General features: G+C 40.2%; 5 protein-coding genes and 1 long non-coding RNA gene across 6 annotated transcripts; 3 read left to right on the top strand and 3 right to left on the bottom strand.

Moving 5' to 3' along the window:
• Nucleotides 1–423: 423 nt before the first annotated feature.
• LOC109982945 (E3 ubiquitin-protein ligase pellino homolog 2) lies at nucleotides 424–12031 on the bottom strand. The gene is made up of 7 exons (XM_065963724.1): nucleotides 11648–12031; nucleotides 6956–7085; nucleotides 6544–6645; nucleotides 5832–6029; nucleotides 5535–5720; nucleotides 5223–5428; nucleotides 424–4245 (listed from the first exon to the last, which is right to left on the bottom strand). The coding sequence occupies exons 1-7, from the start codon at nucleotides 11725–11727 to the stop codon at nucleotides 3861–3863; spliced, it is 1287 nt and encodes a 428-aa protein (XP_065819796.1). The 5' UTR covers nucleotides 11728–12031; the 3' UTR covers nucleotides 424–3860.
• A 10037-nt stretch (nucleotides 12032–22068) lies between these two features.
• On the bottom strand, nucleotides 22069–24708 carry arf6a (ADP-ribosylation factor 6a). Its single transcript, XM_020632437.3, has 2 exons — nucleotides 24551–24708; nucleotides 22069–24418 (listed from the first exon to the last, which is right to left on the bottom strand). The coding sequence occupies exon 2, from the start codon at nucleotides 23752–23754 to the stop codon at nucleotides 23227–23229; it is 528 nt and encodes a 175-aa protein (XP_020488093.1). The 5' UTR covers nucleotides 23755–24418; nucleotides 24551–24708; the 3' UTR covers nucleotides 22069–23226.
• Nucleotides 24709–27063: 2355 nt separating this feature from the next.
• On the top strand, nucleotides 27064–34424 carry prpf39 (PRP39 pre-mRNA processing factor 39 homolog (yeast)). The gene is made up of 15 exons (XM_020632420.3): nucleotides 27064–27221; nucleotides 28437–28871; nucleotides 29079–29272; nucleotides 29448–29573; nucleotides 29849–29967; nucleotides 30130–30297; nucleotides 30535–30715; nucleotides 31125–31232; nucleotides 31343–31507; nucleotides 31951–32077; nucleotides 32176–32444; nucleotides 33068–33252; nucleotides 33354–33437; nucleotides 33707–33821; nucleotides 34033–34424. The coding sequence occupies exons 1-15, from the start codon at nucleotides 27209–27211 to the stop codon at nucleotides 34120–34122; spliced, it is 2379 nt and encodes a 792-aa protein (XP_020488076.2). The 5' UTR covers nucleotides 27064–27208; the 3' UTR covers nucleotides 34123–34424.
• A 723-nt stretch (nucleotides 34425–35147) lies between these two features.
• On the top strand, nucleotides 35148–36948 carry faua (FAU ubiquitin like and ribosomal protein S30 fusion a). The gene is made up of 5 exons (XM_020632432.3): nucleotides 35148–35225; nucleotides 35681–35762; nucleotides 35924–36068; nucleotides 36533–36588; nucleotides 36714–36948. The coding sequence occupies exons 1-5, from the start codon at nucleotides 35161–35163 to the stop codon at nucleotides 36837–36839; spliced, it is 474 nt and encodes a 157-aa protein (XP_020488088.2). The 5' UTR covers nucleotides 35148–35160; the 3' UTR covers nucleotides 36840–36948.
• Nucleotides 36949–38177: 1229 nt separating this feature from the next.
• Nucleotides 38178–40117, bottom strand: fkbp3 (FKBP prolyl isomerase 3). The gene is made up of 7 exons (XM_020632430.3): nucleotides 39966–40117; nucleotides 39477–39578; nucleotides 39281–39379; nucleotides 39034–39169; nucleotides 38855–38922; nucleotides 38650–38747; nucleotides 38178–38487 (listed from the first exon to the last, which is right to left on the bottom strand). The coding sequence occupies exons 1-7, from the start codon at nucleotides 40068–40070 to the stop codon at nucleotides 38433–38435; spliced, it is 663 nt and encodes a 220-aa protein (XP_020488086.1). The 5' UTR covers nucleotides 40071–40117; the 3' UTR covers nucleotides 38178–38432.
• LOC114920242 (uncharacterized) lies at nucleotides 39477–46576 on the top strand. The gene is made up of 2 exons (XR_003808555.2): nucleotides 39477–39606; nucleotides 41704–46576. It is a non-coding gene; the product is annotated as an uncharacterized lncRNA (long non-coding RNA).
• The last annotated feature ends 11856 nt before the right edge of the window (nucleotides 46577–58432 follow it).

Raw genomic sequence — 58432 nt, 5'->3', positions numbered from 1 at the left:
AAATAATTCTGAACAAACTTCTGAATAAAACACCCTCAGTGGGTCTTAAGGAGTCTTTCAGCAGAAATCTTGAATTCTTTTCAAAGGAGCAAACTTAAGGCTTTGATAGTGCTATTTTAACCGAAGCATTCTGTGCTTTTTCAGCTTCTTATCACATTTGCGTGGAGATGAAGATGACTGCCAAAAGTGCTCATTGGAATGGTTGATTATTTTAAAGGGGTGATGCAACTCAAGAGCAACCTCATCATTGTGTGTGTGTGTGTGTGTGTGTGTGTGTGTGTCAGCCTCAGAGCTGGTAGACAGCGACCTCTGCTGGCTCATGAAAGTACAACTCCTGACTTTTTTCATCACTCAAAATGTATTCTGACTATGCTGTCCTACCACATTCAAAACACACAAGTAATACAAAACAAGAGACGAGAGGACGTTTTTTTTAACAGGTTTATTGACATGTGTATAGCGATTGTCTGTGCACCGTATGATGACAGGAGAATATGATTTAAAATAATACAAAACAGCTGTACATAACACAGATGTATGTAAAGGAATGCATTAATAACTGTGAGGTTTTTTATGCTGTATAATACGTGTCCGCTACTCACTCACCTGTTATAGGATGAGTTCATAAGTTGAGGTTTCACCATCTGGGATGAAGGTCAATTAATAAAAAATATTAAAAAAGCAAAGTTAGGGAAGAGCTACTGATGTTTACTGGATGTATTTAAACAGCCTGACGCCTCTAAAATACAGTATCTGTAAAACTCTAACATCTAGAAAACAGAAAGATATTGCATATGGACACCTATATCCCAAAGAGGGTTAAAAATAATGATTAAATAAAAGGAAAAGGAATAAAAATCAGCTAAAATAAATAGAAAGGGTTTTAAAGTAGAAGCCGATGGGGGTGCTGCAACATTTCTTCCATCCACATGCCAATGTGTGTTACATTAATCATTGTATATATCATCTTATAAGCAGGATTCACTGGATTTGGCTTGCTTAGTAAAGGCCAGCTGATCAAGATGTTTTCACAGCCTGTTCCATTCACAAGACTCTATTTATACAGAGATCTATATGTGACTGATTGTGTCGTGTCTACCCAACACAATGCCTTCTATATTTTGGCCTTTACTTTCAATGATTCCTCACATTGATTTTTTTTATTTACTTTTTGTTCTGCAGAAGAGAAACCTTTCGAGTGAAATGATCAGTTTTCAGGCCTCACCAGCTGTGAATCCTAAATCCCTAATCCTGAGCTACAGAAATGATCAACACTACATCCATTATCCACCGCACTGCAAGGAGTTTTTCATCTTGTATTCAGACTTCAAATGGAAACAAGAATCTTTTTTGAAAACAGAAGGCTGACTTTAAGATGTTCCATGATCGGTCTAAATACAAACTGAAAACAAGTGTTGACGTGGACATCTTTCTGCAGTGTATTTGGTGGAAAATATTAGCATAGTAGAACAAAGTGGGATTCAATAGATCTCATTCACAAACTTCACACATCCATCAAGTATTAGGATTTTTTTTAGGCTTGTTTGCTCTATTTCATTTTTTTTTTCTTTTAGAGAGGTCGTCCCGACAAAATAAAAAATAAACCAAACAGAAATGTTGCAGTTTGAAAAGCCGGAAGACATCTTGGTCTGTGACAAACGGTCTCAGCATGAATGCCGGGTTGGTGATCAACCGTGCAAAGTTTTCGAGTAAGTGTACGTGTAGTGTACATACTGTACGTGAACATTCAGCACATGCAAGCGAGACACAATTTCCATGTGAGCGTGTTTTATCAGTTATACATCTTCCATACTTGAGGCTATTATTGAAATTATCCAACCTTTTTTTTCTGACCTATATCACCAAGCTACACCATAATATTTAGTTACAAAAATAGTATCACAATATAGACCATTCAATATGAGCACCAGGGAAGGCTAAATATAGCCCGAGTATTTGGCTACATTCATTGTCTGGGCAATGTTTTAACGGTAGCAGTGTGTTGAGTGTGTGTTTGTTGGACACAGTGTTGGCAATGTTTTCTCACTCACAAGCTCTCCTACACCTACCACACGAGAATATTCAGAAACATACAGAACTTGCTTACACTGAGGAACAGTGGTTAACTATAACCAATCATCAGTTAGAAAAATAGTTGTTGTTTTTTTTTTTAACACTGAACACCTAAAAGAATTCCTCCCCCCTTCCCCAAATAAATCCCTCCCCATTTCCTAACAAAATATTTTTCTTAAAAACAACAAAAATGGTTCTCTTTTGAGGTTATACAAGGTCAAACCTTTTTGACACTCCATCATAACAACATGGACCCTGTTTAGCATTATTCAGTAACCAGAAGCGTGTTCAATTTAACACAGCAGTGACAGACGGCTGCTGCGCTCCTCTGAAGACTATACATGCTAGTTTTTGTTAGCATGTTAAGGCTAAATATGCATCTGAAATGAGGATTCAAATAAACATCAGGTATCTAAATTACTCACTTTTAAAGTCTAGTGCTTTGGTTTAATCACACTCTCTTAGATCAAAAACCTAAATATTGAACACGCCTCTGGTTAAGCCCTTAACCTGAAAACCATTCAGCCATGTTTGATGCGACTGTAGACTTAACACTTGGCTAAACATAGCACAACATCTAGCTTATCTATGGGAGTGCTCTTATTGCTGTAGAGAGTTGTGAAGTGGATTTTATACCCAGTTTCATCCCTAGACCTGGCTTATCCTCGCTCCTTCTTGATGATGGGGATAAGATCTGGGCTCAACAGGTGATGTCTTTGTGGTGTGATCACACGGTGGTGAGTGTTCTCTCTTGAGATGAGGAGATAATCAAATAGTCGGCACGCTTTCATTCCAACCTTATACTACACAAAGGGGTCTCATGAATGAGCTCTCTGCATAGATTCTACTATGATACATGAGGATAATGAAAACAGTGTTTTTGGAGGGGGAAATGTCTTAATGACTAGGTTTAACTGTTGACATGCTGAATAACAGCCTCAGATATCACCTCACAAGCTCACACATTTAGCCTAAGTAGTTTATATGCCAGCCTACTGAGAGGTATGACTACAAATCAGCCGGTCATTCAGAAAAGTAACTAGGAAAGTCAGCATGCAAACCTACAAAGAGATAGTGAGTCAAAGGGATAGTGAGAGGTGATTAAAGTAACAATATAAAGAGTTGCAGCATTTAGCAATAATTACAGTAGCATGTTTTAAATTAAGGATATCGGGCCAAGTAGTGCAAGCAGTGGTGTTTCACTGAGTAAAGGGCAGACAGATGCTGCAGATCACCTAAGACAAAAAGGCCATTATTTTCTTATGTGCAAAAAGCTACTCATTATTTCATACATGGCTTCTGAAACAGTATTTGGATCGGTTTTTTATTTAATGACAGGATATAGTTAATGAAAAATTGGGTATTTTGATTATAATGTGAAAACAATTGAGTGAAGAGGGGCAAGCAGCATCGTTTCAGCTCATTTGTGTTGGATCAGATTGTGTTGCATTTGGTTGGAATGAAAAAAGCATCTCCATGATGGAGGACAACATGTTGAGTTAACTTTTTCACCTACTCTCCAGATCCTACGCCAATCAACAAGCATGGAAGGATAAACAAGGGGAGGGGTTCTTCATCCCAGAGCTGCATTCAGAAACAACATTGACCAGTGTTTGTTATGCACACTGAATGTGTAACCACCTGAGTGCAGGGCACACATGCTTTGAACTCCTTATCAATAAACTATCCAAACTGAACACTGATCAACGCCTGCATCATGAATGAAGCTCAGGCATTTTTATGTTTCTGTTATTGTGATAGTAAAAGTGGTTTCTGAGGAGTGGCACCTAGTCGATGGGGCCCTGGAAGATGAGCCGCGTCCAGCCAGGTGTACTGAGGGCAGTGGAGCAGAACGGGCAGATGGGTCTGAAGGCGTGCGTCCCATGGGGGAGCGGGGTCTCGGCCCAGTACCTGGCTGTCCTCTCTGAGGAGACGTGGCCGCACGGCACAAAACCATGAGTGGGAGCTCCAGCGTCCACGTACACCGCAGGCTCGCAGCCCAGCCACAGCGGCACATAGGGACCTACGGTTCTGCAAAGGGGACATTCTCTACGGGTGGTGGAGCCCTCCCCCTCTCCTGGCAGCTCCTCCCCCTCAGATCTTTGGCCCCAGTCGTGACGTCCGTGGACATGGCCGCAAGCGAGGTAGACCCAGGGCTGACGCTCCTCAAGGCTGAGGCAAAACACGTCAACAGAAAGTTAGGGATGTTTTCTCTAGCAACTTGGCTATTTTTAACAACAAGATCTTTTTATTTTTCGATAGGAAATCTGCCTTCTGGTTAAGAAGGCAGATTTCCTATCAAACTGCAACTAGGACCAATCCTCCTCAATTTGCATACTCATAGACTTCATGATGGGACTACAATAACCACTGAAATTTAAAACCAACTGCCAACAAATCACCTGTATGCGCTACATCTTTTCATCGCCACCAAAATGTGGGTCCAACAATCAGATATAACTGGATGATTGGAGCTGGCAGGGATTATACAGTTCATCACCTTGTTTTCTCAAAAACTGTAAAACAAGCTTTTCTCCTCAAATATTTTTTGGGGCTCAAACCTTTCCAAAATGCATCTTCACTTCAGAATAAAATCAATATATGACATGCGAACATTTGATTGTTTTCAATAGATTTCTGATCTCCATGAATACATTTCTTTTTTAAATGATTGATCATCATGAGCATCTTAAAGAAACACCTTTCTTTAGCAGAATTTGAGTTGTTTCAAATATTGTAAATAAATGGCATCCTTTAACATTACTTTGTCCTTCATTGAGTTATCATTCTTTCTAATTGAATATTTGACAGAGGTTTGAAATCTGCTTTACATGCTTTGACAGCTACCTTTAGAGCCCTAATGACTGCTCAAGTCTAAGTAGGAAACCACCTCACACTATACTGTAACTACAGGGAGCTCAACAGTCCATAAGGGGTGAAGGGTGAGTGCAGGTTCGGCTGATGCTGAGAAAAAAAGACCTTACATCTCTCAGGCATTGTTCTGCGTTAATTAGAGACACGTGACCTTAAGTTTTCTGGACACTTTTGGTCTGGGCAATTCCACATCTTCAGCAGCTATTATGAACACTGCTCATGTCTTATAGAGAAAAAACAAAACAAGCATCCTGACACAGACTTTAACAACACACCTGTGGCTGCGTGGCAGGCTGGGGAAGGCCAGTGTGCTGAGGCCTACAGGACACTGAGGTCGGGACGCGTTTAGCTCCTGACGAAGCGCTTCAAGATGACGCAGGGTGGGCGCACGCATCAACCCCTCACCTGTACGCCACAGCAGTGTGGCACCACACAGGTCAACCAGGGAACCATCACGTAACGCACTGCTCTCACCCTCCGCCTGCAGATGACAGACACATGCTTTCAACAACACAAAAAAAATGTTTCCTCACAACCTTCTTCAGGATAAAGCAGCGTGGATGTTCTAGAAGATTGTGGTTTCTCACCAGTTTGCCTCGGCTGGGTCCGGATCGTGTCTCTCGCAGGGCGTATACGTCTCCGCACACAGAGATCTCCCTCCACAGACCCTGCTTGGGGTCTTCTGGGAACCCCTCTGGGTGCATCACTAACACTCCGTTTGTTGTCAGGCCATCCATATGCCCATCCGGGTTTTTCCATTTGGTTGCTTTTTCCTAGGATGGCATCAATAATTATAATGTTTGGCTTTATCTTACTTCATAACACTTATATATTCTTATGCCCTGAACAGACACCTTTCTTGATCGGATTGCCAGTCCACTCACCCCTAAGAAGATATTCTTGGAGGAGTCAAAGCCGGCAGCGTAGATGCGTGCAGTGTAAGGTGGGTTGCGTTCACACACGACTCTGCATGCAAAGCGTGAGATGGTGCTTGGGGCGATGGAGGGGTCTTCCCCTTCCTTCCCCCCTCCAGAGGTATCCGTCACCACAAAGTCAATTGGACTTTCTGTAGAACGTCCAATCTGCAAGAAACAGCAGACATGCTCGCTGTAAATGACATTTCTAGAAACCATTTCAACAAAGAAAGTCCTTTTTCAGGAATGATTTACAGTTGGATATATGTATTCATAATGATGCAACTTTTTCAGAGTTTTAGATACTCACTAACTTCATGAAGCCCACAATATTTAGTTTCCCCACATGATTATGGTTATTGTTGCTGTGGGTGATGTGGGGGGAATTCACTGCAATTTGATTAAATATATGATACTGGTAATGATACTACTATAAGAGCAGAACTTTGGGTATAAAAATAGCCTTTCTTGGAGATTTTCCACAAATATCTCAATTCTTAATGTTCCAATCTAAGAATGAAAACAATCTTCCTCCTATGATGGCATTACATAAGAGCATAATTTGGGTATAACTAGCTCATGCAGTCTAAACTAGGATTGTTTTTCTTGCTAAATTTGCCGTAACTGAAGGAGGGGTTATGAAACACTTGACTGTCTAGATGTATTTGACACATTACATTACCTGGAACATGTCTGTGTTGTTGTCATGGCAGTACTCCACCACCACTGTCTGGTTACGGGACAGAGTGAAAGAGATGCTGTGCTGCCCTCTGCTGTGGACAGCCTGCAACAACAACAGCAAAAAGCAGAGGCTATTAACTCATTTTCTGGAAAACTCTCTCATCCTCTTGCCAGCACATACATCAGAATAAATCACTGTGAACTTAAACAGCCAATAAAATGTAGCTACATGATTAATTGTGATATAAAAGCACCTTGCATCAGTAGATAGGCAGACAATACCACACACATACACACAAAGATGGACATCATGCTTAGTCATCCTTCCTCTGCTTCATTTACAAAAACACAAGAGGAAGTCACAGGAAGGAAGCCAACACTACACACTGATAAAAAAAAAAACACACACATACCTTGCTGTCCTGTGGTGTGTTGAGGATGTGCACAGCGCTGGGTTTGACGCCATTGGCCTTGGCTCGTCGGTACAGAGCAAAACGGCTCTTTCTGCGCCCACGGTCTCCGGTTGGAAGAGATCCATTGTACCTGGAGACAGGCAAACACGGGTTACATTTTGAGCACAGCTTAATCTAGATTAGAGATAAATACAACTCATTCATTGCACCACAAGTACACAAGTTCACTCATGTTATTTCCAGGTCATTGCTTTTTATTGAGAAATCCCAATGGTGGGAAAAACCCCTGTTATCGCAAACCCCTGTTTGCTTACTGGGCTTTATGCTCCGTCATCACTTTTTGAAAAATGAAGCTATAAAAAAAAAAAAAAAAAAAGGTTTCACAATGCTGCCAAGATGTGTGAGGAAATAACCACAATTAGAGTTCAAATGTACGGTATTTTGTAAATCTTTACCCATTCATTATGACAGATTCTTGTGAAATTAATTCAAAGAGCAAATGCGTGCATTCACATGAAACTGCTAAACTTCACATCAACAAAAAGGACAACCACTTGACCTTCCTCTCTCAGCTTGTTGAAAAGGCTCATCTCACCTCTTTTTCAGAAGCACAGTATCATTAATGGGACACCATTGCAAAAATATTAAAACCATGTTACTTTGGGTAAGGGCTCCAACTAGGATTCAGAATTCTTGTGATGAGAGTTGTTAATGTATTCTAGACCCAGATGTTTTATAATTCAATATCAACCCTTTTTTGAAAAGATGACCTCAGTTCTTCATGTATTAATAAAAGTGACCGGAGGAGAGTGTGGCTAAAATCTTTCTGGTGCTGACTTAAACTTCAGACTCTGTCCTTGTTTGTTTTAAATCCATGTTGGTAATAGTTTACTAGTTTACTAACTGAGTTGACAGAGAAGGTAGTGTGCTCTGTGCTGGTTTCAGAATTTCTACCAAACAGCACGAAACTGTAATTTTTAACAACTTTTCAGAGTAGAGCAAGGAGGAAGAGAGACTCTCCCAGTGACAATGAGAGTCTGTGCTGGTCACCAGAAACAATCAGATCAGCAGACTTCTGGTTGAGCTCATTTTGTGTGTAATAAAGCTGAAGCTGAGGTTCATTTACCAAGCAGTCTTTTAGAAGGAAATCAATAACAATTTTGAAAACATGATTTATTCAATACTTCATAAGATAAAAGCCTCAATAATCTGCTGCTCATAAAATGTCCTCGTATTTCTTCATTTTATATCATTAGTGTTTTCTTTCAAAGGGAAACGTCTGAAACATCACATTATGCTGACTTTAAGAGGACATTTGTCGTTTCAGACATTGTTATCCAATCATCTGACAGCATATTTCAGACATACTTGAAGATAAAAACAGCAGCATTAGCTGTTGATACACATTAGCAGACTCGTTAATCTAGAGATCTGAAATAATGTATTGGTGGAAGGTTAATCTGATTAATTGCTGATAAAAGTAAATATCAATATTCATTGTTTTCATTGATAACAAACAGAAAAGGCCTACACAGGGTCTGTTCTTACCAGACCCTGATAGCTTTGTATAAACGATTGAATTAGTGTGTAATCATGATTTTATTAACATGTGCAAATCTAATCTTGACAACCTCAGAGCGGACAAAGCCTCGCCTTGACCCCTAAATGTCTTGGTCTTGTCTCTAGTCTCAGGTATGTCTTGGTTTTGATTAGTGTGGTCTTGACTACAACACTACAGAGAACCCCAGGTTGGGAACCAATGGTCTGAATGATAAAACACATATCATTATCTACTGGGTACAAATATTTTAGATCACCCAAACAAATCCCTATAGGAGGTAAGGAACCTATTTATGGTTCAAGTTTGTTGCACCTTTACAAACAGCAGTAAGTGTTAACATGATTTCATTTTTTATATCTTCCACGCTTCTTTCAACAAGATTTGGAAAAACAAGTTGTTTACAAGTCTAACCAGATAAGACACCAGCTGAACAGATGGCAGGGAATTAAGAGAGAAACCCGGCTAATCATCAACATTTCTGACCTGAGTTATAGCAAAAGAAAAGTGTTAACAGATGTATCATTTTTTTCCCTCTTATTACATAATATTATCTTCATATATGTTAAACTCAGTTCAAATGCAAATGTGTGAAAATGTGGGTGTCTAAGTAAATTCTGTTTACATTTTGCATTTTTTATGAGCTATACTTTCATGTATCCCTGGACCAAAAATGCATTTTCTGTGGGAAAAACCCTGAGGCCAGATCAGGGCAGGCAGTCAGCAGGATGTTCAAGAGTATGGTATTTGGAAAAACCCTTTAAACCGAGGAAATTTACTTGTGATATGAGTTAAGTCACAGAGGATGACTCAGTGCTACCTGCTCCCTGTGCGGCCCTCCCTGTCAGCTCAAACTGGACCCCATCTGACAGGAGGAGTACTGGGTCAGGAAAAGAAGACACACAAGGACTGGCTTCAGCCATCTCTGCTTAAAAGGCAGAGGAGCGAGGATAAGAGGGCACAGGGAGAAAAAAAAATCAGCTTATGGAAAAGGAAAGCCAATGCCTTGACAGAAACAGAAGACAGGGAATGAAAGGAAGCAAAGGGCAAGGTGCAGGAAGAGGGGATGCAGAGAGAGAAACTGAGAGAGGGACTGAGGGTCCAGAGAAGAGGCTAGAGGATGAGCTGCTCCACAAAATGTGATGTGCCCGGGTAGTTCTGGCCTGCAACACGCATGTGCATACATCATAAAGCACAATATGAAATATTCACTCCTTCTGCCCCTCGACACAGGGTTTATTTCTGTTAAAGGCAAGCCACCGAAGAGGCCTGGCTTTGTGAAAGTTAACACTCAGCAAAACACTGCAAAAGACCGGGTGAGAGACAGAGGACTGCGACAGAGACAGTGTTACGGGTAGGATAAAAAAAAGAGGTGTGGGGGAGATAAAAAGAGACCAAGAGGGTGTTTTTATAGTGATGGCAGTGGGTTACGAGGGAGTCAAGCTACTGGACAGTGCAGTGCTGTACATGGTGTCCAGGGTAACTAAGGACAATGAGCGATGGCAGCCAGGCAGCCTCTGCAAAGATCACATGGCCTGCAGTGAAGCAGACATCGACCACACAGGACATGTGATCACCCCAAAAGTTGCTACTTTTATGCACAGTAGCAGCTAAGAAGAGAGGGAAAATATGACAGGAAGCAGCAGAAAGAACAGCCTGTTCTGACACTTGGAAACTGCTGTTAAAGTCACCTGCTGTTTGTGTGAGGATGGATGACAGATTACAAATCCCACTGATCTGGATGTCAGTATTGACATTGTGTGAGTTACAATTGCATTTAGATGTAGACATTGTAACAAAACAATAACTAATAACAAAGCATGCTGTTCCCCTTCATTACGCAGCTTTTCCTCAGAACCACAGATGTGATACCTAGAATCACCTTCAGGCCTCAGAACAAAATATCAAACCAAACCTCAATAACTATAGTTTGAAAGTAAGCTTATTCAAAATGCATTTTCCGCCATCACTTAGCCCCCGTGTTAAAGTTGTACGCCCAAAACCTCAAACTACGCATCAAATAATCACTCCCTTCTTCTGATCTGAGAATGTGAAGGACCGCTCTGTTAAACAGTCAAATGACGAGGACGCCTCTAATCAGTATTCCGATGCCTGTGGCCCACAGCCTCCGCGCTCCATGTTCAGCCGGAGGGGAAGAGATAGGCCATTAGGTCAGTTATCTTTGGCATACACAGGAAGCTCCACAGGGCAACAGGGAGGCCTGTGTAAGCCTGGATATGACTGTGTCTGGGTGTGTGTGTGTGTGTGTGTGTGTGTGTGTGTGTGTGTGTGTGTGTGTGCTGTGGCATTTCTGCTCCCTGCAGACCCTTGCACAGTGTGGAGCTGCAGGGGTGGAAATGCTGTGGAAGCTGGTGGCTGTCATCAGCACATCCTGCCTACTGCGTGCTTGTGTGTGCTGGTGATGTAGAAAGGGCTTTTCTCCTCCTCCTCCTCCTCCTCCTCCTCATCTTCCTCATCTTCCTCCTCCTTCCTTGGCATGGATGGTCATCTGGCTGCGACGTTTATTAATTAGTTATACCTGAGGCTTTATGACTAAATAATACGAGCAAAAAGCACATTTCAGACAACGAGATCAGCCTCTGTGCTACTTTTATGGCAATCACCAGATCCAGCATAGTATGACATCATTGGGAATTTCAGCCTGAGCAATCCAGCGCTGCTCACCCACACTACAACCATTGATGAAAAGCGGCTACATCCGTAGTAGCCATATGTGCTTTGGCTATAGCATTTTTTTCTTTTTTTTTAGCTGTAACATCTGAACGCACCATACATATTGTGTAAACGTGGCATATAGTTTCAGAACAGGTGCTTTCATTTGAAGCATAAAGTTAGTTTATAACATTACTACACAGCCACAGCCTGCCGGTATACGACGGCAATGTTAAATAAAGACAAACATATCTTGCTATCATGGATTGCAAACCCTAAGAGCATCGATAAAGAGCATTATCTGCCATAAAAAGGGGGTGGATTAAAGCTAAACTCACACGTCATCTGTTGGGTTTATTGTGCTGATGGTGCCGATGCATATTAAAGGTTAATTCACCGCTGGAGGGTTTTCTACGGTCCCACACAATGTCTGTATCGCTTCAGTGTTTAAAGAGACTTACCCCAAAATGACCAACTCGCCGTATTTTACCGGGTCTTTAACGGGCACATCATCGTCTCCGTCTTTTTTCGGTGAATTCATCAAGACTGGACTCCTCCAGAAGAAAAAAAAAACCAACAAAAAAAAAAAAAAAAAAAACCGCGTCCAATGGTAATAGTGGGGGAGATAAAACACTGCTAACAGACTCGAAACTGGTGAGAAGTTATTTGGGTTTTTTAGTGTATTAAAGTTTGGACATAGTTGGGCAAAGTTTTTCCCCGACTTCTTCTAGTTTCTTTTATTATTTCAATCCAGTGCAGGCGCATCTTTTCGTTGTGAAAATGCCAGTCTGACGCGAGTTAGTAACGCAACATATCTGCTCCGCGGTAGCATAGGGGTAACAGCGACGGCTAACAACGGCTAGCGGAGTGGAGCGTACCATTATTCGCAGGTGGTGGACGTTCAAAAAGATACCTCGAAATACTTGTTAGTAACTCGTCTAAATAAAGACACGTGTGCTTGTCGAGGACTTTAAACGTGCTTAATTATGTGCTGGTGTTTTAATGTTAAGACAACACGTTTATAAACGAAATGAACAATTGCGTGCCGTCGTACACCCTACTATGAAAGACGAAATGGATGAAACCTTGGAGAGGAGCTTGCTCCCACTGATGGAACAAAATGAGGCATTTCGAAATCCAGAGAAAGTGCCCACATCTTCTTGCGAGTTGAGGCGAAATGGCACATTTAAAAGTGAGATAATTAGACATTGCATATACTGTTTTTGAAGCGTACAGCTCTTATCTCGCGGGTCGTTATGGAGTCTGACGTAATGAGATGCTTAGAGAGGGGCGGGGGGGTGTGGTGTAGCTAGGATGTGGGTCACCATTGCGCCCCAGACGAGACACCTTCTTTTCTTCTCGTCTGCATTTTCATGTGGGAGTTGGGAGACATAAATGGGCCGGCTGGATCCCAGACTTCCATCTCTCTGCTTCTCACAGACGAACACGAACAGTAGTGTGTGAGCTCTGTTCTCACAGTGGGCCACTTGAGGGCAGTGCACCTCAGTCGCAAAGATGAACTTTCTAGGCTACTCCATAAAGTAGGCGTGCAGCCACTGATTTTTGTGACTTAATTTCTAAAATTTCTTGGCCTATTTACATCCCTTGTTTTCTGTCATGTGTGTTTTCTCTGATGCAACACTGGAGTTGAATGAATAGGCTATATCAATGGGACCAAGACATCCAGTAAGTTAAAAAAAAAAAAAAGGCACATTCTTCTCCAACATCCTTATTGCTGTTCATTGTTATTTGATGAGATTGAAAACAAAGCCTTTCCTGCAGGCCTTCTTGGACAGAACTCGGAGCTGGGGTGTCAGTAACATAATCTGCACATGTCTCCACACAGACATGGCTATCTTCATCTGGAACAGTAGCCCTTGGTGTTCTAATAGAGGTGGTGTGACATGTAGCTACTTGCATGCAGTATTTTCTGCGAGAGTCTGCAGTTTGTGGCGATGTTAGGATCTTGTCGTCAGATAGGCTATGTCTGTGTCATTCAAACATTTGCTTGTGCAAATTTACAAACGTTACATCAGTGATATCATAACAAATTCAAATTAGGAACAGCCTTGCACATTCTCTAAAGTTCTTTAACTACTGAACATTTTGAAAAGGGTAATGAGTCATGAATGTACTACAGCAAAAAACAGAAAACAAACAACCACACCCTAAATATATGAATGACAGCCCACTGCAGGCACAAAGTAACTAATTAACCAACTGCAGTGCTGACTCACCTCATAAGGGTCTATAACAGTGCCAGAGTTTCACCGGATGTAGAAATTTAACCCCCAGCATATTTTCTCTCTGAGATACAAAGTAGAAACTGGATGGACCAGATGTGTGCCTGTGTATTTCTTTCTTCCCCACTCTGGGATTAAGGTCACACCCTCCTTACACTCACAATCTCTATGTCTCCCATTTTCTCTTCTCCCATTCCTCTGCCCGGTCTTTTCTGTCATGCAGTCTCTGTCCATTAATTGGTTGAATTCGATCATAAACTAGAAAATATGTTTAGATTCCATCATGCAGGAGGAATCCTCATAGCTCTCTGCAATTTACATAGTTTATGGCCATAACAATCAATCAGCAGCGTGAGGATCCAGTGTGGACTGGGCGGATTATTAATTCACTCTCATCGCTCCAGGACGTTATACAATGTTAAGCATGCTCTGAAGGAATAAAATACAGGCCATTTCATCAGGAACTCGTAATATTTAATGATTCTATAGTACTTTAGTTATTCCCTTAGCACAGAAGAATTCTGCCCATAGCTTTTTCTCTGAGGTCATACTGTAAGTAGGGAAGTTGCTCGTGCTTACAGAGTTGCATTTCAGTTCATAATCTATATCTTTCTTATTATAATACTATTCAACTTACTCAAAATCAAAAGTAAAAAAGGATGTAGATGTTTTTTTCCCCATCATTTCATCAATTCTGCCACCTCGTTCTGCTTACAGTGAAAAGGAACTGATATATTCAGGCCAGAAGATTGGATCTGGCAGTTTTCAATTGACAGCCACTTTGTTTTATTAAGACCTCATCATCCAGGCAAATTCTGGAGCTTGTCATAATGGCCTCGATTGGCTTACTGTTGATTAATATTTGTATTTACAGAAACAGAATGTACAATAAATGCTGGGCAGTACATTAAAACAACCAGTCAGCAGAACATTGTATTTTAAAATCTCCATTCATGGCCACTTGCTTCGTTATTTATGTCCCCAGCATGGATATGAGGAATCAAACCAGGCAAATTGGAATGCAATTTGTAGCCTTCTATGGACCTAATCATCTCAAAACCATATTTGGGGATTTAATCACAGATTGTTTGTGCCTGATTGTGAACATGTGGACTGCATTACCTCTACTCTCATTATTCAACTTTTGGCTGAGTGCACTTCAAGTGAAGCAAAACAAAGCAGAGGAGGTGGACACCGATCATTTAGAAGTGCATTCCCATGCAGAAAATAAATAAAAATTGTTTTGATAAATGTTATGAATAACAGATGACTTCTCTTTATACACACAAATATAAAAAAAACATACTGCACACAAAACTATAAACACAAATGTAAAGGTTAGGGGACACAAATTAATGACAGTATCAAAGCAAACGTGACAAACAGATTGTAAAACCTAACTTTGAATCACACACACACACACACACACACATACTAATGAATGACAGACTTCATAATGAAAGTGACTTCTGGATTGCTTCTGGGATGTTCCTGTGATTTATGCTCATTGTGAGTGTATCTGTTATGATATGACTTCCTCAATCTGGATTTAATTGATGCAGGATTAAAAGCTGGAAAACAATTTTTTTGGTAGAGCATTTGTAAGTAAGGGATGAGCCTCAAGACGGTCAATTTAAACCACTTAGATGCGCCACAGCCATCTGCTGCTGAGTCTTTGTTGATGTTGCCATAGAGACATGAGCAAACAAAGAAAAGGTATTTTTGTCATTTAGACTCACACAGCTCTGTCTAGTTAAAGCTTAGATGGACCGGTGGAGCAGAATCAAAGATATTTTGGTATGATGAATACCAACTAGAGCAGCAAGACTTATTAAATCACCTTACAAACCCTGATATGATCTCTGACTCTGCAGAGCGACTATTATTGTCTGCTTGTGTGAGTCCTTGTAACAAAGAGACATGTGTCCTACCTGTGATGCACAAGTGCACACATGCCTGCAGGGTGTGATGAGGAGGCAGACTCCTATATCAGACATGATACTGCAGATGGCTCAGCATATTCCCTGTATTCTGTATAAGTACACAGACACAACAGGCTCTGCAAGTGATTGTGGCTCCCTGCAGGGAAGACTAATTGCATACACAGGCAAGTTTGTTGCAAAACACTGAAAATAAATGGTGTTAGAAATGACGGTAATTGTTTGCATAAACTGTAGATAATGCCTCAAACAGATTGCACAGCGTCAATTGTTTTAGACTATGTGCTCATTTTGGTTGCACATAATTGTATTGTGGGATTATCACCATCAGTAGAGCAACAAAAGGAGAGGTGACGTGAGATCATGTGAGAAGCAGGAGGTGAGGAAGTGATCATCTGAGCCAAATCCCAGTCAGAAAAGGGCCAAATAAAGCCGCAGCACATGTGACAAGATTAATGTTTGAAGCCAGTTTTCTGAGCAATATACTTTATGTATTCCATGGTTTCAAGTTGAACGACCAACTGGTTCAAAAGTGTGATTTGTGTGAACTTAAACTGACACAGAGAAAGTTAAAAACAGTTTACTCTTCTGAATCAAAAATCTAGTGATCAACTTTACACGTTTTAACAACAACAAGATATAATATAACATTACTCTTCTTAACTTTAAATTTACTGTTTAGTTTACTGATCATTTTTTCAGGTTCTCGCTGGCCTTTTTCCCTGACAATCTACATCCCCTGCCTTCAATGGATAATTGGACAGAGGCTCTACACAAAAGTCCCTCCTAAATTTTTACTTTTATAGAAAGCTCTTTCTTGGTTTTAAGTACACTTTTATTTTAACTGCATTTTATTTATTTAATATATTTGTTGTATTGTCAATTGTTCTTGCCATACACAGAATTGACCTCTATTATCATACAATTTTACAATTCTTCTGTTTTATTTTGCCACCTTTGCGAATCCCTTTGCGCCTTGGATTTAGGAAAATGTGCTCTAAAATAAAGGTTTTCAGTAACATTGACGCAAAACGGTAAAAAACAAAACAGAAATAAATCCAGTCCTTGTTACAAACTGTAATTGTCCAAGAAACAGGAAACATTTTCCCAGCGTGAAATACTAAAATGCCTTTTTTTTGTTGAACAACAGCAGCTCAGCTTAAACACAGACTGCTGAGCCGAGACGTTCTCCTCTGATAGCTCCCAGCACACTGAGTCCTTTCACAAACCGTAGAGCTGCATGCAGCACCTGCCAACAACCTGCCATACATGTACATGACCCGAGCACAAGGGCTACACACACAGCTGCTGGTGTATGTGCTTAACAAAAGCAGATGGCTCCTCAGACTGGTCATTAATAAGAGCCTGTGGGGAGGCTGTGTGTGGTGAGTTATTTTTGGATTCAGTGTTGTGTGTTATTTAGGGATGAAAGTTGTGTTGGTAAGCCTATTTCGGTGCGTCTAAGTGGGAGGTTGACAACGTGCACCAGAAACAGAGCGACATTTAGAGTAATTGGCTCCCTGTTCGGTGTGTGATCGGTATTCCACCACCGACTTATTAATAATTAAACAAAGTGTGAACGGCGATCTTTGACCTCACTGCATCAGGTTTTATCACCACAGCTTTTTTAAGTGAAGCCTTGTTACACTTGTTGATTGTTTAATTATCACTTAGAAACTCATAATTAAAGGGCTGCCTTATCTGGAATGTACCTGTCTTGGTTTCATAATAAAAAGTCACCTCGGGTACAATCCATTTTATTCAGACACATCATTTCCTTAAGAATAACTCCACTTTAACCAAGTTTTGACCACTGTTTAAAACATGGACATGGTCTCCATGAGGTCATTCCCTGGTTCCTGAACAGGCCCAAAGCTAGATCACCAGATTGGAAATGCTGACCTCTGCTAACTTCTGGCTAATCAAAAAGACATCGCAGAGGTGGAGTTGAGGCTGGCTGAATGATTATGTTCACTGAAACATGCCCGTCAATCTTGTGGAGCTTGTCTTCCAGCTAGCATATTGCAAACAATGAAAACAACACAAACAATGCAGATAATTTAAGATGAGTAAGGATTTAACAACACCTCCTGTCAGTCAATTCGGCCATGCCCCTAAGTATGACTAACTTATCTCTTAACCTTAATATAATCAAAACAGATTCCTTATAAAATAATCTTCCCACGTACAGTTTGTTTATCATTAAAGAAATTAGCTAAAGATAACAACATTGTTTTTTGAACAAGGTGGTAAACCTGTTTATATCTGCTGTAAAAATCATTATTTTACCATGGGACGGAACAAGGTTTCGTTGGTTCTTCTTCATTGGCTTCCTTTTTAACACCGGAAGTTGATGCCCGGTTTTCAAACTTTTATTTCAGTCTGGCACAGTTTTTCTATTTTGTTAATCGAGTTTTATCTAATTTACCCATCTGTTGATGTGGTTCACCATGTGTCACACAGGAAGATAGCTGCATCACTTCCTGTCAAAAACAAATGCACAACTCAACATGCACTAATCACTTTAAGTCTTTATCTACAATGGGGCAATCTCTTTGTTACTAGAAAGTCATGTATGGCCTCCTGTTTTTTTTATTTTAAATGTTATATTCTATTAAAACGAGATTAAAGATGATATTTTTCATGAGAAAGGGATTTGTTTTGTTTTACTGTATTTAAAATTGTATGGATGTTTCCTACCTCATCAGTGACATAAAAGTCGCGGTTAAATATAACAAATGTATTAGGAAGTGCAGAGTCAAACATTGTTTACCAGGCCAGAGTGTATTTCTTCATCTCCACCTGCTCTTATTTTGCTTTTTTAGGACAGTGATAAAGACGTTGCTGGAACAATGTGGGTTTTTTTTTTTTTTTCGAAATATGCAATGCTCTAAATTCAAAGCCTCCATTAATTACATTTGTGAGCCTGAATCATTGCTGCAGTGCACATCCCTCCCACTGCACAACTTCTTCAGCACATGCAAACACAGGCCTCGGGCTCCCTGTAATTATTAGCACATTGTCCGAGGCGGAGGGAAAGGCAATGTGCGACAGATTCTGAGGAGCTTACAACTGCCTGTAAGCTGAACGTCTCTCTGCATGCTGCTTTTTGATACTGTTTGAACAGGCCCCATGACAACAGAGACACAGAGACTCTCTAAACTGCACATCCAGTTGGTCCTAAAGTGTCTTTTGTGAGTGTTGTGAATCAATCCAGGAAGACGTTGGACAGGAAATGCTTGCAAAGACAGGCCCACAGAAAATCATTCATTGAAAAGACACTGGTTTGAAAAAAATGGAAACAAAAGAAATCAGAGCTCATCTTCATGATGAGCTGAACAAAATCGAGTAGGATCAAGGTTAGGCAGGGGCGGGTTTAAGGAGCACAATATTTTGTTTTCTTCTGTTGCCCATGGCAACTGGAGGATGCACTGTCCTGGGTGAGAAATTTAAAGGCTGACAATGTAAAGGGCAAGGCTGTGACAATGTGGTAAAGTAAAAATATGCCAAACCTCATGTTTAGAAGTGATGAACATGAAAAGTTTGACTTTGCATTTAATATTTGTGTTGAATTATTCAATAAAATATTTTTTTTTGTTGTAAAATTTGATTTGTGTCATGGATGCAATCTTTGTATGAATTGTGTTTTCCCTAAAACAGATCAGACTTGCACTTTTATGATATACAATATATTCTGTCTCATTATGAATAGCTGTCTGTCTGTAATGTGTTTGATTGCTGCTGATGAGACACCCAATCCCAGTAAAGTTTGAAGAAAATGTTAATAAAGTTAGAATAAAATAGGTTTAAAAGATGGCCTCAGGAACTCTCAAAAACTTTAACCAAGCATTTACCTTTTTACTCTTAAATTAAATGTGTTTTTAGATTTATAGGCCTCAATCACACCACATTTCTCAAGTTCCTCCTTACCTTTCTCTTTATGATTCCTATGTTTAGCTGTGAGAGACAACATGCTCTGTTTTTCTATTTTCTGTTAAGAAGTTAGATGAAGCTAAAACTAACAGCCTGTTAGTTTAGTCCAAAGAGTGCAAACATAGAAAGCCTGCTGTGCTAAATATAAAGTAAGTACTCCAACGTATCATTTATTACCGTCACAGACAACAGTAGTTAAATGCTGGTGGTCCGCACTCTGAAATTACACTTTCTAAATGTTGTCAAAACTTGTTTACCTGTTCACTTTTAATTCGGATTGTGTACATATCTACATCTAACATTTAAACGTGTTTGTACAAACACGATGAGAAACACTTCAGGTTGAAACTCTCACTGAGTGCTTCTCTTGGCCTCTGACTCTTAAAGTAAAGTGAACATACCATCTGTGAAGTCCTCAGCACTATGGAAACACGTGGGCATAGACAGACAGTGACTGCCTGAGGTAGGGTGAAAGAAACTCAACTCTAGATTTCACTATATGAGTGTTAGCGTAGGCTACGTGTGTGCTCTGAAGCTAGAATAAACCCAATCAGTGCTTCTTTAAGCAACTCAAACCCTGATTAGACCAGTGTTATTTACAGCAGCTTGACACACATCAGCCAAAGAGATAAATATGCCCTATAAAGCATATATAATAGTTTAATAAACCCATGTTTATGTCTCTTCCATGCTGACATGTCACTGTCTATTTCCCGGTTCTCTGAATAAAGAGCTGTGGAGAGATACAAATCAAAGAGAAACGCCTGAATACACAAACAACAGAGGAACTGTCAATGAGCTCAGTTTAAAAGTATTGTTTGAAACCAGCCCCTTCAAAAGGCGTACAATAGTCCAGTCCACCCCCCACCCACAGATACACAATGGCAGCGCTTGGAGCCTAAAGCAATGTGCAACAGAAAATGAAGCAGGTCTGCTTTGGGTCAATCACTTCTGACTTCCTGATGTGACATTTGAAGATCACCGGAAGGGACTGAAATGAATGCCTATCATACATTTTGACATCCACAACATTTGAATATATGAATTCTACCTGTCTGAGCATACACTTCAATCTTGTGCTTTAACTGAGGGCCACAGGTGATACTGAAAACGTTTGACAATTGTCAATAGGCTATGTGCAATGCATCTGCTGCTGAGTTCACTGACAGCTGTACAAACGGCCTCTGACATGTGCAGCATAATTCACAGCCTCAGCACTGATGTAATATCAGGAGCCGTTTCAAACTACCCTCCCTTCACACACACGCACGCACACACACACACACACACACGCACACCCTCTCCTGAGAAATGAAACACGCTTGTGTAGATTTTACCTTGGATTTCACAATACAAGTCATGAATGGTACACTATAAGCAAACAAGTTCATGTCTGACACTGCAGGGGAGCTGCCCTCAAACGTTCAAACAAAGTGCTTTCATGAGAATTGGAGGCTTTGAAAAATGCAGGAATTCCTGCAACAAACAGGGTGGTTTCAGGAGAGATAAAAGGCTGCAACATTTGTATGTCTATCTCAGCTGTACTGCCTGTCCCTGTCCTTCACACACACACCGCTTTCAGCGCAGCAACAGGTCAAACTTCAAATCAGCAGCCACAGAGCAAACAGTACAGAGCAAATACAAAGAGACAGAGAACAAGGATTCTTGCCGCAAAATTCCTGGACTGTGGCTCTCCTGAACATTGTTATTTGATACCTTTTAGTTACATCTTCTTGGTAAATCGTAGTGATTATTGTGCTTTTACTTCTTAACACCCAACGTTCAGAAATAGACACAAGCTGGAGCAGGAACTACCATTTCTCTGTGTTTATCTTTGCAATTCAACCTGACACTTACTGTGCCTGTTTTTTAATCAGAACCAGCAATTTCCTTACAACCATTTTTTCTTCTTCTTCTTCTCTAAGCTTGATGTCACCACCAGCAATACAGATCACACACGCACACTGCCATTATGCTTGTTTTTTTTGTTTTGTTTTTTACAGCTTGGTAAACATTAAACTGTAAGTACAATATAAAGTAGAATGGCATTGAAATGTTGGCCTGGTCTCAAGTCTATGTCTTATGCTGACTCACATATACCATGGGGCAAAGAGGCCTTTTAGTGACACTGTCAAACTAACCTCAGAAGTTACACAACCATGAAGTAAAACACTGCTCTCATCAAGTTCTCAATGAGCCAAAGTCAGTGTGCTCACAAGAAAAATGTTCACTGTGTAAGATTCATTCATGATGACAGTATCCACAAAGTTTGTAAGGAATGTGTCACATCCTGCTTTTATGAAAGTACCAGACTTCATTTAAAATGTCCCTTTGTTTTAACAGACAAAATTTGGTTGGAAGTCACACCATTTTTTTTTGTATCCTCTCCAAAGATGAACCTTGTTGACTTATCCAACGGGTTTCCTTTGTGTGATCAAAATCAAAATCCAGTCTCGAATTTAGCTCCCTGTCTGTAACGTCAAACTGATACTTTAAGACCTTCGGCAAAAGCCCGGTTTATTTGACAATCTCTTCTCTGAAACCAGAGATGTCATCATTTATTCACAGCTAGTGAGTCACACATGCGTGTGCAGAAAGGAAACAGGCCAGGGCTCACTTCACCTCACAGATCACTTCAACCCGTCCCTTTTTTCAAACCTTTTTAACGCCTTCAACTCTCACTTCCTCTTGCATGTTTTCAGCAGTGAACTATACGTTACACTTTGAAAGCAGCTGCTCATCAAAAAGGCGACAATTCTGTACTGATCTGGATATATTTTTTTTTATTTCATCAGCATAGCAAAAAAAATGGAACAAAAACAAAACAGCAGAAAACTATTGACAGAAAGCTGGTATGTGCAGGGTGTCAGAACCTGAAGATGATTTAGATTTAAAAAAAGAAGAAAGAAAGAAAGCAAAACATAAGAATACGCACCTACATTGGAGCTGGGGGGGTTGGGGATTTTTTTTGAACATTTGCTGGGGTCCGAAAGTCAGTCAAAATGTGCACACACAGCTAGCTGGTGACCCCACCCCCCTCTTCCCCTCCCAACGTGCAAACTCAGCAGTGAAACATACCTTCAGCTGTAGTAGCTGTCTTGAGTTTTTTGGGCACCTGTAACCTCCTTTAAGGCAGCTGAAACTAGAAATAGTCAAGAGTAATGGAAGCTCAGAGAGGGCAAAAAAGGTGATAATAAGACTGGTGGTAACAGACGGAGACCCTGAAACAACAAAAAGTATATATCCATATCACAGTGTGTGAATATCCAGCGTCCTCATAGTGTCTTTTTAACAAACCACCACAGCAGACATGATGGATGTAATCACTGCACAGGGAAGAAGCACCGACACGTTTCCTCATTCACTCCAGTACAATCAATTATGAAAACAGTTATTTAATGGAGGTGCTAACACATCCAGAACACACATTCTTAGAAAGTACAGAGGCAGTTTGTACCACCAAAGTGATATGCTGATGTAGGCAATGCTTTTTCTGGACTTCGCCATCCTTTGGATATGTAGCTGGGTTGTGAGAATACTGAATGGAACCAGACGTGCATGTCCATAAGTCCTTAAGGAAATATTACAAAAATAAAAGTAGGAAAGCAAAAGAATTTGCACTAAAATTAATTATTGTATTTTTAAGGAGAACTGATTACACACAGAATGTGATCAGAAGCAATCTAGAAAAAAAAGAAAGCCAGCTAAAAAATACTAGTATTCTGTTTAAATGAAATTTGTGATTATAGTGATATCAAAAGGAAAATAAAGAAAATATAATCGCAACTCTCTTCCATATCCACTCAGCAGAGAGGTCATGGTGTTAATTGCTTCAGATTGCTTTTTTTTTTTTTTAACTCTTGATTTCATTCTCAGCTACTTTTTTTTTTTGCCTCCAAAAGTCCAAGCTGGTGACAGGAAACATTAATATTTGTAATTTGAGGTAAGCCAGGTGAGGCCCTCGTAGAGTCCATCCCCTGATGTTGCACACGAGGGCTGAACGTACCAATTCCTATCCCTGATCCGGGTCAGGCCCAGCTTCTCCTGGATCTCGTGGGGCTTCATGGCGTCGGGAAGGTCCTGTTTGTTGGCGAAGATGAGGATGATGGTGTCGTTCATCTCCCGGTCGTTGATGATCCGGTGAAGCTCCTGCCTAGCCTCGTCAATCCTGTCCCTGTCGGCACAGTCCACCACGAAAATCAGGCCCTGGGTGCCTGTGTAGTAATGTCTCCAGAGTGGCCTGATCTTGTCCTGGCCGCCTACGTCCCACACATTGAACTTCACATTCTTATAGGTGACCGTCTCCACGTTAAATCCAACCGTGGGGATGGTGGTGACTGACTGTCCCAGCTTCAGCTTGTATAAGATGGTTGTTTTACCAGCAGCATCAAGTCCAAGCATCAATATTCTCATCTCCTTGTTGCCAAAGATCTTTGACAGCATCTTCCCCATCTTGTTTTCTGTACATAAATACTTTGTTGGAAGGAAAATGAGGCGTCTCTCAAGAGAGCAGAAGTCAATGGGAAAGGGAAGTTATAGTGAAAGTGCTCCACGTGATGGCAGAAGCGGGCTCATACAAGTGTCAAATGTTGGGTTTTTTTTTTTTTTTCAAGTTTGTACAGTTCGTTAACAGATCGCTACAATTAGATGCAGTACCAAAAATGATGTGACCTGAGAGAGTGAGCTTTCAGTGGGAGCAGTGTGTGTGGAGCCCTCGCTGAATTGGGTGGGGATATATTTTCATGATCCACTGCCCTCCGGTGTAGAAAGCAAAAAAAAAAAGATGAAATCCCCTTATTTCAAAGTTCCTTCGAAATCCACATTTTTATCACCGCTATCCCCCCCTACAAGACTCTTGATGTCTCCGTGCTGCTGCTTTATTATTATTATTATTTTTTTACTGTACAAATCAGGCCCTGTCCAAGCCCGGGGTTCCCACTTCCTCCTTGGCTGCCGGGCTGTCCACACTTGCCCTTAACCGATTCCAGTCGATGAATTTCAAAGCGCAGGGTTATTCTTCAAATGTGCGCCTGTCCGGCCCGTTTCTGCGCCGGGACTTCCAGAGAAAGAGCTCTTCAAAAAGGTCATTGATTCATCCGACTTTCTTCTCTTTTCCCTGTGACACAAGAGCGGTCCAGAGAAGGGAGGGGTGTTAGAAAACAGAGGACAACTTCGGACCCTAATAACACTCTCTTCGCGGGAAGAAACGCTACACAGAAACCAAGAGGCTACAGAGCGGGATACGTACCTTCGTCTGCGGCAATCATCCTCCTGTCGCCGGGCCGTTTCTCCCCGCTCTTGCCGCTCTCTGGCTCTCTTCCTCCCTCTCTCTCTCTCTCTTCCTCTCTCTCTCTCTCTCTCTCTCTCCAGTCGTTCAGTCACAGCGGTGGCAGTGCTGTGTTACCGGAAAAGGTGCGGACCCAGATCAGCCGCCACTTCCTCTACACAGCTCTCACACACTAGTGCTGCGTTCAGGGGCAACTCGTGAGCTCCGTCATCTGAGGATCAAACAAATATCAATCTGTCTGTGAGAGGCCTGGAGTTTTATTTAATTACTTTACCATACATTACCATTTTTTAAACTGAGGTTTATTTAGCCTCTCTAATTTTAATAGTAATTTGGATTATACTTGCCTATGTGACAATCATAGATTTATTCGAATCTAGTGTTTTTAATAACAAGGCTTTATCTATTTAAAACATTGGGCTACATTTTTTTTTTTAACCCTTTTTAAAGTTGACATGTGCGTCACATAAAAACTGCAGCCCTTCTACAGATGTAATGTCGGGGCTGTAATTTATTGATACCTTTGAGTTTCTGAGGACTTCATTAGGCCGACTCAATCAGCTTCTTATACTCTTCTTATCTTCAAAGATAGCAGGAGCCTGATTGGAAAATTAGACATAATATACTAATGTACACCAATCGATTAAGCAAAATTGAAATCATATCTAATGACAGTTGATGGTTTTTCTGTCAATTTTTCAAGTGGTGTACTTGCAGAAAGATAGGAGTGAAGCCCAAGCCTTCACAAGACGTCTGGTGTGAAGTTGATAATTTAATTTTTATTTTGTCAGAAGTTATTTTTGATTAACATTGTTATTATAACACATGTAACTTCAGGTTATCACATCTACTTGGTAAATCTACATATTTCTCGCAGTATGGAGTTGAATCCACATGATTGAGTGCACTTATTATAGTAGCTAGCCTATATGCTACCTGTGGGTTTTAGAGTAATGAAACATAATCAATTGATATATCCACTACTTAACGTCATCTTAAATCATGGCTACACCCAAACCACGTGCCATGGCGAACAAATAGGCCAAATGTAAAATTTAAAAACATTCGGACTGTACCTGAACGCCGCACGCGCCATTTCGCATGCGCGCTTTTACAAAAAAAACTGGAACTGCAGACTGATCCATTATCCCATGTTGACGCCATTTAAGCTTTCTTTATGTATTTAATCGCCCTTTAACTCTTAATCTTCCATAAGAATAACATAAAGGCTACTTATTAATAAGTGAGACAGACCTGTTGGGACTATTAAAGAGGGTTTTCAGGTGTTTCTCTCTTACAGGTTTTGTCATTCATTCAAAACGGTTCATATGATCAGTGTGTGACGTGGAGGTTGTGAGTGGGCAGGGCAGCAGGAACTACATTTTCTCATTGTTAAAAGCAGCTTATTACTTGACACCATCTTAAAACTGATTAATAACATCATTAACTAAATATAGCCTATAAATCATAACAAATTAAGGACTTGCAGGCTAAGCCTTATAAAAAAGCCTTTAAGAGGAAATTTAAATGTAGGCTATGATATGATTACAATGTAGTGACCTTCAAGATTTAGTAACTCCACTATGTTGGTGTTTTAAGCTAATATTTAACTGAAAACTGTGCTTTTACATTTTCGAATGATTCACTGTGTGAAGACAATGCCATATTTTTGCACCGTCTATTAGGCCTATTGTTCCATTTATTTCCGGCTGACACAGATACTGCTATAAGGCAGGGTTACAACATTGACAACAAATAGTCATGTTGACTGATTTGTTTTTTGAATAGCTAAACACTGTCTTAAATTATTATTATGTCTTGTCAAGCCTAATCAGGTGCATTTGGGGTTGATAAAAAAAATGGTAACACGTTTTCACAACATTTATAGCAAAACATATTATTAAAATAATAATAATAATAATAATAATATATAGGCCTTCCACCTGTTGCCTATTCACATAAAGTTATATCAGCCCATGAGGCCGGTTGATTCATCAGTTCCTGCTGTAATCGACAACTGTTTAACAACATGCAGGTCCACAAATATAGCCCACTTTGGGGAGAAAAACAAAATGCTTATCACTCATGTAACCCCCACCCCCCTTACAGGATATTTCTGGTCAGAGAAGGCACACATAACTTAAGTTAAATGCTGATATCCAGTGCAACTTTCTATTAACTTTCTTTAAGTTGAAATATAAAAAATATAAAACTTAGGAAGTGAACGCACAACAGCCAACAAATCCCTCACTACATTAATAATCTCTGAATCCTACATTGAAGTGTAAATTATTAAATAGGCTGTTCTGCTCTTGACTAAACCAAATATTTCCCCATTTTTTTTAGTTTAGTTTTGCATCTATAATCTCGTGATCACGTTGTAAAAAAGCTTCAAGAATGTGTCACCAATACCGTAAAAAAAAAAAAGTAATAGGTCTGTCTGTACAACACGTACAACAACGAGCGCGCGCACAGGAAGGCGGGCCCAAAGCTGAGCATGCGCAGTGCGCGCACTCTGCCTCGGCTCCAAGTGAAGAATAGTGGGCGAAACGCGGCTGATTGTAGTAGGTTAGTGACTTCGAAAGCTTCAAACGAGTTCCCAAGGTGGACTTACATTTCATGGAAAATACTGGTAAGGTCACGAAACTTGTCTTTATTCTTTAATATTGTGTTCAATCGCCATTTGTTGTAGCAATTGTACCTTGTATAATTGCCAATGTTAGCCAGCTAGCTAACGCTGAACAGCCGATGGTACCGACTATCACCAGGACGTGGATGCAAACGCTTAGCACGTTGTGGTTGTGCTTGTCGACTCAGGTTTCAAGGCTGTAATTTATAGTTAAGTGTACTTTATTGACGTATAATTTTATCTGAACTTAAAGGGAAAGTGCTGTTGATTAAGTAAACACACATTTAGGTTCTGTGTTCACTGAAATGAGCGCTAATGTTGAGCTAGCAGCCTCAGCTTACTTTAGGGCCGTGTTACTTACCAGGAAATAGATGGAGTCAAGGCCCAACTTCAGAATGAACTTTGACTGTGCAAACAACCTTGCTGCTCCAACATGGTGTAAACCAGGCAACACAACAATCGATTTTTAGTGGAATGTATTAACAACCTGGGATCACTTTAAGCGACGACTTAGTGTTATTAAATTAAGAAACGTATCACGTGGCTGCATTATTTTTAGCAGGTGAACACACGGGTTTAAGCGAAAGCTGGCGTCGTTTTAATGTTTGTACAAGGAAGTGAACTGTAGCACTAGCTGCTACTGGGGTGACCTTTTTTTAGTAGAGAGATGCTTCCATTAAAAGTTAAGGTTTGAACGACCAATAGTACCCACATCTAGTAAACAATGCCAAACTTTTTTGTCAGGATTACCAAGTTATTACCTTGATTTTTAAGGCTGTTACCAATATAACACATTTCAGCGCGAGTTTTGGAAAACTTCGCTGCTGATGGGAAAAGATCTTTTGGTTAATTAACATAGAGTAGGACAGTATGGCTCATCGAGACGAGTGCTCGATTGTGATGAAGTGGACATTTAAATATTCACACAACCAGTATTGTAAAAGAGAAGCTTTTCTTGTCCCCCTGTAGTAGCCTGTTAGAAGACCGCTTGAATTTTCTACTTTTGATTAGTCACATGGTTAGTATCTTGCTTAATTTATAATTGTCCAATTATAGATTGGATCAATTGAATATTAAATCCCCCCCCCCCCCCCCCAAAAAAAAAGAACCTCCCCCCACGGATTAATAAAGTATTTCTGATTCTCTAAACAAACGTGCCATGTATATGAACTATTTTTTTTATATCTCCAATGATAACTTGACCTGTTTTTTTATCAGGCCCACAACTCTCAGAGGACACAAGAACTGGAATGCTGGACGCTGAGTCCCCTGCCATGGAGAGCAACGGGGATGCCTTTCTTCCTGACCTTCCTGCTCTAGGTGAAGCTGCTGTCTGGTCCTTGGACCAGGTTGCTCCTGAACCTCTTACCAGCATTTTGCCCGAGGATTCCGATGCGTCCCAGGATGCTCCTGAGCAGTTACCAGACCAGCAGATGATGACTACAGGACTGGGTGCTGTTGAGAAAGCTGTGGAGCAATTTCAGCTGGCCAGTGCTCAGCTCTTCCAAGAGGAGCAGCCACCACCTCCTCCTCCTCCTCCTCCACCGCAACCTACAGAGGAGCCAGCACAGCCACCAGAACACAAAGCAGAGTCTGTGGAGGATCAGCCAGGCAGCGTTGAAATGAGTTTAGAACCAGAAGCTGCTGTTCAAGGTAAATAGTCAGTATAGCTTGCCGGTTGGTACCATAATTCCAATATATATTATATAATAAAATAAAAACTGCCAAACAACTCTGGTTAAAATGTAACACTAAAATCCAATCTTGTCCTATTAATTAGCCCTGTTAACACATTTAGGAGCAAATCCTTTTTTGCTCCTCCACTTGAGGCTTTTTGTAAATAATTAATCATTTCTCCAGATGCCACAGAGACGCAACACGTGACGGAGGATGGCATGGAGCTGGAGGAACAACCAAAGGACACAGCAGAGGAAACAACTGTTCCTGCAGAACCAGACCTGCCGAGTGAGTTTGAAAAGCTTTTTAAGGGGTGCGAGGAGAACCCAGAAGACTTCAATGGATGGGTCTACCTGCTGCAGCAAGTGGAGCAAGAGGTAAGATTAAGAAAAGCAAATCAATTGTAAACTGTATATTATAAAATGTGAACTGAAAGAGGTCAAGCTTTTTTTTCTCTTTTTTTCCCCCCACATTATTAGAAACCATGAAATACGCAATAACAGTTAGTTGTACTAAAAGTGACCAATCTTTCCTGGTACTTTTCTTTTGCAGAACATCCTTGCAGCTGTGAAGAAGGCATTTGATGTATTCTTCCTGCGCTATCCCTACTGCTATGGCTACTGGAAGAAGTATGCAGATATTGAGAAAAAGCATGGCAATATACAAGTTGCAGAGGAGGTAAGCATATTATTTCTGGACACAAATTTTTGCTTTCATGTAAGACTGCTCAGTCTTAGCAAACATCTGGCTGCTCACCAGCTTCACTGTGCTGTCATTGTTCAAACCATGCGATTGTTCCTAAGCCTCCATTCTTAGTGAGTGCCAACAGTAACAATCAAAGAGAATAAGGCAAAGCGACAGAGAGAGCAACTTTGATGAACGCAGTGAAAAAGTTTGACCCATGGACAGGCTTCTAATTTATGTTTAATTGAATTTATTTGTACAACTCCTAGGTGTACAGACGAGGTTTGCAGGTCATCCCTCTCAGTGTGGACCTGTGGCTGCATTACCTGACCTTCATCAAAGAGAACTCAGACCCTGCTGACCCTGACACTGAGGGACGCATTCGAGCGTGAGTAAATGTCATTTTGTTTTTTAGAATTATTTCCCCCCCTTCTTCCTTCCTTCATATCTTTTAACTCCCCAGAAATATTTAACACAATATTACATAGTGTCAAAAAGAAAAACAGTTGCTTATAAATTCACAATCAATTTTTTTTTTTTGCTACCATAGTGCCTATGAGCACGCAGTGCTCGCAGCAGGCACAGACTTCCGCTCAGACCGTTTGTGGGAGTCCTTCATCACCTGGGAGACGGAGCAGGAGAAGCTGGCTAATGTCACCGCCATCTATGACCGCATCTTGGGCATCCCAACTCAGCTGTATTCTCAGCACTTCCAGAGGTAATTTGGAAAACAGAATAAAATCTCAAGTTGTGTCCTCTGTTATACTCCCAAGACATGTGCTGTATAGTTGAGATTGTTTGAATATAAAATGATTGTAGCATTGATTTGTTAGAGCTCTCTTTCTATCAACACAAAAGAGACTATTTTTTACCTGTCTTAAGATGTTATTGAAATGAGACCTGCATGTAATATCTTTTTAAACTTTCTAATAATGGAATGTTACATTTGTCACAGGTTCAAAGATCATGTGCAGAACAACAACCCCAAACATTTCCTGTCAGAAGATGAATTTGTTCAACTGAGACTTGAGCTCTCTAAAGCCAGTCTGACACCGATGATCAGTGAAGAAAGTGAGACCCCTGTTCCTCAGGAGGATCTGCCGCCTGGAACCGAGGATCTTCCTGACCCTGCAAAGGTAAAAAACTACTTATCCTGTAGGAGAGACACATTTACAAAAAGTACAGTTTTCAGGGGGTCACAGGAGCTTCCTATTCTCCATGATGAGGTGAAAAGATAGCTTTGCTCAGGTTTGAATAGGTTTCTTCATGTCAGCAGCCAAGCCAGTGAATACCAGGGGGGATTCAAGTTGGCATCCAGTCAGGGATTCGCCCTATAACAACGCTGGCTGTTGACCCCAGCACCTGCACCCAGAGGCTGAAATGCAGGGTGCAAACATACTCCCTCTCCCCACAGGCTTCTTGTATCTGGCGAGCTCATGGTGATGTAAATCCTCAGCTGCAGGACCAGAAGTTTTGACATTAAGTGGAGAAAGTGATGCGTACGTGACTGTTAACCAAGTGTTTTCTTTGTGTGTCTTTGTGTAGAGAGTGACAGAGATCGAGAATATGCGCCACAAGGTGATTGAAGTGCGGCAAGAGGTTTTCAATCACAACGAACATGAAGTCAGCAAGCGCTGGACATTTGAAGAAGGGGTGCGTGTCTGTTTTTTTGTCTCATAAAGGTTTTTGGAAATACAACATTTATTTTTGTATTCTTTCCACTGTAAAACAAATAATTATGTATGCTTTTTAAAAATGTATAGATCAAAAGACCATACTTCCACGTCAAAGCCTTAGAGAAGACCCAGCTGAACAACTGGAAGGAGTACCTGGACTTTGAAATCGAAAACGGGACCCCAGAGCGCGTGGTTGTGCTTTTTGAACGCTGCCTCATTGCCTGTGCACTCTACGAGGAGTTCTGGACCAAGGTACCGTGAGCTTTAACCTCTCTTTCACTCCTGCTATCTCCCTGCACTTCCCCAACAACGATGATATCACAACGACACAGTAAATCGTCCTGCACTCTCTTTGCGTGTAACGTTGATATTTGACTGTATCTGTTGTATTAGGGGATGGCCAGCTTGCCACACAAGATTTGACTGCAGCATTTGCCAACTACTACGTTGCATCTTCTTCGTCTCCCACTACCTTACAGAAACTTATCTAATTGGTTCCATGAAGGTGCTGATGGGTTTACACAGAAAATTTCTAAAAACGATCTTGTCAATGAAGAAATTCACTGCTTCTGCCTACTGAAATTTTAGGTTTAAAATGCCTTGTCTCTTTTGCCTTTCTCTTTCTCCTCTGTTCTTTTTCTCCTCTATCCTCTCCTGCATCTCTTCCAACTCGCTTTCTCTTTTTCACTCTGAAGTATGCAAAATATCTAGAGGGCTACAGCACTGACGGCGTGAGACATGTCTACAAGAAGGCGTGCACCGTCCATCTGCCCAAGAAACCATCCATCCACCTGTTGTGGGCAGCATTTGAGGAGCAGCAAGGTGGGTGACAGTCAATCATCTTGGGGTGGTGTAGTTGTGATGCATAATATTTTAGAAAGGACATGCTGATTGAGTATGGTTTCCCCCCCCCCCCCCAGGCAACGTAGACGAAGCTCGTGATATCCTGAAGTCCCTGGAAGCGGCAGTACCTGGTCTGGCTATGGTGCGTCTTCGGCGGGTCAGCCTTGAGCGACGCCATGGAAACTTGGATGGAGCAGAGGCCCTGTTACTGGAGGCGATGGAGTCTGCGAAGAATTCTACTGAGACCTCATTTTATGCTGTGAAGTTGGCCAGGCTGCAGATGAAGGTGCAGAGAAGTCTAAGCAAGGCCAGGAAGGTGCTTCTGGATGCTATTGAAAAAGACCAGGTGAGAGCAGGCTGAAAAACCTTACCTGACATAGACATCCATTAAAGTCAGCCACCATATAAAATCCTAGAAGTTAGCATTGAGTACATGTTTACTTGAATGAAAACTAACCCCATGTAGTGAAACAACTAAATCATAAACCTGCCATTATTGTTTATAGGTGACAAAGCCCTCTGTATCTTTCAGGAGAAGGTTAAGGTTCTACAGACACACCCTACAATATTATTGAGTCACCTCTGTCCTGAATTACCGGTTGCACCATATATTCTGAGTCATCCAGGACAGTGTCTTCTCTTCTGTGTTTCTGGTTCTCTTTCTATATATTTTCAAAGAATTATTCTAATGTAGTTCTGCCTGGGAAAAAACAGGTGTTTAAGCGTTGCAACATTTACAGTTTTTTTTTTTTTTTTTTTTTTTTTTTTTTTTTGTAAACGAGTCCCTGTCTGGAAATTAGGAGAGTTATTATGTTAGGTTTCTTTTAAGTTCTGCACAGAGAAGTTGAAGTCTACATGGTTTTCAAAGTATGAACCAGTTTAATGTTTGCAGTTAAAAGTAAACACTTTTCTCAAAATGCGTGTTTTGTATTTGTTTTTAGAATGGCATTTTTATTTTTTGCTTTACAGACGAGTCCAAAGCTGTATCTGAACCTGCTTGAGTTGGAGTACAGCGGAGACGTGACGCAAAATGAGGCAGAGATCTTGGCTTGTTTTGACCGTGCCCTGCAGAGCCCGATGCCCCTTGAATCCCGCCTCCTCTTCAGCCAGCGCAAAGTGGAGTTCCTCGAGGACTTTGGCAGTGACATTAATGTGTGAGTGTTGTGTTACTTTAAGAGGCAGGAATGCTTGTTATGCATTTATTCCCTTTGTCAGGTTTCATATTCGGTAAATGTTTTATACTTTTATCTCTTAGACTTGTGGCTGCATATGAGGAACATCAGAAACTACAGAAAGAAAGTGAACCCACGAAGAGGAAGGCCGAGAACGGATATGACAGGTGGATAACGGGACAGGGCTTGGGTCACATCAACACATATTTATTTCCACAAATTTTGAAGTAACACCCACTTTAACTATCAACACTCCTTCTAAAGTGTCTTGGAGTTGGTCATTTACATTTCCTGCGAATGGCAAATATGTAATGGATGTTTAACTCTATCTCAACATCTAAAACGTCACGAAATATAGTGTTTTTTCCCGGGGTGCACCACCCAAACTCTAGGACGTAACAAAGAATTGTATTAACTTAAAACTGTTGGTCTACAGCTCCACTGAACCTGACACCAAGAGACAGCGCGTGGAAGACAGCGCCACGGGTGCAGCAACCGCAGCGACAGACACACAGGCAAACAACTCTGCATACAACTACAACTGGTACCAGGTGGGTTTCTTATCTGACGAGTTAATAGCTCAAAAAAATATTTCTTGCACTTGATGTCACAACAAGCATGTGAGGCTTTTCACAGCAATTCTATTTGTTTAGAATAAAACTATTTAAAATAGGTAATAAAACAAAACTACCAATTTAAGAAATGTTTTTGTTTGAGCCTGTGAAAAATTTCAGCGGTTTGGTTTTCTCTCTTTTCTTTTAGCAACAGTACAGCGGTTGGGGACAAAACAACTGGGGACAGTACAACCAGTACCCCCAGTATAACCAGTACTACCCCCCTCCTCCAACATAATGGACAAAATCCTGACACGAAGATGGAGACTCGGAGACAAGCATCCTTTCTGACCTGCCTACTCTATGAACATGGCTACTCAACAGGCTGTCAACGAGAAAAAAGAAATGGATTTGTCCCTTCTTTATGGTTTAATGTGTGCTTATCGGATATAGAACACCTTGTAGCCATTATTTGGAAACTAGCACACTTGGGCCTCATGGCAGTCATGTTGATTAGTCATGTTTAAAAAAAACAAACAATTGAATTGCTCATCCATCATCTCCAACACTGGCTGCTGTTTTGGATTGTTTATGCATGTTAACTGTGAAGGCAGATTTATTTCCCCCGTGTGATAAAGGCTTTTTGTCTTTTAGATTGGATGACTCAGTTTGAGCTCTCTCTTTGCGTTAAAGAATTTAAACTTGTAAAGGAGGCATTCATAGATGTACCTCTTAAGTTGTGTGTTTCTCCTGCCCAAAACTGAAAGATTTTTAATATTTCCTGGTTACGTTTCCATAAAGAAAATGAAGAGTTCCTCCTTTTTTTTTTTCTTTTTTTTTATTTTGACTTGATTTCATAATAAAGAGATTGATATCCTAAATTTGTATGTTTTTGCCTCATACTTTTGAAACCTACATTTATTTAAGGATTGTTGAAATGATTGAGCCATCAATACATAATCACATATTACAATTAAGATTCTTTTGTATGTAACACATTTTCCACATGTTGTCCAGTGAATTTTAAATTATGACAACTAACAGCTACTAGCAAAGATTTTTTAGTTAAGACTACTTTTAACCTGAAAACCTGGGAGCTAAATCATTTATAAAAATAAAATAAAAGTCAATTCATACATGAAAATAGCAGCTACACCTTAAACCTACGTCTGCTGGAACGACAGTGTTTATAATGACATTATTGATCTATCAGCAATTATACTGATGTGTTCGCGATTGTACAATCATAAAAAAACATCACTTGATCCCTCAGCTCGACACTCCCAAGGTATAATGGGCGTGGCCACGAGCGTAAACGCATTACGTAAATCCGCACATGCGCAGTGACTTCCCTCATTCAGTCCTTTTTATGCCTAGCGTTGAACGACTAGCATCAACGAGGTAAGGCCTGAGCAATTTAGGTAAAAAAAACATGTTTTATGTAAAACCTAGACAGATTTCTGTTAGCGAGTATATCCCTTATGTAATAGTTTATCTCATGGTAAACCTCTTTTTCACCACATCGTCCAGTTAAATGAGTTTAAGAGCGACTTTATGTATCGTGTGCCCCATGCGGCTAGTTATGTTAGCATAGCATTAGCAAGCTACCAAGAGAGACATGTCTGTTTCTGTTCCCGGCACGTTTCGTTGGCCCCCTTCTCGTAATTTATTAAACCGCATGTGCTTTGACAAAGTGATTTTTATTATCTTCCACATTAAGTTATGTAATAATTTTAGACTTGAGAGAGTTTCCAATGTTTGCCGCCGGGAAATAAAACTACGTCAAAAGTTGATTTCCGCAGTAGGTTAAATGACAACGACTGAATCGATTGTCCCTCTTCTGTTTTATCTTCCAGCAACAAAATGCAGCTCTTCTTGCGTGCCCAGAGTACTCACACCCTTGAGGTGACCGGACAGGAGACCGTCGGACAGATCAAGGTAAAACTTTTACAAGTCGATGACAATACTCCAAAACCTTCATCATCCCAAAGGAGAGTTCATAATAGAGAAAAAAAAAGATTGTCATTTTTTTTATAACAACATTTGATTTAACGTGGAAGTGAGTTTGGATAAACAATTCTCATCCCTCTGTGTCTCAGGCCCATGTCCAGGATCTGGAGGGTCTCCTGGTTGAGGATCAGGTGCTGTTGCTTGCTGGGTGCCCTCTGGAGGATGATGCCTCCCTGGCATCCTGTGGCGTTTCAGAGCTCTGCACCCTGGAGGTAGCTGGCAGGCTGCTGGGAGGTCAGTTATCAAGTTATCAGAGACAACACTATTTCTTTTTTTTTTTTAAGTAAAAAATGAAAATTGATAAGTTAAATATCTAAATGCTACATTATGAATTATATTTGTCTAGTCTTGTTTCAAATTAAGGTTATTTTGTTGCTCCTTCACTACAGCTGTGTATACACTCTTTATCAGATGTTAAGCCAGTGCTCCATTTTGATCCCATACACATCTGTACAAAGAATAACATGAAACATCTGTCTTGTCTGATGTTGCTGGCTGTTCGTGTCCAGCCCTGATGATGCAGACCACCTCCTCTTTGGCACAAGCCATTATGTGGACATGTATCACTGTAAATGAACACACCACTGACTTTGTTTTCATCCAGTCTTTCCCCGTTGGGAATTTCATAGCCATTTGTAGGAACCTTGGTTTGTTAAGATCATTTCCGAATTAACCGGTTCCCTTCACCCCCCCCTTAGGAAAGGTTCACGGCTCCCTGGCTCGTGCCGGTAAAGTCAGGGGACAGACCCCCAAGGTAAGAATATATTATGCTTTTTCTGTTACCCTCAGTCCCAGTCAACATTAACTATTCACCCATCTATCTAGACTCTGAAAAATGACCGATGCCCATTCTTCTCTTCTTTTTTTTTTTTTTTAAAGGTGGACAAGCAGGAGAAGAAAAAGAAGAAGACTGGCCGCGCTAAGCGTCGCATCCAGTACAACAGGCGCTTTGTGAACGTTGTGCCCACCTTCGGAAAGAAGAAGGGACCCAATGCCAACTCCTAAGTGCTTTAATGCCTGAAAGGAGAAACATGGTCACCCCTCATCAGTTTCTACCAAGTTCAATGTTATCCTTCTGTACAGAATAAACTGTTTGGCTTGGACAAAAAAAGTCTGTTTTGTGAGGCGTGTCTTTCTTTTGAGAGGTCTTGTTGGGCAGAGTAATAATAATAATAATAATAATAAATTAGACTTGTATAGCGCTTATCTAAATACTCAAGACACTTTAACAAGGAAAAACAAAGAAGTACAAATAAAAAGTAAAGGAAAGAGGATGAGAGTCAGTGGTTGTAGGCAATGTTAGTTTTTAGGGATTTCTTGAGTTTAATGTTTTTGGGAGTGAGTAGTTGCAAGGCTTTATGACAAAACCTCTTAGAGGGAGCTCTTAAATTTCCACCTTCTAGTTCTGACTTATATACAGTTTTGTAGCTTTACTTATTTCATTTCATTTGCTCAAGACATTAAATTGTAATTTTGAGTTGTACCAAATTTGTTTTTGAGGGCTTTTGCCTTTTTATAAATATGCTAATGGCTGGAGTCAAGAATGATATGTGGGAAATGAGCCGTAGGACTTGAACCAGGGCTGTCTATAGCCTTCAAATATCTTGCTATTTTTTTGCACCAAAACATCAAGTCAAATTCCTTGTTAAAATAAATGTACTTAGTAATGAAAAACCATTCTGACATACCCAATCTAACTGCTAGGCCATCAGTGTCTCTGTACCTACTTTAAATGTCTTACTTTCAAAGCCCTGCATGGACAGGCACCGGCCTTTATCACTGAATTTTTACGGCCTTATACTCCCAGCACATCTCTCAGGTCTTCAGATCAGCTCTTGCTGGTAGTCCCTCACACCAGACAGAAGACAAAGGGAGACTGTGCTTGAGGTTGTAGCCCCAAGTTTTTGGAATTCTCTGCTTTTGGGTTTAAGATTTGTAGGTACTGTTGACTCTTTTAAAAAGCAACTCAAGACCCATTTGTTTAGACTTGCTTTTGATTAATCTGTTTTGTATATTGTTGACATTTTGCTTTTTCTGTTTTTATCAGTAAAACATAAGTCTGGATTTGTGTGGCACTTCTGCAGCAGTGATTAAATTGAAGATCATATCCATGGGCAGAAATCTGACTTTTCAGGGTCTTACCAGCAACATTTAGAATAGCAGCAATTAATTGTGTTTGATTAAGTGTTCTGATAAAATGTTTAACTACACTGTTCACTACCAGAACCTAAACACAATGTTATACAGTTAACATGAAAATAAGACTGATCAACAGCAACCAACAAGTACATGGAGAAGAAGTGGTTTCATCAATAGAGCAGAAAATAAATAATCAGTCCCTCGTCTCTGAAACGGGTTTATTTCTCATTTACATCATACATGCAAAAGAACAAAACAATACAGACATTAAGGTTTCAGGGTGTCTCATATTTACATTATTGACAAGCCAAAACTTAAAACGCTGGCCGTTCCTTGAATCGAGACAAAGCAGAAACAGAACGGTGCAATCCAATCATTTTAAATTTAACCACTACACCAGCAGGTATTTAATTCCCTGTCCTGGAAATGTAGTGCATGCGGGCCAAAAAATCTCCTCAGTTAATCCACCGACACCAGCTCCACCTCAAAGATCAGCTTCGCATTGGGAGGGATCCTGGTAGAACCGGAGTTAAGAATAAACAACAGCTGATGCAGAATGAAAGCCTTCTTTTTTAAAAAATCAAAGCAGACTATTAAACATATTATTAACACTCAAATAATTACAGGACACACACAGAGTAAAAAAAAAAAAAAAAACAGCTTAAGAGAAGGATACTTGGAATCAGGGAGACCCTTTCTTCCGTAGGCCCACTCTGGCTCAATCTCCAGCCGAGCGGTTTCACCCTTACTCATTGTTAGAAGGGCCTCGTCCCACTGTAAAAGAAGAGATTTGCAAACGATGATGCGTAGGTAAGAGATGCGTCGCATTTTCAAACTGACAGAAATGTAGAGTCCAGTGTGAAAGAATCAGAATCACTCACTCCTCTGATGACTCTGCCCAAGCCAACTTTAAAGGTAAGTGGCTTCGTTTGCTTCTTCTTTCTTGCAGCTGCAGAGAGACAACAGATGAGAGTTTAAGCCCTTGGTAATGATTTCAATCAGTATAAACGACCATGGTGCTCCCACCGTTTCTGGTGGAGTTGCACTTTTTCTGACATACTTGTGGGAATATTTGTGTCGAAGACGGTTCCATCCTCCAAGGAGCCCGTGTACCAGCAGCCCACAACCTCTCCTTTCTTTGGAAAGTTTTCTTTGTCACCTTTCTTCAGCACTGCCTTTTTGTACTTGGGTGGACCCTACAGAAAACAACAGAGGATCAGCTCTTTAACAGCTGTATTATGTGTAATATGTGCAGAGCGATGACTGACAACAAAGAAACACGATGAATTTAAATTCTGGCCAGGCACCTCATCTACAACTTCTGTCTTGGCCTCTTTGGTTTTCTCTTCCACTTTCACAGCTTTCATCTGCTCAGTAACAACTTCAACCTCGGTGCCTTTGAATTTCTGCAAATGAGCAATAAATCATGAATCACACATATTAGTTGTTGGGTCATCCAAACCACACAGGTGTAATGTTTAAACACTCATTATCAACACTTACTTTGCACTCAAACAGCTGATTGTAGGCGATGATCAGTTGCTCTTTCTTCGCTGTTTTGGCAACATTTTTGATGTTTCCCAGCAGCTTGTGTTCATTGAGGAACTGAAACGGAAGACAGACAAGTTTGAAGGTAAGAAATGTATTTAACCAAAGTCTTAATACTCTTTAACATAGATGGCAGGTTACGGTTCTTCAATTACAAAATTACAAAAAAAAAAAAAAAAAACACCGACAGGCACATAAGTCTATTTGTCCTGGTGTCGTATGACGTAACGAGCTGTGTGTTATATGTGAACAGTGTAATACATGTGTGTGTATTATTGAGTGTGTTGTGGTACACTGCGTCTAACACGATGCTACAGCACAACATCCTTCCTGATGTGGCTCCATAAGCTAACCATGCTGCATGCTGCGAGTCACAGAGCATTTACACTTTATGCATCAACAAATCAAAGAATGAAACCCGAGAGTCAAAGGTGATAAACAAACCGAATGTGCTGCATTGTCCTGAATGAACTTTATGATGTCTTTTTTGGGGAAATCGTCATTTTTGAGCTGCTCATCGCTCCACTCCCGTGTTGGTTCATCCGCCATTTTAAGTGGCGAACTGTTCAACTTTGACCCTTGTGGCGTATATTAAAAAACTGTGAAAACTTATCCTTTTATATGTCGGGCACATTATTTAACGCGTGTTTTTTCAGTGGATATTCCGGATGATTTAGAAAACTCAACAAATCCGCATAAAAAAGAAAGAAACGTCAACAGCGGAAAGGTTTCAAACATTTATTTATTTATCGCATGAGATGTCAATATTAGTTTAATCCATAATATATACACAGAATAAGCAATAATTGAGTCTGAGTCCATTCAAGTGCGCCTATATTTATATGAAAAACTGAACATTATTAGGCTACAGGAAGTCACATTTCTCTAAGGTGTTTTCTGCAGTTTTCTGCCACCTAGAGGAAAACATGGACATGATGTGACTTTATACAATGATCAAATTAACAAGTAAACACATTCAAACAAAGTCATAGTCTTACAGAAGACACTTCTACTGTTGTTTTAAAGGCAAGTTGTGATTGTCGGGATACAGTTCGTGGTTTATCAGAACAAGATTCATACTTTTTGTTTAGCTTATAGTAACTTTGTGTAAAATACATATAGACCTATTTCACATTCGACATTTGCATTCCTACATAATCCTTGCGGTCAGTCCCCTGTATATATCCAGTACTTTATCTAAACTCCTTGTTCATGTTTACCTTTTTATTTGTATTCATTTCTTATTTCACCATTATTTATTCTGGTAAGTCCCATTGAGATCAGAGATCTCTTTTCCAAGTCAGACCTGACCAAGAATAGCAGCAAGACACAGTTTCAACAACAAAAACATTCAGACTCATATAGTCGCATTTCAAAATAAGACGATTACAAAAATAACATACAGAAAATTTGGATTCAAGACTCCTAGGGATTTTAAAATATTCAGACAGACCTTTGTGCACATGTGGTGACAATAACAGTGTACAATTATAATATATTATAAAATAGGCCTATTGAAAAGACGCTTTATAGTGCATATAAAACCTGCCAAAGGTGGTGTAAGCTGCCTTTGGTGAAAGAAGAGTTGGCTGGTGTTCGTACTGTGGTGTCACTCACCTACTGAGAGAAAATATACAGTATGTTATAAACAGTGCTGCTTAAACGCAATCAGGATTGTTTTGAGACAAATGCTTCTGTCTATGTGTAGTTTTCCTGCTCTGGTGGTACCTTTTATTAATTTAAAAGGCGGTAATAAAACAAATCTAATATTACAAGATCTTTTTGGGTCTGTTCCCCCAAAAAATGAGAAGGCTACATGACTTACTACAGGGCCTGAGGTAAGACAGGAACATATTAGAAGATAGTGTTATAATGTATGATAGGAACGGCATAAACCACTTGACCTTTCTAAAACAACGATTTCATGAAAAATCATTTGTCACTATCAAACAGCATTGTGTTAGCATTCAATCACTTACGCTAACATTACTGTTAGCAAAGTATGGATTCATTAGTGTAGGTAGACTAGTCCGGACACCAGAAGCCTCCTCACTTGTTCATGTCTGATGAAGGACCAGGGCCTGTGACGTCACATGTGGTGATGTATTTCATGAAATGTGATCTGGAGCAGCTTCTGGTGTGTGTACTCAGTCTTACTGTTGCCTTTGTATTTATTGTCCAGCACCCAGTACTCAACGATTCAACACCTTCAGCACCCAGTACTCAACGATTCAACACCTTCAGCACCCAATACTCAACGATTCAACATCTTCAGCACCCAGTACTCAACGATTCAACACCTTCAGCACCCAGTACTCAACGATTCAACATCTTCAGCACCCAGTACTCAACGATTCAACACCTTCAGCACCCAGTACTCAACGATTCAACATCTTCAGCACCCAGTACTCAACGATTCAACACCTTCAGCACCCAGTACTCAACGATTCAACATCTTCAGCACCCAGTACTCAACGATTCAACATCTTCAGCACCCAATACTCAACGATTCAACATCTTCAGCACCCAGTACTCAACGATTCAACACCTTCAGCACCCAGTACTCAACGATTCAACATCTTCAGCACCCAGTACTCAACGATTCAACACCTTCAGCACCCAGTACTCAACGATTCAACACCTTCAGCACCCAGTACTCAACGATTCAACACCTTCAGCACCCAGTACTCAACGATTCAACACCTTCAGCACCCAATACTCAACGATTCAACACCTTCAGCACCCAGTACTCAACGATTCAACACCTTCAGCACCCAGCACTCAATGATTCAACACCTTCAGCACCCAGTACTCAACGATTCAACACCTTCAGCACCCAGTACTCAATGATTCAACACCTTCAGCACCCAGTACTCAATGATTCAACACCTTCAGCACCCAGTACTCAATGATTCAACACCTTCAGCACCCAGCACTCAATGATTCAACACCTTCAGCACCCAGTACTCAACGATTCAACACCTTCAGCACCCAGCACTCAACGATTCAGATGTGAGTGCACAACACAATCAAAACATAATGTAAGCATTCCAGTCCTTCAATAATAGTAGCCATGAAGTGGCTGAATGCCAACATTAGCTTTGGCCTGATGGCAGTTTTTTTTATTGATATTATTATTTGAAAGATATTTTGTATTGTTTTAACATCAAGTTCGGCAAAATGTCCCTGAGTATCTTTGCTTCTGGGCGGCAGTAACTCAGTCCTTAGGGACTTGGGTTGTGGACCAGAGGGTCACCGGTTCAAGTCCTGATGTGGACCATATTATGGCAGTTGGTCTGGTAGCTGGAGAGGTGCCAGGGCACTGCCGAGGTGCCCTTGAGCAAGACACAGAACCCCCAACCGCTCTGGTGCGCTCTCTGCTTAGCAGCTTGTAGGAGCCCCACTCTGACATCTCTCCACCAGCACATGTCCACAGGTCCTGTTTGTGCGTGTGATTCGGACCTATGAGTGTGAGAAGCATGTGTCTCAATAACAGAGCGTAAACCAGAATTTCTCTCAGGCATTAATAAAGTACATACATTTTTAAAGACATTTAAAACAAATCAATTGCCTATTCAATTGCTTACTAACCAGGAGATGGTGAAATAATAATGATTTGTTAGATTCAATGCATTAAAAAATGTACAACATAACGACACAGCAGGACTTGATCATACTCCAGCTGAAGCCTGAGTGTGATATCAGAGGAAGAAGCTGCTATGTAAAGAAGGTCAGTAGCTTTGATTACAAGTGCAAGTCTAAACACTTCATCACACTTCTATCTTGTTCAAATTCCACCTTTAAAACTGCACAAATAACGACCCTTTGAAGTGTTTAGATCTAGTCTTATTGTGTTGTCTTCATATCACAGCAGTTGCCTATTTCTCCTACAGTTTCCATTCACAGTCTGCAGCTGCTTCACCACAGACAGGAAAGCAATCATGCAAAAACTGTTGTCATGAACCAGTGCACTCTTTCATGGTTTAATCTTAGCTTTTTTTAATATCCTGTTCACTCAGTCACTTTTTAAAAAGTTCACAGTTTCAGTACATTAAGCCTCACACTGCATCTGAATGATGCACAAAGAGGTCCACTGTATAAACTACAGATCTTATTACCAAGTATAATAATCTTATTTTTAGATGAAAATAATGCAGATGGTCTTGTTCTAAGTGTAAATGGATTATCTTGTATTTTCAAAGGGAGCTCATGTTACATCATTTTAAAGTTAAACCTGTCTTTTCTTGATAAGCAACTTTTGTGTTTTAACTTTATCAATATTTTTGTTAAAAGCACTAAAAGAATAGTTAAACAATAATCTTATTTAAAGCACAAGCTCTATAATTGACACAAGTCATTGTAAAAGATGGAGAAAAAAGTGAAAGCAAAATCTTTTGAAAATAAAAATGCAATGAGTAAAATAACATTTTAGGTTGATGTTTGCCATCAACGCATGTAGCTCTATTAGCTTCAAGCAGGCTGGTTTCGCTCATGCTTTCTATCAGCCTGCTGCCTCTCTCATGGTCTTTATGTCAGTCTCATCTTTGTTGCATCAGCAGGCCTTTCTGTTTGTGCCCTGCTGCTCCTCTGGAAATCTTTGCTCCTCGCACCAGCGATGAAAGATTTGACATAAAAAGAACTTGTATGAATACGTCTCCCAGCTGACCCTGTCTGGTTCTATTCATCAGTAACCTTGAGAAAAAGCAGTGAGAAGAGGATGATGAACCGTTCTGCTCTGGTTACAAGACAACAGCAGTGATGAGAGGGATACTGAAATTTATTTTTAGAGGAATCTTTCCCAGGCTCCATAACAGCAAAATATACAAAAACTGAATAAAATAGGCCTCACCTTGGTTTTGATTCTGTAGCATTATGTTACTTTTTGGTTGAAAGCTTTGTTTACAGCTCTGACTTCTCAGTTATCACTGCCAGAGGCATATTTAAAATGTTGTCATTTTCTATGTCTCTCCCTTTCATTCATATGCCGCCAGTGTGATGTTTAGTTTTGCACTGAGGAGTGATGTCTCTGTCTTTATGAGTTTCTGGATGCATCACAGGAGGTTTCAGGAGTAAAAAAAAAAAGGCTCATGTCTGGTGCATTGTGTTGTGATGAAGTGTTTCTGTGGAATGCAAAGCTGAGGAGCTTAAATGTGCTCACTGATGCAGCTCCTGAGAGCTCTTCACATCCACAGGTTACACAAACAAGTGATACACACTCCCAGAGATGTGCCTCTCAGCTCAGAGATCTCAAACAATAAATTCCTCCAGTAATGTTAGAAAACCCATATCCTGAGATACTCTCAATTCAAGCACAAGCACTGTCAGTCAAAGCTTTATTTTAGCTTCTGACAAGTCAACAATGTCTGATGGGGAAACTGTGTTTTATGCATAAAAAGAAAACAAAATACCATTTTCTTGTTGTAAAGTTGATATCAGGGTCATATTTTAACACCAAAAAGGCATTATTGTTACTCAGGTTAACAATAGCTGACTTTTCTCCACCAGGAGCTGACTCTTTATCACAGTTCTATTGAAGAACTTAACTCTTCTCATGGATGCAAAACTAAAAGAGCTCTCACTTCCTAATTAGGTTCTTAATTGGCTGATTCTATCTTTTCTTCTTTGGACATAAAATGTAAGTTACATACTAACAATGTGAAGCAGCCAAGCAAAAGAAATGTCACCCTTTAAAGGTCTTGCTTAATTTGTTGTGTTATTATCCTGATAGTGCTGGATCAGCTACAGAGGAAAATTCAATATTTTGATTTAATTTAACTGCAGATTCCAAATGAGGATGCATGTTATTGCTCTGAAAAAAAATGGGAAATTGCATCAAAAGATTTCACTTAGTAGCTTATTTTGCCATTTTATTGCCTAAAATAAGGAGGAACACAAAAAAAGAACTCAAAAACAGAGTTCAGCCTGCTACAGATTTCTTTTTGTCATTGACAATAAAGATGTGTTCAGCTTCTTCAGAAAGATATTTATTTATTTTAACTGGATAATTTAGGATCTGCATAAATAACAAAGTATGGCCTACACATTTTCTACATGTAAAGTGCATCCATCCATCCATACTTCCATCCATCACGCCTTTCATTCATCCTTCTATCCATCCATCCATCAGGTTCACGTTAGTCAATAGAATTTCCCTCTGGGTGCAGTTACACATTTAAACCACCAGGGGCCAGTATGTACACATGGTTGATATGAATGACGTTGGTTCTTAAACCCATCTACACAAGATTGATATTTTCAATATATGAGGAAGTTACAATAAGATTTGACAGAAGGGAAAATTGGTTATGATTCATTGTGTTGAAGAGTGTAACAATAATAAATACCATAAACAATGACAATAAATAACTGATTTGTAATGCTGCTCTGCAACAGAACAAACAATTCACAGTCTGGGTGGATGATGTTACATCAGTGTTTGTGGTTGAAATGCCAAGTGTCCCTTGTTGAAAGGCAAAATAAATAACGGGTCATTCCGTATATGTAACCATTAATTTACTGTGTTTTTTGTTAGCAATTCTACAAATGATTACTGAACTTTCAAAGTGTCCCTGGATGAACAATAGATCCCTTATAAGTGTAATTTTGCTAGTTATGGTTAATGGACTTAGACTTTAATAATGCTTTTCTAATATTCTGACTACGCTACATGACACATTCACCGAGGGCAGGTCCTGCAACGTAAAGTGCCAAACCATCCAACTGTACTACTCCATCTATCCACTCGTCAATAGCGTGGAATCAATTTTGGGTTTGTGTTGTTCATGTACACTTGGACATGTGACTGTAGGAGCTGGGGATGAAACCCCCCCACCTTTAAGTAGCGAGATGACCGACTGCACAAATGTTCCTGTTAAATGACTGTAAACTACAGGCAGCTACATTTACATGCCTCTTAATGCTATGATACATTGTACATATTCTGTAATCTACAGTGATGGTTAACTACTGTAAACTATAACTGTACTGTGTTGTACATCTTCTATGAGATATGAATCGTGTTGAATATAATGCAATAAACAAAGCTGCACATTTTAGACTACTTGTCTAAGCATACTGAAGAGAACACATTCTTGTTACCTTGAAATGACAACAGGAACACCTGGATACAGTGTGGGCTATTCAGTCTAACATTTCTGTGAAGAGATGTGTTGTGGGAAAAAATAAAGCTCTAAAGACAATGGGGAATAATTGATTTATTTACAGTGTTTTATTGGTAAAGGGACCATGTACAATGTTGAACACAAATGTTGCCATTTCATGCAGTGTACCAGAGTTAGCTTAGAGATAGTTTATATCTGAAGATTTAAAGTGCTCTTTTGCTGCACAGCTTTCTGTCTTAGACGCCTCTGTCTCCTGGTTCGTCTTTCTCTCCCTCCTCGCAGGGCTGATACCAGTTCAGTGCCAAGATGTAAGGGTGCTGTAGTTCAAGATTAATTTTACTTAACATAAAAATATTCTATTAGAAATTGTCCAGCAACAAATGATTACAGAGAGCCTTGTCTTGTTTATTACAAGCTTATCAAAATGAAAGCAAAATGAAACACCAAGTCTACATTTGCTGACTGTATTGTCTTTGTTGACTTGTTTGCTGAGAAATTCTATTTCTACATATGGAAATTAAATACATCATGAGGTGTCTGGCAGCATGGCTCAGGAGAGGAAATACAATTGTGTCCATTCAGCAGCTAACTTGGAGGAGGCTTTGACTAACATCTGCCCAAATGAACATATTGACACACAGCAAGGAACACTTACAGTCATTTTGACCGTTAACAGTCAACCTGACACAAAATGACACAAATGATAAAAGGTGAGCTTTTCATTATAGATTGCACGTACATTGTTAAGAGCAGCATGGCCAATTTGTGCTGTGAAAGACAGTACAAGACAAAGTTGGTGATATGAGAAAGGACACCTCTTCCCGAGAGATGAGAGAAAGTGGTCTTTATTTTTTCTTCATCTTTCCTCTATCATAGTCAAATTAAATCTCTAGTTACTGTTTTATACTTTTCACCTTCTTAAGGTTGACTGTGTTTTAGTCGAGGTGGCGAGACATGAGGCAACATCTTCTAGGTCATATTGTCAGTCTTGAGCTACCAAAAATACTGTATTATACCATTTTTTACAACAGCCTGCTGTTATGGTTTTTTCCTTAAAGGCCTAATTTTTATAATAATCAACTGAAAACAGTACACTACTATTCAGAATTCGTCTTAATTTTACAGAAAACTGTTAAAGGTAGCCACTGTATCAACTGAACCTGAACCAAATCAATTAAGTTTCCCCCATGTTGTATACAGGAGGAATAACTGAGAAATGTCATCCTGCCAATCTTTTCTTAATACTGAACGTTTGTTTAGTTTCATTCATTTGCAGTCCTTGAGTTTCCTCATCAACCTTCAGTATGAACGATTCTAAACAGAAATCCCTATAGTGTTGATTGGATGAAGCAGAAAGGAAATACAGCAGATTGTAAAAAAAAGAAAATCAGTGAGGTCAGATTGTCGTCCAATTGTATGATAAATAATGTAGTTATTGCCAAATAAATCAAATCATATCCTCAATGCCAGTGAGGAACACACAACAACACAGACATTAGCAACTTATGCACGAGACGGGTAGTCGGGCTGGAACTCTCCCCCAGAAGCATTTTTCCATCTTCTCCTCTCCCCTCCTACTTCCTCTTGCAGCAGAGGAATTAAAGGCTTTCATAATGGAAATCATCTCTCGGTGGCCTTGGTCCACTGTGGATAATGTGTTTTCTGCTCAGAGCCTAATAAGCTCCCTCTAAGCCATATGGCAAGCTCAGTTCACCTGCCTGTGCCCCAGGCTGTGAGAATATATCTTTAGCTTCTTATGGAGTCGAATTCATATGCTGCTGCCGCTAAAACCAACAGCTTACACTTCATGTGATGGAGGAAGAGCATCTTGGGAGTTGGGAGGGTCAAAAACTCATAGCAGCGAGACAGTTGGAACTGTAACAAAATCAAAACAAACTTCACCTAATTGCCAATATTGTTTTTTTCGATACCAAAACCAGTATCCTTATGGGCTTCCAATACAACCTTCATGAGGCATCTTATATCAACAGGTACACCATCTAAAGGAAAACAAGTAACTTTTCCACTTTAAAACAAAAAAAGGCATCTACCCCATCCATATCTGCAGATCGTCCTCGTCATCTGCTTAGCTGTATGTAAGTTTGACAGCAGGACAGTTGGCCCGTCTCGATACTGTTTGATTTAATGTCTGAAGCCTAGAGAGGGAAGAGGATGGTGACGGAAGAAACTAAGAATAGAAAACTAGAAAGTGACCGAGCATGAAGCAGAATGTAAGTTTATCCCTGCAGAAATAATTCATAACTGATGGCCAAGTAACGATAAGCTGTATCGTTATCAGTGTCATCGTTGTTTCATGGTTAGCAGCTTTACTGAGGGAAGAAAGTCATCTAGGCTTATCCAAGTAATGTCTCAGGCATGAATACAAAATAAATAAATAAATCACAATTAAGCAGAGCCCAAAAAAACCCAACAATTTTCAGGCAAATTGTTATGTTACAAAAATAAATAATTAACAATGTGGTATTAATTTATTTATCAAAAGATAGCAAAATGTTAGCATTAAGTGTTCTTCCACCAGCAATATGTATATTTTCTCAAGGGTACTGACCTTTGGCCAATACTCACGCCTAGATATTTATTGGAAAAAAAACATGCTATTGTAATATCTCCAAAACTGCCTTTAAAAAAATAATAAAAAAGACAAAGTCAGGATTTAGGTGCTGTACTGCAGGTGTAATGGTCAATCGATTTTCTCCCAGTAATGGTTCCAGGTATCATCATGCCTGTCCAACATGCTGCACCTGGCTTTGGAACATTTCCAATCCACACTTAAGCCTACAGATCTGTAGTCTCAGTACTATAGCCTGCGCCTGCCCTGTCAGATCAAATATCTGGGCTACATGCCGTGAAATGGGGCTTATTAAGAGTTTAACTGAGATCAGCCCAGCCCAGATTTGAGGCCTGCAAAGGGAAAGCGGGAAATCACTCACCTGAAAAATCTCAAAATCTCAAGAAGTGGGTGGCATAAGGGGCTGCTATCAGTCATCGGAGGCTTTGCTGTACAGCACTACGCGCTCACTCTCCCTTCTGTCTCTGTGATGCATCATCTGTTAACTGCTAATTAGAAACCAAAGAGAAAAGATGGATTTGAAGTTTCAATTGGAACTCGTCCCACTATGATATCTCACAGGGCTTAAAGGGACAGCCTGGTGAGCCACATGCTCCGAGAAACTCTTGTCTTCTTGCATTTCTCTCACACTGTCTGTTTGCATTCAAACAATACAATTTGTGACTTCATCCTCAGTGCACATTTTAAATCTAAAACTCTGAGCTATAACTTTATACATATTTATGTGTTATGTTAACAGCTCAACTTTATTTGTTCTTCTATACCTAACTACACAACTTTGGCAGTGGGTGTTTTGACCATGACATTTTATTTTATTTTACTTGAAACTGTCTCCAGACTTTGTAAAGAATGTGAACTCAGAATCTGTTAGGTAAAGATAATACAGCAGTTACACTGCACATCCACTAAAAAAGAAATAAGGTTAAAAGCCGAATTACGTTAAAGATGGTTGCAGTCTGTCTGTCCCCATGTCTGATTGCCATGAACTTAGTTATAGACATTCATTCTTCTTATATAATGAATCCTGATTACTTTGGTAAGGTAATAATATTCAGGTAATTGCCTGAATATTCCTCTTTCACCACTATGAGTTAAACATTTGTAGTTCAGTGGGAAATGTTTAAACAACTAACGCATGAATTGCTGTGATATTTGTTACAGGATGCATTGTTAAAATCTGACTTGTTCTCCAGCTTCATCACAGGGGAAAAAATCCATTTGATGACCAGGTTCATGTGAAACTTAACATTAGCATCCCTTAATTAACTTGTAATAGTCCAAGTCCAGTAAATGTAGTATTATTGCAGTACCAAATATCACCACAAGGGGGTGCCTTGTTGGTCATGTTCAATGGGGAGGGCAGTTCCATTCAGAAAGCCTATGTTATGAGTAGTGCATAAAGTAATTTCCATAGTTTACAGTGCACTTTGATTTGTAAACTCTGGGAACATTTTTGTTATATGTGCAGAATTTAGCTTACCAGCTGTCCCAATCCTTAAATGCAAATATCCCGCTACCTTAACAAGCTAAGTGCTTGTTAAGAAAATAAACATTCTAGACTAAGGTGGCTGATATGATAAACATTATGCCTGCTAAATAGCAGCACGTTAGCATTGTCATTATAATGAAGCATTTAGCTCAGAACTGCTAGTATGGCTATACACTCGCAAATTAATTACTTTTTTTTTTTTAACATTCTGACAAGTTGCAATATGGACCTATCTGCAAAAAGCTGCCGTACAACTCTCACACATTATTTAGAGGTGGTAATTATTGAAAAAATAGGCCTGAAGCCGGAGAAGGAAACTGGATGAGGAAAATCTCCAACATATAACTTCTAACATTAATAAAAGCTCTCATCAATCACATGTCCCATCTATGAACCAGTGAAATAGCTCACCCAAATGAAATGAAGCCAAGATATCTACCGTCGTCTGACACATGCAGATCACACAGAGATCATGCTACAATAAAAATGACACTATTCTGTACATGTGCTACTCACGTGGTCCCTTGTACACAAAACACACACCTGCCAACACATGAAGCGATGTTGTCTCATCCTTCAATCCAGATATCGTCCCTCAGCCTGAGATCAAGGCCCCATCTCACCCAAACACACACAAACCACACACTCTCCCTGCCCCCACCCTAAGGATCCATCACCAAACAGAGCTTTGATTTGTGTTTACCAACCTTGGGATGAGGTTCGCACGTGTGTCCCCCGAAGGGGAAACCTCTGGACAAAAATGGTCGATGCACCGCAGTAGTGAGGGGAATTCTGATTAGAGAAAAGGTTCTGAGTCAGAGGCAGAGCTAAGTGACATTGAAAGGCATATGTCAAAACTGAAGGTTTGGATTATGAGCCCTTTTTTTCCAGCTTAATTTGATTTGAGTGTGACAAGTGCACACCATGATGGAAAGCTAATATTTTTAATTTCAGGAAACAGAATGAGGGGAGACTGGGCGCATTTATCTCTTACAATCATAACGCTGAATTCCATATTATTGATTTGTTCTTCATTTGGAAATATGCCAATTGTCAGAGCTACATTTTCATTTTTAACTGCTCAGTTTTGTGGCTGAATATATTTCATGGTGATACAGAATAATGTAAGCATGTTGGTAATTCCACATTTTATAAAGCAGTGTGTTTACAAAAGACATTCTCTGCCCGTATCAGCCTCTGTTAAAGCCATGTTAAGATACTCAACAAGCCAAGTTTCAACAAATAATGTTTCCCTGGTATTAAAAAGGATGTATCTCCTCTTCTTATCAGGATACCAAATAACACACGGAGAGCCTTTTTCAAACTTGGGATATAGTGACTTCTTGTCCCATTCCTTCAAAGATTGGATTGAATTTTGAACCATCCCTGTCTTTAAAGAAAACACAAGCCATCAATGTGCAAGACATTTTTTTTGTGTAATTGAAATTGGGTTCACGTTTGGTCGATGGAATTCCATCATCTTACCTTTCGTTCTATCATCGGGATGAAGCAGGTTTCACCGTGGCTGCCATGTAAAATACATCATGGCTGCAGAGAGAGGACGACTTTCTGATAACAGAACATGTTCTGTGTGCTTAGTATTTATGAAACACCTCCTGAAGGTTATTTCTGAGGCTCAGTCCTCCCTTCAGGGATGACTCAGAACAAGAAAGATGGGCGAAAACATGTGACAGGTAGTGCCATGAAAGTCATAAACTCATTATGTTGTTTGCAAATAAAATTGAACTCCATAAACAGCTAAGGCCAATGCATGAGCCTGGATGCACTTTGGAGGAAGATAAGACAGTTTCGGGGGCAGAGAGGGTATTTCAGCGATGAAGCATTGTGTGTTAAATCCGATTCATGCTCAGGGTACGCACCTGGTGCAGAAACCATAGGACATTAAAGCACGAAAGAGGACACCAGTCATATTTTTATGTGCAGCTGTCCTGCCTTGTCCTCTCCGGCCAGCTGAGCCACTCAGAGTTTGATCAGAATGTGAGGCTGACACGGACAAGGCTCCATGCATTGAACATGAAAGGCTCTGCAAACACCCAGGCAATGGCACGCACACACGCCCACTCTGGCATAAAAAATATTCAGCCATGCATACACAATTTATTTCTGTGTATGTCTCTCATTCACCATAAACATGGTGGCCATTTTCCTCTGATCGCAAAAATACTTTTAGGACTCATCTAGCCTATTTATAAATCATAGAAAACATAGGGAGCATCACAAACTGATATCCTCACACTGATTCACGATTAATCAGCAACTCACAACCACAACGGATAGAAAAAATCTGAGTGTACTACAGGTTTGGTAAAAACAACTTATCAAAGCAGAACCAGCTGAGTCAGATAAATCAATGTTAGCATTCAAACAGTTGGTGATTTGATTCTTTGAAAGCTAACATTACCATTAGCTCCTGTTGACTAACATTACATTTAGCAAATAATTTATTCCTACTTGTATTGCACCCCTACCTGAAGGTACTGCCTCTGCTGTTCACAGGATATATGATGGAGCATTTTGGTTTGGAAAACTGCATTTTTATTGTTACTAAGTATCCTGAATCATAAATACATGTCTGACGTTTGTGATAATCTGCTTTTAAAGCCATCACACTCACTCAAAAAACTTCAATACGTTCAGAACTCCGCAGCCCGTCTCCTCACACACTCCCGCACAAGAGACCACATCACCCCCGTCCTTCATGACCTCCACTGGCTCCCCATCCCCCAGCGCATCAACTTCAAGCTCCTCATCATCACCTTCAAAGCCCTTCACAACCTGGCTCCCCCACTACCTGTCTCACCTCCTCCACCGACACACTCCCACCCGCACTCTCAGGTCTGCAGATGCAAACCTCCTGTCCCCCCCCCCTGCAGGACAAAAGTTCGGTCCTGGGGGGACAGGGCTTTCTCTGTTGCTGCTCCCACCCTCTGGAACTCACTCCCAAAAACCATCAGAGACTCCCCCACACTCACCTCCTTCAAGAAATCCCTCAAAACTCACCTCTTCAACATTGCCTACAACCACTAACTCCCCCCCCTCCCCCTACATTACTTCTCCATTGTACTGTCCTCGTCGTTTTTTGTTTTGTTTTTATGGTTTTATATTTTGTCAAAGCGTCTTTGGGTTCCTAGAAAAGCGCTATAAAAAACAATATATTATTATTATTAGTATTAATAAAGTGATTCACATTTCAGCAAGTTATGAATATTTAAAATGTGGCTTCAGACCTCCTCCCTAGACTTATATTCGTTAGGAGCCCCGGCTACCCCTCTCCATTATGCAAAATGATTTATGGTTAATTACTTTGTGTGATTAAAAAGACTAAATACCAATAATACTTACAATTCAAACGCTGTATCCTCAGCTGTCTGTACTTTTCATTCACTCTCACAATCAAGTTAATCTCAATAATGGAGGAGAGCAATTGCCTGTTCCAGATGATCTGTGGCACCTCTAGCACCTCACACTTTCCACGCTGCCAACCAATCTGTCCGCCTGACAAAATTCATGAAGGTGCCACTTTTAAAGGAGAGGAGGAAGAAAGGTCATGTTTAAATAATGAATCCGTGCACAGGATGAACTACAGCCCTGGTGTCTGTTAGATTATTTTTTTTTGACAAAATTTCTTCAGGTAAAAGAGATGGTGACCACAAGTTCAATCTCTGTTAGAGACACTTGAGGAAAGAGTGGCTAAACTTTGCAAGTGAGAGAAAAAAATGTTCAAACAGGAAAGAATTCTGAGTGTTTGAGTCAAGAAAAAACTTCACAACCTTTAGAAAAGTAATATACAGTATGTGCCTTCTCAAGGTCTTACATACATGTCATCTAAAGAAAAATAGAGACAAAGAGGCACGGCTATGATGATGATGAAGATGATGATGATGATGATGATGGCTGCAATATTGTGTCATTGTTCAGTGGTATTAGCAGAAGGTCAGACTCCCTCATGACAAATAAGCCATTATCTGGATGGTTGAGATGGTCCACTGGGGCTCAGGGCTCGTCGTAAAAGACACAGAGAGAAAGTCTGCGGATGGCTCAGACAGGACCAATGCAGGGGGGTTTTCTAACATGACATGTCAATAAACTGTACAGTTATGTGTTCAATTGGGTGGGCTACCTGGCATCTTCTTCAGTGTATAGTGCTGTGTTACATGCTGCTCCTTAAAATCTTTGGTTAAAGCTGCAGAAAGACAATTAATAGGAACCAAGCTACAATGTATTAATTAGTTGAAAAGGAAAAATCTACTGGTTCAACAGTGTACCCTTTTGAGTGAGTAATGCATATTATACTTTCTTTTAGATAAAGATTACTACCTGAAGCTCTCCGGTCCCTTCTACCAAGCTTTCTGAGGTGCATTTAAATGTTTGGCCACTAGTGGGAAGTGCAAAAAGACACAAAAACAACACCGTCATTTTGTTATCCCTTTTGTTTTGTTCAGCATGTAAGGTAACAATTTACATCCAGCTAGCACAAAATACAGTAGGCATGTATTTGGGGTAGGGCTGACCCCATATAGCCGAGTTTGACGATTCGTTCGTCAGAGCCTCAGTCGACTGCCAGTCTCATAGTCGAGCACAAGGATAATTCCATTCCAGCTATATGTTTTCTACAAATAATTCATCACTCATAGCCTGTCTTGGAAAGAATATCACCTTTGAAACTTTTAACGCAGTTCTGAAAACCACTTGTACTTGAAATCAATCTCCTTAGTGGGTGCATGAAGAAATTAGCACAAAGTATTATTAGAAGCAACATATCCATGATTAGAGAATTTTATTGGCTACAAGAAATGTCCGTCATTGGCACAGTAGGCCATCAGAACAGAGGGAGGCTCCTCTTTCATCAAAGGTTCTCATTAGCTGTTTTGCTATCAAATGTCAAAAAAGGTCAGTGGAATAGCTGCGTTTTACGTTGATCGTTATGGATGTAACGTGTTTGGATTAAGACTATGTAAATCCTTAGTCGGGGAGAGGCCTAATATGGGGATATTGAAATATTCACCTTTTGCTTTTAAAGATACATTTTTGTTAGGTTTTGCCTTAGGGCAGTTGAAGCGGGGAAGAAATGAATCAATGGGCCGCGGCCAGGCCAAGGACTGTAGACTGTGTGTATGTAGGACACCTGCACTAAACTGAGCCCCTAAATATTAACTTTTCTCTTAGCTCTATTTCAGTCTCAACCAAAACCTGAGAAAATAAATGTCTCTTACTTTGTCCACTTGATTGCTAACTTCATCAGTGGGAGGTTATCTGAGCTTCTCCACTTGAGACAGCTGTCTACTGTGTCTGGCAATGATTTAGAAAGCAATGAAACTTATCAAAATTATTAAGGTTAGGGGCCAGAGAACTGAAAAAAAGAACTGAAAGACACTTAATAATTTGGACGATAATTCTCTCTTAGTTTGTCACTCTCTCATTAAAGGAAGTCATTTGATTCAATGTTCGTATTAAAATATGTGCTAGTGCACCTTTAAAGACACTGCACCTGAGACTTTTTCTGTACGTAATGTAAAACAACTTCAGCTTAAAACAGAGACCCTCTGAATGACACATTTTACATTTACAAGAACTACGATGAAGCCTGTTGCATTAAAGTTATGCATTTGTGAATGAAATATATTTGAACCAAAAGCAACATTGAATTAAAGATATATTACAAACTAATGCATCAAATGGCAACATTTAAGTAAAATATTGTACAAGATCCCTTAACAAATAAAATGAACTAAATAATATACATTTATAAAGAAACATATTCCACGTGGTCTGTTTCACCAAACGACAGATCCTTGACTCCATCTTCATTTCCCACTCTTGACTCAACTCTGTAAAAACTGTAAATTGGAACAAAAAAAACCGAGGTCCACATTCTCCTCATCTGGCCACTGTATGAAGCTGTCAGAAAGAACTTCCTGATCCAGGTGACAGCAGCAGAGCCACACCAGGAACCAATGAGATCATGTTTAGCAAAAGAGCCACAATTTATCCACTCAGCTGCACAATTTGTGACTCATTGCCATCTTAGTCATACAGCTACGTAGTTCACTAAATGTTGTTATTTCAGTAATCATTGTATTGTAATTTATAAAATGTAATTAAATGTATCCTTAGATATGTACATGTGTATATATGTATTTATATATATTTAAATATAGGCTACTAAAATATAATATCATTGTGAAACGTGTATATGTTATATTATTGTTGATTGTTTTTGATAATTTTGTTTTAGCAACAACAGTTGTTGTCCTTCATGCCAACAAACTGAACTGAAATGTCAGCAACTTCTCATCGATGAGTCACACAGCTCCCCTGACACATCTAATTTAACCATTTATATTAATAGTATGTTGGAGTTTAATAAACAGCGCACACTTGAGAAATTGAAGTATTAAAACGGTTTAATCAGCGGGCTGTAGATTGGAGTGGTGGCCTCCAGTGGACGAGAGCTTCTGCTCAAGAGCGAGGGATTGTCGTCACATAAACAAATAGGCTGAGAGACGACGAAATGCATACATGATGACACCATTAGACTCTGGCCACATTATCTTAAAACCAGCTCACAAGTTAATTGTCTGCAGTGACTGTGATCCTTGTGTTATGTTAGATCACGCTGAGGCTCGCACATATGTGGATAGAAGTAACACCTTACGACACACGTGGAACAGCGGGTGAACCCACTAGAGTTTAACTGCTTGTCTTTGCATGTTTCTTTACAGAGGTATCGGCGCAATAAAGCAGGATGATGCAATTTAATGTTTCTCTCCGGAACATAAAACGAAGACAGGATGAAGTCCTGCTTTTAAGGCTTGACCCTGCTCCCTGGTGATACTGCATTCAGGAAGACAAGACTCCAGCTCATCCTAATTATTTCTAACTGATGGGCCAATCCATCAAGACAGACAGACTAAGAGAGGGAGGGGGGTGGGGGGGGTGGGGGGGGGGGGGGGAGAGAGGAGGAGGTGATGAAGAGAAACAGGGGAGGACGGTAAGAACACATGCTGAGGCTAAACTACTCTTCCTCTGTTTGATCTCTCTTTCCTGCCCCCCCCCCCCCCACCTTCATTCTTTCTCATCTTTGCCCTTTCACATCTCTTTAATGGTCTCCTGGAGTAATCTCATGCTCTTAACATGAAAAGTACCATCTTTCGTGTGACTGTACAATATATGTGGGAGTTTGCGAGGTAGGTCGATAACACAAATACATGAGGTTGTCTTCTGCGTAGCACGTAATGCACGAGCAAGCCATCCGTTGTCTGAAAAAAGCCAATGTGAATTCAGAGAACCTATTAGCTTTATTCCTCATGTGAGGATTCCATGACAAATGTCGACAGTCCAGGCACATTGGGTCATTAAATTCAGATTTATAAGATTAATATCAATGCTTATCAAAACACTAACGCCCCCCCCCTTTTGCCATCTATGGCCCCAGGCTCCTATTCTCCCCACATGAAGAGAGAGAGACGGATAGACCTAAAGAATGGACATGAGGAAGAGGAAAGGAAAGATAGAGAGAAATTGTCCTCAGCCACAGCAGCTGAGTGCGATTCAGCATCGCGGCATTAGCTGACGTCTCTTGATAACAATGGTAAGGGATTAATCAGTATTCTGTGCGTAGCTCAGGGCTGCACTAGTCCTTTATCACAGCAGCAACTTCGCTCCCCCTCTAAAGGTAAGGTTAAAATGG

The sequence above is a fragment of the Labrus bergylta genome, chromosome 15, assembly GCF_963930695.1.
Source record: "Labrus bergylta chromosome 15, fLabBer1.1, whole genome shotgun sequence".
NCBI lineage: Eukaryota > Metazoa > Chordata > Actinopteri > Labriformes > Labridae > Labrus > Labrus bergylta.
This window is presented reverse-complemented; position numbering and strand designations above follow the sequence as displayed.

Excerpts from the sequence above, each read along its gene's own strand:
- LOC109982945 (XM_065963724.1), bottom strand. The coding sequence starts at position 11,727 with ATGAATTCACCGAAAAAAGACGGAGACGATGATGTGCCCGTTAAAGAC. Across the intron at positions 6,030-6,543 it reads ACAACACAGACATGTTCCAG|ATTGGACGTTCTACAGAAAG; the intron begins GTAATGTAATGT and ends TGTTTCTTGCAG. Across the intron at positions 4,246-5,222 it reads AGCCTGCCACGCAGCCACAG|CCTTGAGGAGCGTCAGCCCT; the intron begins GTGTGTTGTTAA and ends GTTTTGCCTCAG.
- arf6a (XM_020632437.3), bottom strand. The coding sequence starts at position 23,754 with ATGGGGAAGATGCTGTCAAAGATCTTTGGCAACAAGGAGATGAGAATA.
- prpf39 (XM_020632420.3), top strand. Across the intron at positions 30,716-31,124 it reads ATCTTCCTGACCCTGCAAAG|AGAGTGACAGAGATCGAGAA; the intron begins GTAAAAAACTAC and ends GTCTTTGTGTAG. Across the intron at positions 32,078-32,175 it reads AGCATTTGAGGAGCAGCAAG|GCAACGTAGACGAAGCTCGT; the intron begins GTGGGTGACAGT and ends CCCCCCCCCCAG.
- faua (XM_020632432.3), top strand. The coding sequence starts at position 35,161 with ATGCGCAGTGACTTCCCTCATTCAGTCCTTTTTATGCCTAGCGTTGAA. Across the intron at positions 36,069-36,532 it reads AGCTGGCAGGCTGCTGGGAG|GAAAGGTTCACGGCTCCCTG; the intron begins GTCAGTTATCAA and ends CCCCCCCCTTAG. Across the intron at positions 36,589-36,713 it reads TCAGGGGACAGACCCCCAAG|GTGGACAAGCAGGAGAAGAA; the intron begins GTAAGAATATAT and ends TTTTTTTTAAAG.
- fkbp3 (XM_020632430.3), bottom strand. The coding sequence starts at position 40,070 with ATGGCGGATGAACCAACACGGGAGTGGAGCGATGAGCAGCTCAAAAAT. Across the intron at positions 39,170-39,280 it reads AGACAGAAGTTGTAGATGAG|GGTCCACCCAAGTACAAAAA; the intron begins GTGCCTGGCCAG and ends TGTTTTCTGTAG. Across the intron at positions 38,748-38,854 it reads TGGGCAGAGTCATCAGAGGA|TGGGACGAGGCCCTTCTAAC; the intron begins GTGAGTGATTCT and ends CTTCTTTTACAG.